General features: G+C 30.1%; 5 protein-coding genes and 1 pseudogene across 5 annotated transcripts; 4 read left to right on the forward strand and 2 right to left on the reverse strand.

Moving 5' to 3' along the window:
• The first annotated feature begins 6171 nt into the window (after positions 1–6171).
• LOC136082732 (zinc finger MYM-type protein 1-like) lies at positions 6172–8152 on the forward strand. The gene is made up of 3 exons (XM_065802155.1): positions 6172–7356; positions 7460–7618; positions 7712–8152. The coding sequence occupies exons 1-3, from the start codon at positions 6172–6174 to the stop codon at positions 8150–8152; spliced, it is 1785 nt and encodes a 594-aa protein (XP_065658227.1).
• A 5674-nt stretch (positions 8153–13826) lies between these two features.
• On the reverse strand, positions 13827–15474 carry LOC136082733 (uncharacterized; annotated as a pseudogene).
• Positions 15475–21425: 5951 nt separating this feature from the next.
• LOC136082734 (uncharacterized) lies at positions 21426–22262 on the reverse strand. The gene is made up of 2 exons (XM_065802156.1): positions 22217–22262; positions 21426–22084 (listed from the first exon to the last, which is right to left on the reverse strand). Exons 1-2 carry the CDS (start codon positions 22260–22262, stop codon positions 21426–21428), a joined length of 705 nt encoding a protein of 234 aa, XP_065658228.1.
• A 14365-nt stretch (positions 22263–36627) lies between these two features.
• On the forward strand, positions 36628–36993 carry LOC136082735 (uncharacterized). The gene has a single exon (XM_065802157.1). It carries the CDS (start codon positions 36628–36630, stop codon positions 36991–36993), a length of 366 nt encoding a protein of 121 aa, XP_065658229.1.
• Positions 36994–38610: 1617 nt separating this feature from the next.
• On the forward strand, positions 38611–39672 carry LOC136082736 (uncharacterized). Its single transcript, XM_065802158.1, has one exon. The coding sequence runs from the start codon at positions 38611–38613 to the stop codon at positions 39670–39672; it is 1062 nt and encodes a 353-aa protein (XP_065658230.1).
• A 2624-nt stretch (positions 39673–42296) lies between these two features.
• LOC136082737 (zinc finger MYM-type protein 1-like) lies at positions 42297–44710 on the forward strand. The gene is made up of 3 exons (XM_065802159.1): positions 42297–42398; positions 42505–42785; positions 42907–44710. Exons 1-3 carry the CDS (start codon positions 42297–42299, stop codon positions 44708–44710), a joined length of 2187 nt encoding a protein of 728 aa, XP_065658231.1.
• Positions 44711–72089: the final 27379 nt, after the last annotated feature.

A 72089-nucleotide genomic window follows, 5' to 3' on the forward strand; every position in this document is an offset into this window, starting at 1 on the left:
TAACTAAGTTACACAAAGCCACAGCCTTGTTAAACTCATCATCAGCTGAGTATACGCATCGATATCTAACTTGTATATCGGCCACTTTTGTGTGGCATTTACGGTAAATGATGAGCTGTTGTAACTACGATGACTGAAAATTGTCCAGTAGTTGTTTAAATTTATTAACTGATGTTGCCTTGATGACATTATCTGGCAAAGTAATCCAATGACTACACTGTTGTTAAAAAACTTATTATTGACTTCGCAGTTCCTGTTATGAATAATACTTTGCTTATAATTAGCATTATAACGTGTATCATATTATACATTTATATTATATATTATAATAATTATCTGATTTTTTTTTATTTCGTTGTTATTATTGTTATAATTGTATACTTAATATTATTATTACTATTATTGTTGTTATTATTATTGCTTTTATTGTTATTTATTTATTTATTTGAATTTTCATGTTACATTTTTTTATACAATTTTCTCATATCCAAAAATATTGTTGGCTTAGCATAGCAAACAAATAGTCATTAAGACTAATTCAAAGTAGCGTCCGTTATTGACCAATATTTTTGCGAACCGAGCTATCCAGCCACGATTATTACTATCATTGTTGTCAATATTGTAAATATGATTTAGAGAAAACAAACATTGTTTTTTTTTTTTTTTTTGCATGTAAATATACATTCTGTAAAATATTAACAATGCATACCGACAGCAGGGACAAGAAGAAGGTATACTAAGGTCTAATTACCAAACCTCTAGATAAGTTTCGTAGATATAAAAAAATATATATTAAATTTTGTTCACTATATAAACTAAAATAAATTAAAAAGTCAATAACATAGAGTTTAGTATGTGAGGTTAAAATAAATATTGAAATATTTTTCATATATGATTGAAAAACCATAAATTTATTTATTAGAGAAAATTTTAAACAACAAAAAACTCAAAAAATCCAGAAAAAACGAAAACAAAAAAAAGCAATTAAAAAAACGAAAAAAAAAAAAATTAAAAAACTTAAGACAAATATTTTAAGAAAAAACTTAAGACAAATATTTTAAGAAATAACTTAAGACAAATATTTTAAGAAAAAACTTAAGACAAATATTTTAAGAAAAAACTTAAGACAAATATTTTAAGAAAAAACTTAAGACAAATATTTTAAGAAAAAACTTAAGACAAATATTTTAAGGAAAAACTTGAGACAAATATTTTAAGAAAAAACATAAGACAAATATTTTAAGAAAAAAAAAGTAACAATGAACTTAAACCTTTCTTTATAAAGCAGAAATTTTTCATTTATAATTCAATAATCATAAGCTCATTTCACACGAACTTTTGGTTTTGTATTATTTACTAGTAATCTCTCTCTTTTAATTTTGCTTTAATTTCTTTTCTCGTTGGTAAAGTTTTAAATTCATTTACACATAATTTATTTCATACCTTCGGTCCTCTAATAGAGATTGAAAACTCAGTTGCCGAAAAGTAACTATTGGGCTGTATATAGGTGTTATTTCAATATCGAATTAAGTATTTGTTCTAATTTATTTGCAATAACGGATTAAAAATTTTAGAAATATGATTTTTATTAGTTTTGAACGTAAAAATTTAAAGATGATAAATATTTATTTGGTCAATTTTTAGTATATTTAACTTAAAAAATAAAAAAAGTGAGTACAACGGTTAACATTAGGTTGTTCCATTACCGAAAATTTTTGGAATTATCACGCTAACTTTTATATTGTAGTTTAGACTAAGAAAAATATAATATGTACTGTACCAAATATTTTTTAAAAATATAAAATTTTAAGGTTCCCCCTCTTAGAAAAAATTAAAAAAAATTTTTTTACCGTATTTTTTGAGTATTTTTGCCTAATATTTTAACAAATATATTCGGTAACTACATTAACTTTTCACACAGTACTATTTACTATCTTAACTATATTGAATAAAAAGTTTGACTTAGTTAAACTAATTTAAGGGCCCCTCCATATTAAATAGTCAAGTGGTTTTATAATTTGACCACGTCAGTAAAGTAAGTTTACCTGTTGAATGCAAAAAGTGCATTTTAAATTGATTCGTTCTTGTATTAGCGGCTGGGCCAGACAAAAAATAATGATGCTAAAAGTGTATTGTACTCAATATGATGAATGAAACCACCACGTTTTATTCTTTCGGTCAATATTGTTAGATTCAGTTGATAATCTTTCTTTGTATGGCAGGTGTCTAATTTCTGGTATTAACTTAGTCTCACGTTTCTCACATTTTCGAGTATATTAACATCATTTTAAAGTAAGGATTCTATATTTAAGGCCGGCGCGAAGAAGGGGTGTGTGTAGGGTGAGGGGGTGAGGTGACATCCCCTTCGTTCATTTAGTCGGCAAATGTAGACCCCTTAGACAAGTTAGTAGGTAAATTTAGACAATCAGTCGACTAATGTTGACCATTCAGTCGGAAATGTCGACTAGTGAGTCGGTAAATTTAAAAAAACGAGGGCTTTTTATTTTTTTGTTTTTGGTCGCTAAAAGTTGTGATGGTGCCCCCTCCCAGTTGACACTCACTCGCGCCGGCCCTGCCTATACTTGAACATACTTAGAGGTACAGTTGTACGTAAACACAATATAGCTTCTTGAAAAAGTTACAGGTTTTATTAATGGAAAACATTGGAAATAATACCTACCGGTGGGCTTTCGGTGGGTTGCATCGCTCGACCCGGACCAACGCCATAAATTGAAAAGAATGAATCATTTATCCTACTTTTTCACGTAAAGGCTTTTTTATAAAGTGGCATCTCAGTTATTGCACCGAAAATATATTGCCAGTACATCACTAAAAAACAAGACTAAAAAACAAAAGTCAAGGATCCCGCGCAGCATCAACTCCTGCTTCAAATAATGAAAGACCATTGCAAACAATCTTCTTTTCAAGGACGATAAAAAAATTTAATGAATCTGATATTTTTTTTTATACAGTGGTAATTGTATCAAGCTTACAATAACAGAAATTAAATAGCTTAAAACTACTTGGGTATTTAATTCGGGGAACCCTTAAATTAATTTTTTTTAGTTGGATTTTTTATACAATTTAAGTAAGATAGTAAATAATATAGCATGAAAACTTAATGTCGTTATGGAATATATTTGTTAACATATTAAACATGTTTAATAAAGAAAAAGTTGAAAAATATTTTGTTAACAAAAATGCTTAAACAAAACGGTAAAAAAGAATTTTGTCGACTTTTTTTATGTGGGGGGACCCTTAAATTTTTATATTTAAAAAAAATACTTGGTACATATGATTGTTTTCTTAGTCTAAACCTCAATATAAAAGTTGGCAAGGTATTTCTAAAATTTTGCGGGAATGGGATACCCTAGGCTATCATAAGATATAATTTTTACTGCGTGTTTTAAAACTACTTTTAAAAAAAATTTTTACTATGTGTTTTTTTAGCATATTAGAGAATTTTTTTGAATTAATTTCTTTTGGCATTGCACAAAGCAGTTGTATGTCGACCGTAGGTCAATACTTATGCTCATTAGATGATTAAGTTGTAATCATGCACTTGGTTACATAAACATGCACTTGGTTACATAAACATGCACTTGGTTACATAAACATGCACTTGGTTACCTAAACGTGCTCTTGGTTACATAAACCTAAAATTGCTTTAAACATGATTAAAAGTAAAATTAAAAAATAGACATGATTGAAAAAATTAATAAAAAAACTTTGAAAACCTCAAAACGCTGAAAAATTGTAAGCGCTGGAATTAAAAAACTTATGATTTTTGGAATACTGAAATAATCGTTTATCAGGAACTGCTTTTATAAAAAAAATCAGTCGTTGCTAAAAAAAATCAATCGTTTCTAAACAAAATTAAATTTGGCTGTGCCAATCATAATATAACATCAATAACAACCAAATACTGCATACTATGTGGGTACATAATTATGTATGTAATAATTATGTAAATTATTTTTTACATAAAAATGTAAAAAATATATGTAACTAATGTTTAAAAAAACAACCCAAAAACAGTAGTGTAGGTTTTTTTGATGTTTAAGATGTAACGCTTTGTGGTATTGTGTGAACTCCTTTTTAAGTATCTTCATGATTACGTTAAATATATATATATATATATATATATATATATATATATATATATATATATATATATATATATATATATATATATATATATATATATATATATATATATATATATATATATATATATATATATATATATATATATATATATATATAAATAAACAACTCACTATCGCACCTATAGTTGTTTCCTAAAGTTTTGCCAATGCAAAGTCGACATTTTTTGCTGTTTCCGGGATGACTGACTCGTTAATTTTCCTTGCTTTTATTTAATTATTACTTATTAGTTAACCTTAGTTTAGAAACTTTATGAAACAAAACCTATGAAATCTAACCAGCAGGAACTTTAACTTTATATTTAATGAAAAAGTTATTTTTTTTCAATTTTTTGGTTTTAGTAAAATAATGACAGAAATTTTACGAATAATCCAAAAAAGTACATATCTAAGCTCCAACTCAAACACCTTTCAAGTATCTTAGATTAACATGTTTGTTTATGTTAGATAATTTGTATAGCAAAGGTTGCTAAGGGACAATTTTCTTTGATTATTTTGAAATAATTTGCTGTAATTTAAACTAATTTGTTGGTAATACACATTTTTAGTCTGATGGCTAATAAAGAATAATTAAAGAATAATTTTAGTATGATGGAACACTGCCAAAATCTTGTTTTTTGCTTCGTGTTTATAGAAAACGTTTACTTTATTTTATGTGGTTGAGTATTATTTAAGAGCTTTGGCTTTTATTTATTGAATCATAGTTAAATAATGGCCAAAAAAAAAAAAAATATACAAAAAAAGTAAAAGATGTTTTTATGGTAACCAGCATGCAATTTCATCTTTAGATAAAAACAATACACATTCAACAAAAGATTCAACTTCAGCATCAACAACTAACAATCACTTATATTCTGTTAGTAACCATAACGTTATAATTGAACTAGACATTCTTAATTTAATTAGCATGTCAATAAATGCTGTTTCTGCTAAAAACATTGTTAAACAAAAATGGGATTGGCCAATTAGCCTTATATCAGTTGTAGTATTTGTAGCTGGTTTTATGAAACATTCACTTCTAGTATAAGTAAATCTCCAGAAAAAACTGGTCAGAAAGCTTTTGATGTTAATATAAGATCTATAATTGCAATTCGTGAAATAGGAAATGGTCATGAAAGTGCTTAAAACTTTTCTATGATAATGAACTTGGTCGAGCCAGTTGGAATTACAATAGTAGTCTTACAATTATATAAATGATCGACTTCGAACGACTTATATATATACATATGTATATTATGTATATATATACATATGTTTGTATATACAAATATATGTTCTTATATATATATAAATATACATATATATATATATATATATATATATATATATATATATATATATATATATATATATATATATATATATATATATATATATATGTATATATGTATATATATCTATTAGACGAAAGTATTTAAAAAAATAAAAATAAAACGCACGTATCCATCTGGTGCATCAAAGTTAAAAATCAGTAAAGTAAAAAAAGCGGCTCTACAAAAAGGAAGGCAAACATTATTTGATGTTGGAATTACAACTACTCCTAAAACATCAGATGCCCTTTACACTAGCTCAACGATGCAAAAATATGACGGTAGTATCCAATCTTCTGTTTCTGGTAATAGTGCTGGCAGTATAGAGAAATTAGCCACTTTTGAAGAATGTCAAATTAGTGGTAGTGATAATACTTCTACAAGGACCACTAGCAGTGATGGACCAGCATTGTTGCAGCCATTTGACATTGGTGAATTTGAAACAGAAAATTTCTCCCCTTCTCAGCTGGAAAAGTTTGTCATGGCTGGTCACATTCCTTTCCCACTGGATATGCCAAAAGATAATGAAAATCACATAATTCCAATGTCAGTTTTGAAAAGCAGAATGCCGAATGGGGAATCCTTCTCGCGGGATTGGCTTGTATTTAGCCCAGCAAAGACAGCATTGTTTTGTTTTCCATGCCAATTATTTTTACCTAGAAATTAACTTCCACACATCAACTTCATCCCTTGCAATGATTGGAGGATTGGGATATGAAAAGAAGTGGAAGAATCTCATCAGTCGAATTCCTGAACATGAGCATTCGAAAATCCATAAACAATGCTACATTCAGTGTTGTGAATTGGAAGCTCGAATGAAAACTGATCAGTCAATTGAACATTTAATGAATCGCCAAATTCTCAATGAAGCTGACACCTGGAGAAAAATCTTGGAACGAATCTTGGATGTGATTCTGTTTCTTGGTGAACGTGGATTGGCTATTCGTGGAAAATCTGACCTAATTGGAGATTCTCATAATGGAAATTTCTTAGGATTGCTGGAACTGATTTCGCATTATGACCCAATTCTTAAGGAACATGTGATAAAAGTTAAACAATCACAGGACAAGGGTCAACGTCTTCAGGCGCATTACTTGTCAAATCGTTCTCAAAATGAATTCATTGGCCTTTGTGCAGCTGAGGTTCGCAGGCAAATTATAGAAGAGTGCAAGTCTGCAAAGTATTTTTCAATTATGGTTGATGCCACTCCTGATGTGAGCCATACTGAACAAAGTTCGTTTGTCATTCGATATGTACACGAAAAAGAACCTGGAAAATTTTTAATTGAAGAGCGGTTTTTGATCTTTGCAGATTGTGCCAAGAAGACTGGATCTGATATTGCGGAATTAATTCTGGAAACTTTGGAAACATTAAAAATTTGTTTTGAAGACTGCCGTGGCCAAGGCTATGACAATGGAGTCAACATTTCAGGAAAATATAAGGGTGTTCAAGCAATCCTACAAAAGAAGAACCCATTGTCTGTATTCTCACCCTGTGGTTGTCATTCATTGAATTTGTGTGGACAGAATGCTGCCTCAAGCTGTACAGATGCTGAGACTTTCTTTGGAACTGTTAAAACCGTATATACGATCTTTTCTGCTAGTCCGCAACGCTGGGAAATATTGCAAAAGAGACTTCACGGTGTGTCTTTGCATGGACAATCAGGAACACGATGGACTGAGAGACTTGACAGCATTCGCCCTTTCTATAATCACTTGAGCCAAATCATTGAATCTTTGAAAGAAGTTAAGAGCTTGAATCTCACGCCTAAAGCAAAAACTGAGATTAGAGGTGCCTTAAAATATATGAGCTCCTTCAAATGTGTTCTCATGTCTGGAATTTGGCTGAAAGTTCTCACATTGATTGACCGCTGCAACCAGGTCATTTAGGCAAGAAAAGCAACTATTGATATTGAGGTGGAAAATATTGAAGCATTGATTACTCAACTCAAATCTGTTCGGGAGGAATGGCCTACAATTTTAGAAGAAGTTAGTTGCAGATGTTGCAAAAATCAGTTCTGAATTTCCAATCCACAGAAAAGTGAAACGCAAAAGTTTTTTTGGGGAGCAAATTAAAGGTGATGAACAAATTACGGAATTAACAGAAGCAGAATCAGGAGAGGAGGCAACATTTCGGAGAACGGTTTTTTATCACATTTTTGATTCTTTAATTGGTGGACTTACTGCACGTTTCACAGCAATTCAAGAAATCCTTTCTATATTCTCTTTTTTGTAGAAGTATCAAAAACTGTCTGAAGCAGAAATCAAGAGTGCTTGCTCACATTTTTCGCAAAAATATTCTTGTGATGTGACCGAAAATGAACTGACTGAAGAATTGCTTCACATAAAACAAATTCATACTGCAAATTTTGGAAAGGAACCTCTTGCCCCATTTGACTTATTAAACAAAATTTCTGAAATGAAGCTTGGAGAACTCTTTAGAAATATAGTAATTGCATTGCGTATTTTTGCTTCAATTCCAGTGACAGTGGCTTCAAGTGAGCGTTTATTCAGTAAATTGAAGCTCATCAAGAATTTTTTGCGCTCAACTATGGGACAAGAACGAACAAGTGACCTCGCCATTTTGAGTATCGAGTGTCTATTAGCAAAAAATATTGATTTCCATGATGTGATTGAAAAGTTTGTTAAACAAAAGACAAGAAAAATAATATTGTAAGAAACAACAGCTGGACTATTTAATTATACTTATATTCCAGTAATATAATAAAAAAATTTAAGCAGGCCTTTTTTTTTTTGGAGTAAAGGGGGTGGGCCCCTAAACTGAAGGATGCTCGGGGCCCCCAAATCCTGTGCACGGCCCTGGTGCAGCTGATGTGGTAGCTCTAAATCCACTTGTTGAGACAAAAGGAGGAAAGAGCCATGTGTGGAAATATTTTGGATTTGCGGCTGATGACAAGGGGAATATTATTGATAATCAAAAACCCATTTGCAAACGATGTCGCCGAAGTTTTCACTCAAAAGGAGGAAACACATCGAACTTAATAAAACACCTCAAAGACCGACACCCGGATCTGATGAAAGAGTTCAAGCAGGTAAGTTTCAAACTAATTTCAGATATAGAGCTTCTGTTATGAATTATATATCATATTTTAATTTGAATGTCTGAACCAGTCGGATAGAAATAAACAGCCAAAAAAAAGTCTTACAGAAAGATTAAAATAACAATAATAAGCTTAAAAATTAAATTTAAAAAATATATACTTTTTTTACGTTTTTTTACAACCTATTGTTAAGACTTTTCTTTTAATAAGTATTTCTTATAAAAAGTAATTGTAAAAACTCGTTTGTAAAAAGTCTTTTCAAAAAAAGATTTTGTAAAAAGTCTCTTGTAAAAAGTAAGTAAAAAGTCGTTTGTAAAAAGTTGTTTTTAAAAAGTCGCTCATAAAAAGTCGTTTGTAAAAAGTTGTTTTTAAAAAGTCGCTCATAAAAAGTCGTTTGTAAAAAGTCGTTTGTAAAAAGTTATTTGTAAAAAGTCTTTTGTAAAAAAGATTTTGACGTCTTTAATAGAATGACTTTACAGAGAAAATAAAATCGGTGACTTCAAAAGCGAAATGTAACTTTTTAAGTGACTTCTAATTAAAACGTTTAAGCATTAAAAGTTTTGAACAACGTTCAATGTTTTGAATAAAGTCGTTGTTGTTAATAAAATTAATATTAAAAATAGTTCTAAACGATTTAAATTAATAAAAAAAAATTATAATTTAGTAAAAGATAATATAAATATATATTTTTGCTGATTCTTTCCTTCTTCAAAAAAAATAAATAAAAAAATTCCAAAAAAATAAAAAATATTTATCGAAGAAAACGTTTTAGCGAATAAAGTTTTATGTATATAGTTTTTTCGATTAAAGTATTAAAGGTTTTTATCGCATTATAAAAATGGAAATAAAATTAGTTATAGAAATAGTTTTAAATTTATTATAAAAAATACATACTTATAAAATAAATAAAACTACATATATTATATTTAATTATTAGGAAAATCCTTCTAATCCTTTACTTTTTTACTTCCATGGTGCTACTAATAGAAATTATGTAATTACCTACCGTGTAAAGGATTAAACAATTTTATACAAAAAGTATTTTTTAACAAAATTTAAAATATTTAATCTTTTTACAAGTACTAATTATTTATTAAAATTGTTTATATAGGCTATTATATAGGCTATTATAAAAGCTGAGGTTTGTTATTTAGAGAAAAACTAATGTTTCATATGTTCAGACTCAGCCCATTTTTGACTTCTATACTTATAAAGTATATTTATTATATTTTCCTTTTACAGCTGCAAGCTGAGGAAGACCATGGAACACCCCCGCAAACTCATAAACAGGTAACAGTTACAGAAGCTTTTCAGTGGCAACAAAAATATGACAAAAACTCACCTGAGGCAAGAAAGCTGAACCTAGCTGTTGCTGAATTCATATGTATTGATAAAGTGCCCATTTATACAGTTCAAAAATGTGGATTCCAACAAATGCTCCATCATTTCAACCCAAAATACCAGCTTCCAAGTCGAAACTTTTTTATGTACACTGAGATTCCCCGCATGTACAATGACACCAGAGACCTCATAATCCAGCATCTCAGAGACAAATCATTTTACAGCTGCACAACAGATCTTTGGACAAATAGAACTGCAGACACTTTCATGTCTTTAACTCTGCAGTACATTACTAAATCATGGGAATTGCAATCCTGGTGTCTTGGCTGTTGTGGTCTCAACACAGACCACACTGCTGAAAGCTTGAAGGAGGCCTTTAAAGAAAAACTTGAAGACTGGAAGTTGGACATTGCAAGAATGTTAGGCATCACAACAGACAATGCCACAAATAACAAAAAAGCCTTTGAGGACTACACCTGGATTCCTTGTTTTGGACACAATCTCCACCTTGCTGTAAATAAGGCATTAGACATAAACAGGGTGTCTGCAGTGCTGTCAAGGCTTCGAAAAACTATTTCTACCTTTACAAGATCCCCAAAACTTTCACGCAAGCTGACCAAGAAACAGAAAGATCTGTCCTCTCCAGACCACAAACTCATTCATGATGAACCCACTCGCTGGAATTCTTCATACGATATGGTGGAACGTTTCTTGGAGCAGCAGCAGGTTGTCTGTACTGTCCTGGCTGAAGACAGGAAAAAATGGCATCTGATGCCAAAAGACTCAGATATTACAGTTTTATGAAACTGTTAAAGCAGTTCTTAAGCCACTCAGTCCCTTTACTGATGCACTTAGCGGGGAAAAACATACCACCCTGTCTTCAGTCTTGCCGTTACTCTGGAAGATATTTGAGTGTCTCAGTCATGAACAAAGTGACTCTGCATTAGCCCAAGAGATGAAGGAAAAGATACACGAGTATCTTTAGCATCGCTATGATGACCTGCAGCTACGGTTTCTTTTGAACACTGCAACCTGCCTTGATCCACGATTTAAGAACAGCTTTGTCTCTCTAAAGGATGATGTGAAGCAAAGTCTCCTGGATGAGGTGAAAAAAATGGGCAATGAAAAAGAAGGAATTGCATCTCGGGTGTCTAGAGGATTGTCAAGTAAAGAAGTCAGGCCATCAAAAAAATCCAAAAATGACCTAAAGTTTCTGCTTTCCACCATACAAGGGGAAAAGAAAGAAAAAGGAGAGCCAGCATCCTCAAGTCATGCACCTCTTTCTGCAAGTGACGAGATAAATGGTGAATTCTTGGTGTACGATCAGATGCCTGAGGTCAGTGCTGAGGATGATCCACTTATCTGGTGGGAAACAAATATGGGTACTCTACCTCAACTATCAGAGTTTGCCAGGAAGTACCTTTGCATTGCTGCATCTAGCTGTTCATCTGAAAGAGTGTTCAGTACTGCAGGGTACATTGTTAGCCCAAGACGCTCAAGACTGAGTCAGGAACATGTTGATATGTTAGTGTTTCTATCTGAAAATCTGGAAATGGCAAAGAAAGTAACTTAAGGAATAACTGTGTAGACCAGATTGATTTGGGTGAAAAATGTTGTTATTTATCTAGTTATTTAATTACTCAAACGTTTACAATCCTTGGCTTGAAATACTTAAATTATGCCGTTGTTGTTTTGTTTTTTTACATGTATAATAATATTTTAATTTACAACTTGTTGTTCAGTTATGGCATATTTTGTTTAATTTATAAAAATGTTAAAGTTTATAAATAAGAGTGATTATTCAGTCATGGCTTATTGTTTTGTAATTTATCTAGTTATTTAATTACTTAAATGTTTACAATCCTTGGCTTGAAATACTTAAATTATGCCATTGTTTTTTTACATTTATAATAATATTTTAGTTTATTACTTGTTGGTCATGGCATATTTTGTTTAATTTATAAAAATTGCGTTTTTTAGGTTTGTAATTTTTCATTTATTATTTGTGGAAAAAGTTGAAACACAATTTTAAACAAGTATGAAGAATGGCGTTGTTTAACTTTATTAATAAAAATAGTGTGTTTTTCAGCTAGCATGTTTTTGTGTTTTGCTTCGATACAAAGAATCGTGAATTTTTATTGGCAAATTTAGTCTAAATTAAACTTTGGTTTGGTACCGAAATTGGTACCGAGAACCGTGGATTTTCACTGGTATCGGTACCGAATATTGTAATTTTGGTACCGTGACAACACTATATACATACATTTAAATATATATATATATATATATATATATATATATATATATATATATATATATATATATATATATATATATATATATATATATATATATATATTAAATATATACATAATATATATTTATACATATGTATATATTTATGAAGAAGTCAATAATGTTATAATAATATTAACGACTAGGAAAAATAATGATATTATATTAAAATTGATAAAAATTTCTCATCATCATACGAATAAAATCGCTATTGAATTAAATCCCTTTTGTACACAAATTAATAAATGTTATCCATATGAGTATATAAAGATCATAATAAATAGAGAAGAGAAAGATAGCAATCCATTTTTTAATTTAATAGTTTAAAAACAGTCTGTTTTCATTTTTGTATTTATGTACAATGTCATCAATGTTGTATTTTGTAGACAAATAAATTAAACCATTTGGAGAAAGTTTAATATGGAAAACATTATAGTCAACCAGCTCTTCAAAAGGAATAATATAAGTTATTAATGACTCGATTTCTAAACAATATGATTGAAACTTCTTTTCAAAAAGTATGGTATGGTATGGAATCACCTTAAAGTACACATAATCAGATATTAAATTTATAACTTTAGTTTGTCCAAATTTTGGAACAGGAGGGTCACCAACAGCTGATACAGCAATAATGCCTTTAGTAACATATTTTGTTCCATATAAAACTATCCAACTGACTTTGTAAGCATATTTTATTTCAAAACCAGGTAACAAACTATAAGCATCCATCTCACTGCATAAGGTTCTTATATAATCATCGTTCAAGCTTGATAAAACTCCACATTTTTTATCAGAGGTAAAAAATGGATGGGAATTCTTTTCTGCAAATGAATAACCAAAATTTAGGCATTCCGAAAACTGACATCGTTTTGCTAATGAAAATGTTAAATTTTTAAAATTTCGTTTCTGAGCTGTTTCTTTAAAATACCGATGCGCTACTTCAAAACTAAAACACGATGCTCTGCTCGATGCGCTGCACGATGCTCTGCTTGATGCGCTGCACGATGCTCTGCTTGATGCGATGCTTCAAAACTAAAACACAATGATCTGACAAGTGGACCTAACAAATTAATTGATTCTGGTAAATGAACTAAGTAAAGTAAAAGGGAAGTATGTTTTGATCAGGAAACAATTCTTTAAATTTATGAAGATGCTCAAAAATCATTTGTTTCAAATTTTCTATTGTGTTCAATGTTATTACTAGAGAGAATACAATATTAACAATCTCTAATAATGTTATTATAAATGAGTAATACTCATCATTGCTATGTACAAATGGTGCTAATAAAAATGGAAATATTTGAAGAAAGAGTTAAGTTTGAGAAGCATTATATTTTAACTCATACTTTTCGTCACCATTGAAAACACACTGCTTTAATGGTGGTGGTTTACTTGAAGTTTCTGTGTAACCATAAGTATGAAATTGAGTAGCAAAGTTCAACTGTGATAGAGTTAAGTTGCCATTTTTGATGAATTTCAACAAAACTAATCTGACTTCGTATTGAATAACACCTTCAAGCATGTGTGCATGATATCCTGCGGTAACTGCTTTGTTACATCAAAACCAGGTAAACTACATAAAGAGCTTCGCTTGTTTTAACCAAATGTTGTTGATAAATCTGATTTTAATGAGCTAGTAACTGCTTAATCTATTTAATTGCATTCATGAGTATAACTTTGGAGTGTTCGTTGAACAAACAGTCTTTCATCAAACAGTACTTGCACGTTTTTATTATTGCAATAACAAGATCTACACTTCTGAAACGGAAAACCAACTCCTTTTTTAAAACCACCCCAAAAATGTTGACCAAGCGTATCAGCGGTACAAACTACAACCTTTCCTCTTAAAATTATTTCTATTTCATCTATTGTTATTTTATAACCATGATAAAGCTTGATAGTATCATTTATAATAGGTTGAAGAATATTTTCAATACCGTATTTACGCACCAACTTTGCATTACATATTGCTAGAAGTCTTAATGCACTAGGTTTAGATCTATACTTTTGACTTATGTTTGCAATGGAATAATAAAACATGTCTACTTTATGATATCCAGGTTTGCTCTTAAGAGGATTACACACCTCAAGTTCATCGTGATAAAAAATTAGCATCAATGCTTCTGGATATTGAAAAAAGTACTCATCATTTTTATATAAAGAGCCATCCGCAAAGTCATAAATCTTGACTACATTGAAATGGCTTCTTTAGGATCATGTTTCTTATTGTGAAATTATTAAGTAATTGTCTGAGACTATCTAGTTAAGGTATATAAATAAAAACTTCACCTTTGTTTACCAATTGAAATGTTTCATTTAATTTTTTTTTCACAACAGTTGTTCCTAAACGTATTTCAACAGAATCAACATAGGTAAAAAAATGTTTTATGCACTTTTCTTGTAATGGTTCTGTGTCAAGTCCTCTAAATAACATCGAACTTTCTAAAAACAATTCTTCCAACACAATCAAATCTGGTCCATAAATGTAAAGGTTGGAAAATATTTTTTCTTTTAGCTGTGCAGCCATGGTAGAAAATAAAAAAGACGTGCTCTCAACGATGGAATCAACAAAAACCTGTGTAAGATTCGAAATAATTAAAAAAATGACTTTAAAAAAAGTACTTGATAGAGTATTATATTTAATTAACTATTATATGAAATATAACTATTTTAATAGTAATTTAAATACTTAATTATAATATTCGTTATAATGACTCAAAAAATGAAAAACATAAAATTTACTTGAGAGAGCTTATTTCTTTTTTTCACTTAAAGTATAAAAGATGCAATAATCTTTTTAAGATCAATCTTGATACGCATAACACACATGCATGTATACACACACACATGCATGTATATATATATATATATATATATATATATATATATATATATATATATATATATATATATATATATATATATATATATATATATATATATATATATATATATATATATATATAGTAAATATACCTGAGCTACTGCTGGCTGTATTAACACATAATTTTCTAGGGTATTGCAACCATCATCCCCATTATGTAAATCTTGGTTGAATGTTTCTTCATTATTTACACCAATATTATTGTTACCGACATTCATTTCAGAAATGCATTATCATTGTCCTTACTCGAATTATAACTACAAAAATTGGCATTTATTAAAGTGTAGTTTCTAATTGTGTAAACATCCTTGTGGTGCCTCGTCACATGCTTGTATAAAGAATTGTAGCGTGTAAAACTACTCCGCATGAATTAACATAACACTTGATGGCAAAGTTGGGATTTCTGCTATGAACCATACTGATGTGACTGAGGAGATTATTTAGTAGTATAGTTTGAAATGAACAAACACTACAGGAAAAAACAGAACTCATTTTTATTTTCATTTTTTTTGTCAACAAAAATTTGATTAGTCCAAGTTTACATACCACTAGGTTAGTAATGTTTATTAATTTATATTTTTCAAGGTTTAATAGAATAATTGTTTCAATGTGTTCAGTGATCTAGCCGTTGTTATTGTTTGCCGTAGTTATTGTATGCCTTTGTTATGTTTTATCAGTTGATTACTGTTTGTAACTGTAACTTTTGGGCGCTTTTGAGCACTGATTTGGATTGTGGTACTTTTACTCTATTGAAAGAAACAAAAGTTTTGGTTAAAATAATTCACAAAATACTTTCTGGTAAAATAAAAATCTTTCCTAAAACGGAATTGGTGTTTTTTCAAACGAATCTACCACAGTTAACACAGAAGTTAAATATGGGCGCCAAAATGAATATTCAAGATTTGTTTCTCCTGATTTCAGAAATCGATAGTAATATAGTTGATACATTTAAGGGTTAGTTGCATAACTTTTAGAGCTCATTTAATTTACAAATATAACATTTATAAACCCAACAATAATATTACTATTGTTGTTAATATTATAATAGTAACAACAATATTATATATGCATGTATATATATATATATATATATATATATATATATATATATATATATATAAACATATATATATATATATATATATATATATATATATATATATATATATATATATATATATATATATATATATATATATATATATAAATTCATTCAATAAACCAAAAATGAAAACAATAATATTTGTTAAAAAATTGATATATTTGTTATTTCTCAGATATAGCAATTATCTGGAAATAATATAACGTAATATAGAAAATAGTATATTAGATATGATAGATATAGCTATATCTCAGATATAGCAAAACAGGTATTATCTGTTAAAATTAACTTCAATAATTTTAGGTTAGCTCTAATGATATCCAAAGCTTCTTATTTGAACCAATTAACTTATTTACAGCTGAGGTATGTATAGTTTTTTCTAAATACTCATTTAAATTGGTAATTTAAAATATGCCCACATCAATTTAAATAATATTGTTTACTTAAAATAAGTCTAATTGTAAATGATTCACTTGGCTAGTTAAACCACAGCCTTCTGAATATAAAATAATTAGTCAAGGTTGTATTTATATATTTATTTTCTGTTTTATTTGTTTATTTTTAGAACAAAAAAAATGAAAAATTAACAAAAAAGGTAAGTTCATTGAACCTAAAATGAAAACAATAATATGTGTTATAAAGTTGATATATTTGTTAATATATAAAATGTATATAAAATTAACTTTAATATCATTTTTGCTAAATGTTAGGTTAGCAATAATGATATCCAAAGCACTTCATCTGAACTCAACAACTTATTTTACTCAGAGGTATATGTATATGTATAATTTTTTAAATAATCATAAAAGTAACTTAAAATAAACACACATCAATTTAAATAATTTTGTTTACTTATAATAAATGACTTTATCGGCTAGTTAAACCACAGCCTTTACAAGTCTAAGATTGTATTTATATATTTATTTTCTGTTGTTGTTGCTTTTAGAACAAAGAAACCATTCACTTAGCTAACTTAGTTAAAGTAGATTTTGAAAGTATCGAAGTTACAGAAGATAAAACTAAAGTAATTATACTTATATTAGAAATTTAAATTTAATCACTGATGTTCTTAATTTATTAAATGATTTTTTTTTTCAGATTATTCATTTAATATTGTGTAAGAACACAATATAAGATTTAGGTTGTGTTCTTACACACATTTAAATTTTATAATATGATATCACTAGGTTAAATCTAGTTTAACATCACAACTAAAAGGACCGATCTACACCATTTATCAGGATCCTGGTCTTATTGCATCGTCAAAAACAAATGATATTTCTAATGAATTGTATCATAGATTGATACGAGGACAGGTAAATTGCATGATGGCCTCAATTAATAGTTATATATCAAGCGCTGAGCTTGAAGAAATGGCTAAATCATTAACATTACAATATCCTTGTATCAAGGATCCAGAAACAGTTCATGTAAGTATATTATAAATGTATATATATATATATATATATATATATATATATATATATATATATATATATATATATATATATATATATATATATATATATATATATATATATATATATATATATATATGTTTATGTTTTTTTATTATATTGTTTTACCTTTTTCATACATATGTTTTTCATTTTAGTGTGAGCACAATCCAGCTAAAACCCTTATAAAAAAGATATGGATGTACACATAGTTCGTTTTGGGCAAGAGGTTCTTTTAATGGATGGATAAAATATTTTAAGTCGAATATCAGTTTCTAACATTAATGAAGGTTTGGTAGCTTTAATATCTTTGCATTATTTGCTTAACTTGGACTATCAAAGATGCTTTCAAATTGCTTTTACAATTCTTCAATGGATTATTTTCAAAGACAGAAAATAAAATCTGTTGATATTTTATCGAATGAGTATCAAGGAGCAGTTAGAATTAAAATGACTTTGAATTGAGTGATATTAATATGAATTTATATGGAATATCTGAAATATATTGTATAATAAATATGTATGGAGCATCTCAAATATATTGTCAACATCTGAATTATATAAACTTTTTGTATGTTTGGTCTTAACATATACACACACACACACACACACACACACACACACACACACACACACACACACACACACACACACACACACACACACACACACATACACACACACACACACACACACACACACACACACATATATATATTAACAAAAAATGTAATATGAAAATTAATAGAAAATAAAATTCAAATCTTGTTTTAAACTATTATCTTTTAACAAGATTCTAAATTCTTGTCTGTATTAATTTCTTAAAACAAGAAAAGAAAAAGCTTAAATTAGAAAGAATAATAAACACACACACACACACATATATATATATATTAACAAAAAATATAATATGAAAATTAATAGAAAATAAAATTCAAATCTTGTTTTAAACTATTACCTTTTAACAAGATTCTAAATTCTTGTCTGTATTAATTTCTTAAAACAAGAAAAGAAAAAGCTTAAATTAGGAAGAATAATTCTTAATTCAAGAAATAAATTGCCTGAGTAATTTCTTGAATTAAAAATTATTCTTGCTATTATAAGTTTTTATATTTCATCTTTTTGTTTTAAGAAATAAATATTCTACACTATGAAAATGAAATTATAGTCTTGTTTTAAGATATTCTTTTCTTGATTTAAGAATTTTTCTTCTTGTATTATGAAGTTTGTATTTCTTGTTTTAAAAAAAAAAATCCTATACCACGGACAAGAAATAATATTCTTGTTTTAAGTTTTTTTTTCTCAATTTAAGATTTACGATTTTGCTGTGTTCAAAATAAATATATTTCAGACGCCATAGAACTGCGATCTCACTTAATATAATTTATCAGAGTAATAGAATAAAATATGAAATTTCTTTTTAATGTGTGTCAGGAAACCTTATTAAATTATCCTTGGTCTTACATGACGCCAAAAACGGTAGTAATTTCACTTCCTATTCATATGAAGGAAAATTGAATGCAACTCCATTAGAGTGAGTTTAAAAAAAACTTTGAAAAATCATCCTTGGTCATACGTGCTTTAACAACATCATCAACAATTGACTATTATATATGAATATGTAAAAACAAGAGATTAAAGGCCATTTTTTAAACAGCGAAATAGTCGCGCGAAGCGAATTTTTTCGTCGGTAGGCATGCGCAGATTGGATATTTCTGGCAATTTTGCTGATTAAGCATTTCGCTGCAGCGAAAAAAAAAAGTCGAAATCATTTCGACTTTTTGCGAAGCGCCAAAAGCGAAAACCAATCAAACTTTAAATATTATAACACCTGATGTCAACATTAAAAAATGCTAAAGCCTGTTATATTTAAATGGCGACTGAAATTAAAACTAGTGTTCTTTTTGATTTTCAAATTCATCAAATAATAAAAAAAGAATTAATTCATTAATAGACTTTTTTGTTTAATTAAGCGGTTTATAGTTATTTTGTTATTAGATTGAGCTAAACTTGTTAACAACACTTTCTTAAAACCGTAGAAAATGAATACTGTGAAATATAAATATATCAAGTTTAATAAACCAGACACTTCCGATCTTCAGTTTTTTGCAAGCATAGCAAATTTAAAAACAATATAAATGTTGGGTTCTTACTTGCAGAGGTATGAAAATATAATGCACTACTAAAACGGTAGAAGTTTATCTAAAGACTTTTTTCACGACGGGATATAAAAACAATAACATTAAAATATCTAGCATGATAACAGGAGTTTCTGTTAGTGACAGTGATAATATATTTATGTTTAGCACTTGGAACTAAATTTTCTTCTCATTGCTTTATGGTATTTTAGTGGTTATTTAATTATGAAATGGATAAAGCTTCTTTTGTTTGAGTTAATGTGGATTATAATTATATATATATATATATATATATATATATATATATATATATATATATATATATATATATATATATATATATATATATATATATATATATATATATATATATATATAAATATAAATGCATGTGAAAGTTAATATTTTTTTGTGGCAATTTGTTGCTGCTCTGTTCCTGAAATATATGTGTGTGTGTGTTTTTAAAATGGCAACTGAAAAAAATACTCATTTGGCGTTCTTATCGATTTGCTTAGAATTCATCCTGAATATTTGCAAACATTTGTAAATTCATCAAATAAGGATGAATTTACCAATTCCGAAAACTTCATTTCACATGCAGGGTTATTTTCGTGTAGAGTTGAACCATCTGTTGCTTCTTGCAGTAAGAGTTTTTCAACAGAAGTGTTCCTATCAGAGGTTAGCGTCTATTTTTTTAACGTCCTTTATATTAAAATTTATATTAAATTTTTATACTAAAAAAATGATACTAATTCAGTTCCATATTTTTAGATTAGAAAGTATCCATGTTTGTGGGATGTATCTCATCTTACTTACAAAGACCGAAATGTAAAAATGAATGCATGGAAAGAAATGTGTGCATGTTTCGAAACAGAAAGTAAACAAAATTATTAATATGTGCTTTTATATAAACATTAGTGCATTATTATATACATAAATGTTTATATTTATTGTTATGTTTCAGTTGATGTTTTGCAAAAAAAATTAAAAAATCTAAAAGATACTTTAAAAAAATGCATCGAAAAACGTAACAAGATGACCAAATCAGGTGCTGGTGCAACAACCTTACCTAAATGCAAATATTACGACGAAATGATGTTTTTAAATGATAAGAACAACAATGTCTCAACTCAAGCAATTTTGAGCTAGAAGAAACTATAACTGAGAGTGATATGGAAAATCAGATAACAAAGAAAAAAATTATCGTTAAAGCGGACAAAAAAATAATGCAAGAAATTTCAAACTTTGATCCTGAGTCGAAAAAAGTTATGAAAATAGTCAATGTGAAGATACTTTGTATTGCCAAAGTTTAGTACCAATATTGAAAACTTTACCGCTTAAAAAAAAAGAAGAGCTAAAATTAAAATATCTTAGTTGTTGTACGAGCTAGAGTTTGATGAGAAATACAAATAAAAATTTATTTTTGTTGTTATTTGTTTTATAAACAAAGTTAAATATTGTTTTCATACTTAAAAGTTTTAGTCCTTTTGAAAAGAGGTATTGTTTATTAATGTGCATTGCCAATTAACAGTCCCATCCGTACTAAAATATTTTTTAAATTTGTTTCTAATTTTTCGAGCATCTTTAGAGTGATTATTACATGCAGAACTTGAAATATCTTGTAATCCTTGCACATCACCAATTTTTCCTCTCCATTCACCAGGTATTAATTCATTTTTTACCATCCTGATCAATATAAGTATTCCGACAGTAATCATAATTAAGACTCTCTTTCCTTTTTGACAATAAAAAATTGTGAAGTGCTGCAACAACTTTTGTTATAAGCACGACTTTTTTTATTGAAGCAATAATAGGTCTCCTGATAATCCGAAATCGAGATGCAGCTATACCAAATGCATTTTCAACTGTTCTCCTGGCACGCAGCAATCTGTAATTAAATATGCGTTGTTTGTACGAAAGATTTGAAGATGGATAAGGCTTCATCATGTGAGGCTTTAAAGCAAATGCATTATCTCCTACAAACACATAAGACAATATTATTTCAGCATCTCTTACTTTACATGCTTGAGGAATGCCAAGCCTACCATTTTCAATAGCATAACTAAGTCGACTATTTGTATATACACTACCATCACTTTGCCTTCCACTATTTCCTATATCTATTAGTGAAAATTGATATTTTGGATTGCACACTGCCAAAAGAACAATACTATGTGTCTTTTTGTAGTTATAAAACGATGATCCAGAACACGCAGGAGCTTGTATAACTACATGTTTTCCATCAATAGCACCTAAGCAATGGGGAAAGTTCCATTTATTTTCAAATTCAGTGGCTATTTGTTCCCATTCTTTTTCAGAGGATTGTGGGTCTACTTATTTATTTTTAAAAAGTGAAACCCATATGGCTTTACATGTTTCACTTATTAATTTTCAAACTATTTTAGGACTCATGCGGTAGTTGATAGCTATTGTTGTCTGTGCGTCACCGGTTACCAAAAAACGCATTGTAACACAAAATCTTTGTGGAGCAGATATATAATCTCTCATATGTGTAGACTTTTTTTAATTAACGAACACACCCAAGACAATAGCTCTTCCAATTTCGTTGGCGACATGCAAAAATAACGAAAAAACAGTTCGTGGTCAAACAGTTTTAAATCTTTAACAAGAATATTATATTCTCCTTTTTGTTTAAAAAATTAATAAAATGTTGTCTTTTTGGGTGAGGGGGAGAGAAGGATTGTAAACACCTGACACGCCATTTAGTCGCCACCCATTTTTTCTTTTGCTTTCGTAATATAAAATAAACCCTGATAAATAGTGCTAAGTTATAGCACTATAGTATAACAATAGTGTTGTGTATGTTTAAATCCGTTTTTGAGTTAACGGCTGTTTATTGAAAACCGCTTGTTTAAATTATGATAACAATTGTTTTCTAACACCCTACAAACACCCTTTAACACACCTTTAAAAACTAAAAATATTTTATAAATATTTTTGGTTCATATTAGCAATACATTAATGAAAGTTTTGTGCCCAATATCCATTTCAAGTAATTATTGTTCTACCTGCTAAAGTTAATACTTTTAATGATAAAATTTGATAAATACAAGTCCAAATATAATAGAATCCGTAATACGTGAAGCTTTTATATTTTGCATATGTTTTTATGGTCTAATGAAGGTACTCCAGCTTGAAATAATTTCATTTTCCAAAAAAAGTTGAAAATCACTGGTGTCTAATATATATATATATATATATATATATATATATATATATATATATATATATATATATATATATATATATATATATATATATATATATATATATATATATATATATAAATGTAGAAATATTATTCCTAGGCCTCTATACATAAATATTATTGCCAAGCGATAAATTGTTGCACATCCTATTTCTACGGAGAATAAGGTTTTCGACAGTCCTAATCCGATTGACTGGGCAAAGTGTATTTTCTGCCAAAGTACCTCTGCAAACAAGTTCATATGCCCCGCTAATTCTAAGCGTTCGGATTGTTTGACAAGTTACAAATTACTTGCCGAAATTTTACCACAATTTGAGCAGGTTGATTTGCTAACGCCTGGATTTTATATTCAGCGATTAGATGATGGTAGTGGCTTTGAAAGTACTTTGATTGCGAACAAAGCTTAGTGGCATAAACCCTGCAGAATGTTTTACTATTCCAATGAACTCAATAGAACAGCTAAACGTCTTCGTTGCATATCCCTAGCTGCAGAGGGTGAATCTTTATTAAATGAAGCCCAGGCACTTCATTAATTAAAGATTCAAATGTTGAGCACAGTTCATTCAGGCGATCAATGTCAAGTGATATGAGAAAATCAAATTTGGTTTACACACAACCGGTTTGTCTTGTTTGTGATACCAGTGAGTCAAAAGACTCATCGCATAGTGTCTGTACCACGGATCTGGATATTACAGTCCGCCAGTGTTTTATTACCTTGGGTGATTGTACATTATTGACTAAGTTGAGCAACACAGATTTAATTGCTCAAGAGGCTAAGTATCACACTAAGTGTCGCAACGACCTGTACAACAAAAAATGTGCTTTTGATATACGCATGCGTGCTGAAACGCAGCAAGTAGAAGATGAAGTTTACTGTGTACATAGTATTATTTTTGCTTAGTTGATTGCAGATGTTACCCCAGATAGGCTTAAAAATGATCAACCAGCTATACTTATCAGCAGTGGTCATTTACAGGTAGTGGTGCTGTGTGGGAACAAGAACTCAATAAAGAACATTTGTGGCTTGAAACTGTTTGACAGGTTCATGACGCCGATGGATCAAATGACAATTTGCAATCAGTGGAATGGCTTTCATGGTCGGCATACCATGCCAATAACATTATCAATCTAAATATAAATTTATCAATAGTTTCATTGTTGCCACTATTTCAAGATTCTTTCAATAGTGTTGCCATGATCCGACACTCAATGGATGTAATAAAAAATTCTATCCAACATCTTCATTCTGAACAAATCCCTGTAGTTACGTTTGATCAACCCCTGTAAACTATTGCTAAAACTATTCAATTGAACTGGCCTGATTTGTAAGGAGAAGATAAATTTTTAGTTATGATGGGTGGCCTGCACATAGAAATGGCTTGTCTTAAAGCACTTGGTAGCTTATTAAAGGGAAGCGGCTGCGTCGAGGCTGTTACTGCAGCTGGAATTGTAACATCAGGCACCACTGAAGCTCTTTTGTCTGCGTCCCATGTAAAACGTTGTCGGTACGTACATGAAATTTCTGTTTCTGCAAATCATATACAACAGTATCAAGCATACGAGTCCTACTGGAGTTTGTTTGACAATGGCGTTCAACCGTTGCCTTTCACTAGCTGGAGCGTAAAGCAAATGGTTTATCCACAGTTTGCTTATTGGAGTACATTCAAAGAAATCCAGCTTATTTTGTTTACGTTTATTAGGTCGCTGCGTACTTCAGATTTTAATCTATACTTAGATAGCTTAACAAAACTGGTACCATGGTTTTTTTCACTTGATCGTACTCATTATGCTCGATTGTTATCTGTGCACATTCCAGACGTAGTTTGTCTCTTGCAGAATAGTCTGCCAATTTTAGCTGTATTTAACGCGGGATTTTTACAGTTAAAACAACTGTACAAAAATTTTCACCAATGGGTATTGATCAAAGCCATGAACAATGCAACGCTGCAGTTAAAGGTGATGGTGGTGCTATTGGTTTAACACAAGACGAACACGCATTACGTTGTTGGATGATTGCAGGACCGAAAGCATCTAGACTTGTTGAAGAATTTCAACATGAAATACGTGAGGCCAATGCAGAATATAGACACCATGATCAGCAAGAAAATGTTCAGACAGCTTTCAAACATGATGTAAATGCCCTAGTTGATACCCTAGTTGATATGGGCAACCCAATTCAAGTTGACACTGAAGATATTGTTGTATTACATAGCAGGCGTGTTGTGAGCTGTACTGCAACCGGTATTATATCAATTCGTGATGTAGGCCAATCTCAGTAAAAAAATTTGTTCAAGATCGCTTTGTTAATAGAACTGCTAGTGCGTATGCACCGCCAGAACGCAACAACTTGTACCCATTTACAACTCGGCAATCAGCACTCGTGTCTAATTTTAACAAACACTTGAAATACATTGGCTGCCAAACTAGAGACGGCAGTTTAGAAACATTTTTTGAGCATGAAAATCAGTCATATTCCCCTTCAATCTCTGAGTTTGGCACTCTGCGATTTGGAGCCAAGTCTGATTTGGTTCCATGCTTAAAATAATCACCCAAATCATTGACATTGATCTTTCCACGCTTTCAATTGATATAATGGCTCCTGATGAAGCTGTTATTGTTCAGTTATTGAAGCCTGGAAAGGCTAAGACGTTTGCATCTTATGCATCAGACGTATTCCTTCCTTATCTCTGTTTACAAATTGTTACAACACAACGGCTAGATCTTGTCTGGGACACTTATAAAGTTTAAAATCCGCTACACGCGCAACGCGAGGAATTGGAGCTAGAGTACGTGTTAAACCTAAAGTACCTGTCCCACATAAATTTCAGGAATTCCTAAAAGATGATCACAACAAAAAAAAGTTTTTTCAATTTTTATCTGAAAAAGCAGTTTCAATTCAATTACCCGAGTCAAAAGTTATAAAAGCCATCGCCGGGCAACATGTTCTGTCTTCAAGCTCTTGTACCTTTGATAATCTTGAACCATGTTCTCATGAAGAGGCTGATACTCGCCTCATTTTACATGTATATCATGCAGCAAAGGCTGGTTACAAGAATATTGCAATACGCACAGTAGTTCTTAATTAGTGTTCTCATCATAGCAATATCCGTTTGGCAGAAAATTTTATGCAATCAGCTGTGGATTGCATATGGGACTGTAAAGCATTCCTGTTACATTGCAGTACATAAAATAACAAACAGTCTTGGACCACTAAAATTGAAAGCTTTACCGGCTTTCCATGCTTTTAATGGTAGCGATACAACCTCAGCTTTTTGTGGCAAAGTTAAAAAAATAGCATGGTCTACTTTCAATGATTTAACTGATGCATTTTTGGCACTTTCTGCAGCTCATGATCCAATGAAGGATGAAACTTTGTTGTTACTTGAAAGATTTGTCATTTTATTGTTTGATCAAACTGCTGAGCAAAATAGTGTAAATTCTGCAAGGCAGTATTTCTTTACTCAAACGAACTGGCAGATTGGCAACATTCCACACACGCGTGACTCACTAAGGCAGCATGTGAAGCGTGCAGCGTATCATGCGTATATTTGGAGTCAAGCATTGATAGTATGGCTAACTTTACATAACCCAAGAGAATGGGGTCGGAAGCTAGAAGAAAGTGATTGGCATCCAATATGAATGACGCTTCCTGAAGCTGATAAATGCTGTACAAAGTTAATTCAGTGCGGATGTAAGACAGGTTGTACAAACCGCCGCTGTAAATGCGTTCGTAACAGCTTAAAATGCACTTCTCTTTGCAGTTGTCAAGGAGAGTGTACCAGAGATTGAAATGTAACAATGTATAATTAATGTGCTTATTAAAAGTTGTTTTGGTTTCTTAGCTGCTTTAAACTTTTTATTGAGTAACAAGTTTTTTAGAAATATTTAATAAAAAAAATTAAAAATGTTTTTTTAAAAAAAAACCGGGGGAAGGGGGTATTTCTTGAGCAAGAGAGCCGTGCCCAGGCCCCTTTCCCCCTCATTTGCGTATATGCATTCAATGTAAACTTCTAATGATCTACTATCCCTTAAATTTTGGCCCAGATTAGTTAAACGGAATAAAATTTAATAAGGTTTTATAAATCCAAGATGGCGGTAACTGCCATCATGGATTCAAGACAGTTCTGGTCACGCTATGCTTTGCCACCATACTTAAAATGATCAGCATAATTTGCTGAGTTGTTGCTGAAAATTTCATGCTTTTATCCATATGTGCACAATTTTAATCATTTTCAATGCTAATCTGATGCACTATTTATAAATTAAATTTAACTAGATTTTTAGGTGAAATAGTTAATGATTGTTAATGAGCTCTTATGCTATGTCTTCAACAAAGTTGATACTTCTTTACTGACGAAGAAATTGAAATAGCACTTTCAACCCTTTTGTCAATAGATCCTGTTAAAAAGATAACTGAATCCAAGCGTTTGTCGAAACATAAAGGTCCCGATAAAAAATTAAAAGATGTCCAAGATATCTGTAGACTGATGCTTGACATAACTTCTCCTAACTATGCTTCCGATATAAAATGTCCTGAATTCCATGCAAAAGATTTGTCACGTCTTCCCTTTGTGGATACTGATTACATGGATGTCACTACTATATCACAGCAGATACACCGCATGCAGGCTGACATTCTTAATCTTTGTGCCACCGGTAATCCAACAAAAGTAAATAGCAACTTAAATTCCACAAGTTCTCACTCTGTTGAATGTGGTTGCTTGCTTCATATTTGACTGAGCTAGTTAATAATATGACTATTGAGCTTAAATCTTTTTCGAATTAATCCATGGAGTCGATCAGTTAAAGGTTACATAATTTATTCACTGATCTTGAGAAACCTTTTAAATCCATTAACATAAAATACAAACAGACCCAATTTCCTATTTATGACGAGCAGACCCAACTTCCTGTCAATGACTGGCCATTCCTTCCAACTGCTAATGTAAAATCAACCATCCTTGATCCCTACCCTCAAACTTAAGTTAATTCTTTATCTAATTCAACTAACAAAATTGAGCTATATTCTGATGCGCACGTATTTGTTGATCATGCTAATAACTGTGGTAACGATTTTCATTTATCTGGTCATTCTTTATCTTATGAGACCTCTCAACCAGTATTGGACCCTGTTGATTTCCAAACTGCTACTCATCTAAAAAAAAGCGAAAGCAAAAAGTGTATATTGGTTCTGGAAAAATTCTAAACATTTTATGTATGTTAAAACCACTTTCTTCGTATGATTGCTCTAAAACTACTTCTATATTTGTCTCTCGTTTATCCCCAACTACCTCTACTGAAGAATTAGCTGAATTTATCAACAACATTTGAAACTAAAGTCACTTGCATAAAAATTATCACAAGTAAATATCACTCTTCCATTAAAGTACGTCTGTGCTGGAGATGCTGTCAGGCTCTACAACTGTAGCAAATGGCCAGAAAATGCGCTTGTACGTCGTTTCTTTGATAATAGCAGTAAGGATTTGTAGTTTTAATTGTTGTGATGTGCAAAGTTCTACACACGAATTATTACTCTTGTCTGCAACATTTGATATCATCTGTCTCCAAGAGATTCGGTTACTCAATACTAAACTTAGTTTCTTGAACAACATTGTACCTGGTATTTTAGGCTTTGGAGTGTCTCTAACTGATTCTTCAGCAGGTTTAATTCGTGGCAGACCGTTTGGTGGTATTGCTATCCTTTGTCGTGATTCTTTCTTCAGCAGAACTCGAGTTGTTACTACTGATAGTTCATGGTCTGTTGCTATCAAACTTGTAAATAACTTCTCTGATAAGTTCACAATTACCAATGTTTACATGCCTTGTGATTCATATGAGAATGTTGATAAGTATCTGGAATGCCTTGGTAGTCTTTCAGCTCTTATTTCAGATTTTGAATGTCAAATTTGTTATTACTGGTAACTTTATTTGTGATCCAAGATTTCGGTCTCCATGTAGTAGTCTCTTAGTTGATTTTTGTATAGATAAACATATTGTTACAGCTGATATCTGTCTTCCACATGATTCCTTTACCTTTGTTAGTGAAGCACAGGGTACCTCTTCTTGGATTGATCACTGCCTTGTCTCTCAAAGTTCTCTATGCAATGTTAATAACTTCGAAATAATTCAGTCAACTAGTTTATCTGATCATTTACTTTAAGCGTTTGATATCTCGTTTAAAATTAATATATATCTTCTCCTATACTGCTCATCGTACTTCGACAAGATCTCCTAAAATAAATTTTAATGCTTTGTCGACCATTATGATAATGGAGTATACCTCCACTGTGTCTAACTTAGTGTTTTAAATTAACGGGGGTCAGTTTGAAGTAATTAACTGTAATAATGTATATTGTAACTAGGGTTTCTGTCAGCTGTTTAACAGTAACAGTAAAACAGCTGTTTTTTCGCCAAAAACTAAGAACAGCAAACAGCTGTTTTTTTGTAACTGTTTTTTACTGTTTTTTTTTTAAATTTTGATATGTTACCGCGATTACATTTTACTTTTCTAAAGTTAAAGTGATTTGAAAAAAAAAATTTCCATACAAGTAACTACTTTTTTAAAAAAAAATCGCGGGGCTTTTCCCTTCGCTTTGAAGAAAGTGATTTTGTCACAATTTAAGTTAAAATAATAACTTATTATAACAAATCATTATTTAACAAAAAGTAAGCTATATTACGAATTAAGTTTAAATATCTTGCACTATTTAATACTTATTTAGATTTCAGCTATGTCTTCTGTTTGGGATTTTGCAATTAAACGCAAGAATGCAAAAACAAAAGATCTCGAAGGTCAATGCAAACGTTGCAACAAAGTTATTAAGTGTTCTGGTAATTCAACGACCACAATAAAGAGGCACTTGATTTCACATGGTATTACGTTTGATAAACCACCTGATACAGCTGAATCCAGTCAACAAGCTGTAACTGAAAAGAGAACAATGATGATCCCTGATATTTTTTCTAAAAAAATGACACTTAAGGAGATAGTAAGTGACTTGGCCACTGACAATATTTCAATACATGCCATCACAAACAGCAAATATATCCGTTTATCCATATCACGAAACGATTTTAAGTTGCCAAGAAACGAGAGCGACATCATGAAATTAATTCACGATGATTATGATGATAAGAAACAAAAAATGATCGGCAATATCAAAGAATTGCTGCAGAAGAATGCAAAGTTTAGCTTCTCGGTTGACGAGTGGACAAGCATACGAGGACGGCGATACTGCGGAGTGAATCTTTACAATAATGTTAATAAGCTGACTTTTAAGACAGGACTTGTTCGCATATTAGGCTCATGCTCAGCTATAAATATGATAGAAATTATGAAAAAGCATTTTTTAAGTTTTGGTTTATCAATGAAAACCGATATTGTTGCTGCTACTTTGGATGGTGCCTCTGTAAACAAAAAATTTATTCGTCATGCTGAGATAGAGGGGCAATTTTGTCTAAATCACGGAATTCATCTTGCCGTTTGCGATACACTCTATAAGAAAAATAATCTAGTCGATGATTTGGAATACATTGATAGCGATGATGTATCAGAAACAGATGAATTTGACAAGAATGGTGACCTTCAATTCCTCGAGGAAAATTTTTATGATGTCGAAACTGATTACAAGGACCTTCTTAAGAAATCACGAGAACTTGTTAAATTTATAAAAAAATCATCTGTCAAAAACCATGCGTTTCAAATTCACGTCAAAAATGAGTTAGGACATGAGAAAGAACTTTATCTCGACGTCAAAACTAGATGGAACTCAATTCCAACAATGCTTGAGTCACTTATACAAACAGAAAATTCTATTCGAGCAACATTATTTGACTTTAACTTACTTCATCTAATCGATTCCTTGGATTTTGGTGCGCTTAAAAATTTGCTCAGAGCTTTAGATGCTGTAAAACTTGCAGTGGAGAATTTAAGTCGAGAAGACGCAACATTAGAGACTGCTGATACAATCATCAAATTTATGTTAAAAAAGCTTTCAATGATGAACAACGAAATAAGTAAAACATTGTACGAGAACTTAAAACGCCGAATTGATGAGCGCTGGACAAGCGATATAATGAATTTCTTGCGAAGCTTGAACGATCCTTCCACGACACCGTCAAAAAACACTTTGATTTTTGCTGGAAAACTTGCATCTAGCCTCTTTGGAATCAATAACGAGGAAAATGATGATGAAATGACAGTCACAGAGTCTAACGATACCGAGCAAGAAAGTTTATCGCTTCAAGATGAACTTAACATGCTTCTTCAAAAAGAAAAGTCATCAAAAATATTGGGGCAAGATAAATTCAAATGGTTAAAAAGTGAATTTGTCCTTTTCAAAAATACAGGCAAACGAACAGAGCATCTACAAATGCTTTACAATGCATTACTTTCAAATAAACCAACATCGACTGACGTTTAGCGTGTTTTTTCAGTATGCGCAAATTACTGTACAAAAATTCGATCACAATTATCGGACAAATCACTAAATGCACTTGTGTTCCTTAAATATTTTTATAACAAATCATGTAAGAAAAGTCATACAATATAGTATTTAAATAAAAAGTACATAAATTTACTATTTTCTTTGTATTTCTTAAAAAAACAGTAAAACAGCTGTTAACAGCTGTTTTTTGAAAAATTAGGAACAGCAAACAGCTGTTTTTTGAAAACAATGTTTTTCAGAAACCCTAATTGTAACTCACACAAATATGTTAAGCAGATTAACCACCTGTACAATATTCTTAATGAACGTCTTACTCAATCTTCATCTCAGTTAATTATTCTAAATCAAGTTTAAATAGAAAACAACCTATGACAGGTTGGACAGATAATGTAAAAGATGCTCATAAGGCTGCTAAAGATGCGTTCTGGTTATGGCGTAGCTTTAATAAATCAAAATTTGGCCCAATCTTCAATCTTTTTAAAAATTCAAGAGCCTTATGTAAATATGCCATTCCTTTGTGTAAAAAAAGAGAAGATACTATAAAAGCAGAAAAGCTGGCGAACAGTTTAGCAAATAAGAATTATACCAGTTTCTGGTCTATCGTGACTTCTATTTGCAGCAATAAATGTAGTCTTCCACCTTCTATTGACTCTGCCTCAGGTCCTGATAATGTGTGCCACATGTGGTATAATAACTATCCACCCTGTTCAACTCAGTCAAGCCAACATGCAATATACATGACAACTTTATAGTTAAACACTGTAATCTTCTTAAAGATGATGCCTATCTTGTCACTCCTGATGAAGTCCAATCTATCATAAATCGTATGTCCTGTGGAAAAGCAGCTGACCATTTTAGACTTCAGTTGGAGCATTATCTCTATGCTAGCCCAAATTACTTTAATATTTTGTCTTTATGTTTTTCCTCCATGCTTTGCCATGGATCATGCCTATTGGTGCTTCACACTCTGTTTTTTTTTATTTTATTTCTCCTGTGGTTAAAGATAAGAATGGTGACATCTCCGATTCTGCAAATTATCGTCCAATTGTTTTGGTGACAATTTTCTCCAAAATTTTGGAACATATTTTTGTCTCACGCATTAATGAAAGTTTCACTGGGACTCCAAACCATGTAGGATTTAAGAAAAACCATAGCACTTTTATGCCAGCTCTTATTTTAAAAGATATTTTAAATTTTTACCTATCACATGGCTCAAATATGCATGTGGCATTTATTGACATTAGTAAAGCCTTTGATAGAGTTCGCTTTGATACAGTATTTACGAAACTAATCTAAAATTATCTCTGGTGTAACTTTACGCTTACTTATTGTCTGGTATGTTGGTCAAACAGCTCAGATGCTTTGGGGTAGAATATTATCCAAAAAATTTAATATCAGTAATGGAGTGCGACAAGGAGAAGTAATGTCTCCTCTTCTATTTAATATATATATATATTAACGATCTTAGTGTTTTACTCAATAAAACTACTGTAGGCTGTTGGTCTCCAAATCTTACTTGATTTATGCTCCAGTTATACTGTGAAACATGATATAGTTTATAACAGTATTAAGTCTCAAATAATGCTTTTTGAAATTAATAAACCCCTTATAAAGAGCCCTAGTTTCACATTATCTGGCATGGTTCTCACATACACTTGTCATTATAAATATCTGGGTCACTTGATCTCAAACAATATGCAGGATAACAAAGATATTTTAAAACACGTGCGCTCTATCTATGCTAAAGCTAACCTCATCCATAGAAAGTTCAGCTCTACACAAATACAAACAAAGGTCATGTTATTTAATACTTTTTGCAGCCCAATCTATGGATGTCAGCTGTGGTATTTTTGGAGAAAAGACTCATTCCATCGCCTATGTGTTGCATATAATAATGCACTTCGCTTGATATTAAACAAGCCATTATGGAACAGTGCAAGTGAACTATTTGTAAAACACGGTGCCCATTCACCTAATGTTGTTATTCGCAAGCAACAATACTCTCCACTGTTACTGCTACAGAATAGTGAGAGCCTCGTCATAAAAGCTTTTGTTAACTCAGACAGGTTCTTGCAGTCTCCACTGATGTTTAAATGGAGGGCTGAGTTTTACTTATAACACTTTAATTTCTTATCTTTATCTTATTTATTTATTTTTTTCTTGGGTTTAGTTTATATTCAAGTGCGTTAGTCTTTGTTTTATTCTAATCCACTTTATTTTACCCATTGTATATTTATTATATTGGGCCTAGAGTCTGTCAATAAATTTTGATTGATTGATAGTCAGAATAATTAAAGTGATTTCTAAGTGCTGAGTGATTACATATCTTATATAATCCTTATAAGATAAGTTTCACATTATTTAAACGCTCCAAAAAAGGTATTTATCAACAAATTAGCAAAAATCTTTTTAATAAATTATCTTTAACGCCATTTCTTTTTCTCGAAGGTAAGTTGCGGTGTAGCAGCCTAAATTGACTCCCCGTAAATAATTACTCCCGGAGTATTTATTTCCTAGTAAAAAAGTACTCTCCTCAGTCATTTTAGGCTAATAAATAACTACTCCCAACCAATATAATTATTCCTATAATTCTTTAGGACGTATTTCGACATTTTCTAATGATAATCGATTTACTTTTTTATAATTTTGTTCATAGTTCACTGGACATTAAAAATCTAGCACAAATACACTTATAACTGTTTTTATTATGTACTTATTAAATAATTGTATTAAATTGAATTACGGGTAACAATTTAAATTTTATCAATCAAAATAATTTCATTATAGCAAATAATAAACAATTATAGGACATCAATATATTATACTTTTGTAATACAAAAAATGGCTCGACATGTTGATTTTATGGCAATAGAGAAGTATGTTAAAGAAAGAATTTATCCTCAGGAAATTCAGGCCGATAAAGGTAAAAAATTTAACTTCCGAAAAGCTTGCAAGAATTACAGTATTTTACATGACAGCTGAAGTACCATGGTAAAAAGTTAGTAATAGCTTGCAAAGAACGACAGCAAAAGATAATAACTGACATTCATTCTAGTCTTAGTGGTGCTTTTAAAGCAAAAGCAATGGTCTCACATCGTGGAATGGACACAACGTATCATAAAATATCTAACAGGTTCTACTGGCACAATATAAAATTTGATGTTGAAGATTTCATTTGAAAATGTAAGCAATATCAAAAACATAGTAAATTAAACGAAGTTTCAACAGAGCGTTACTCCATACCAGTTAAAAGTAAAGTTATGGAACAAATTTGTAATGATATCTGCAACTTGCTAGCAATTAATGGTTTTAAACTTTTAGTTGTCTGTATTGAGTATTTTACAAAATGGTCAGAATCAATGCCTCTCAAAGATAAAACTGCTGATTCAATTGCACCCTTCTTATATGAAGTAATCTGTCGACATGGGTGCATTAAAATTGAAATTAATGATCAAGGAAGAGAGTTAGTGAATGAAGTTAGTAAAAAGCTACATTCAATGACAGAAATTGAACAAAGGGTAACTTCTGCTTATCATCCTCAATCTAATGGGCTATGTGAACGTCAAAATAGAGCTATAAAAGAATCATTTGTTAAAGTTCTTGATGAAACAGCTGCTGGTGGCCATATATTTTTAAAGGAATATTATTTGCACATCATGTTAGTAAACACACTTCAGCACAATATTCACCATTTTTTCTATTTATACAACCGAGAACCAACTTTATCTGAAGATATTAAATATGGATTAATTGATATTATAGAACATGATTTGGAACCTTTTAATAGAGAATCTTTGGATGCAGTTCTTACTTCTTCTGTTTCTTTAAGAGAAGAAGTTTACAAAAGTGCATACAAGAATATTGAAACTGCTCAAAATAAAGAACGCAAAGATTGCAATAAACGTCATCAAGTAACATATTTGATTGGAATCGGTCATATAGCGCTTTTAAAAAATCTTTATAAAACTTTAAAGGATTTTTAGGAAATATTTTAATTAAAATATTTTATTTTAAAAAGGGTTCAAAAATGTAAATATTATGCGGCAATTAAATGTTTTACAGTTATAGATAAAGTAAAACCATTTTTGTTTGTATTAAATAACGAAACTTTAACGATTTCTAATTTAAATCAAAAATCGTAAACAGCATTACGCGTTAACACTGCCTTAAATTCAGTTAATTTGAAAAAAATATTAGAGGAGTATTTATTTCCTAGAGCAGTATATACTTCCTAGGAAACCGTATATTTAAGTATACTTTAGTATAGCCTCTAATTTACAGAGTGCCATAGTTCTTTTTAACAAGAAGTTATTCACGTACATAATTTCAGGTTAGAGATTTTAATATATTTGTATTTGTTTTACTGGAACTAAAGTGCTTTCACAAAATATTCTCTATAATTTAGGTTAAGGATGCTGTTAAAATAGATAAATATATTTGTTAAAGATAGGTACTTCTGAAAACTAGTTACCCATATTGTATATTTTTAAGGTATAAAAAACTTTTCTTATGTATTGAATTTTTTAAAGTTCATATTTTTTAGTGTTACGTTTTTATAGTATATGAAAGAGACACTAAACAATATGAACTTAAGAAAATTCAATACATAAGATTTATATTTTATAGCAGTAAATATATAGAACATAATTTACTAACAAGTCAAGTTTTATTTACAATTTTATTTAGAAACTATATTGAATTTGCGATTGACGTGTATTTATTTGTTTTGTAATATATATATATATATATATAAATATATATATGTATATATATATATATATATATATATATATATATATATACATATATATACATATATATACATACAGTGGCGACAACATAAATAGCACACTATGACCATGTTAGACTTACTTTTTCATGACCAGTTAGTTTTACTTTTTGATGCCAACTTTTTTGTATTTATAGCAATTGCTGTTATTTTTTATAGCATCAACAGTGTTCACCTTTTGGAACGGAAATACTCATTTGACATTTATAGCTGTCAAAATTGTTTGTTTTGAGCATTTAAGCGGTCGTGTTTACCTTTTGACGGTCATTTTAAATAGCACACATTTACTTATTATTTAAAAACCGCTAAATTCTTTTATTATATCAAAAAATAATCATTCTATTCAGTATTTAAAGAATATTCTTGTAATTCATTTGACAAAAACAAAAAATTCATTATCTATCAACTATGGGACGAGGTAAACATGGAACAGATGTCTTTCGAGGACAATTACAGGCATTTCGAGATCTAGGATTGAACAATTCTGAAATAGCTCGAAGATTGGGTTGTTCTCGTAAGAAAGTTATCAATGCTATTAATTTATTTAACGATATTGGTTCATTAAGCAACAAAAAACGCAAGTCTCGCGAACAAAAGGCAACCCCCAGAGAAGACGCAGCGATTGCCCGTATTGCTGAGCTGAACCCTTTTGTTGGCGCACCAAAAATTGCTCAAAATTTAAAACTTAATCTGTCTGTCAGCACTGTTAAAAGTCGCTTACGCGAAAATAAGCAATTTGGAAGGGTTGCCCGAAAAAAACCATTGGTGTCATAACGTAATCTCGTCAGCCGTTTGAAGTTTGCAAAACAGCACGTACACAAAGATTAAAGTTTTTGTCAAAATGTGCTTTGGACTGACGAGTCTAAGTTTTTTCGCTTTGGATCCGACGGAAAACAATATGTTCGTCGTCCCCAAAACCAAGAACTCAGCCCTCGCTATACTCTTAAGACCTTAAAACATGGTGGTGGCAATGTGATAGTTTGGGGCAGTTTTTTTATGGTGTGGGCCCGTTGCATAGAATTCAAGGGACAATTGATCAACACATGTACAAAGAAATGCTTGAAAACGTCATGTTGCCATATGCCGAGGAAAATCTCCCTTTGGTTTGGAAATTCCAACAAGACAATGACCCTAAGCACACCGCCAAAAGTGTTAAAATGTGGTTTAACGCCTAAAAGATTAATGTATTGGAGTGGCCCGCACAGTCACCAGACCTAAATCCGATAGAAAATTTGTGGGAGGAAGTTGACAGAAACATAAATCGGTCAACTGCAACAAATTTAGACCGACTTTGGATCGAAATAAAGGCTGCTTGGGACGCCATTACGCCTGAACGATGCCAAAAATTGATTTCGTCAATGGGCTGCCGTTGTCAAGCAGTTATTGACTCAAAAGGATACCCCACTAAATATTAATTTACCTCTAATAAAGTTTTCTCAACTATTTATACAAAGAACCTCCATGATTTTGGTAGCAAAAGGACGAAATAATAGTTTTGTACAGGGTGTGCTATTTAAATTGCCCCCTTATTCTGTACTTCTAAATCATTTATACGATTGTACTTTTTTTTTAACGAAGTTACTTTCTTTTCTTACTCAGTAATGTTATCTTCTAAAAGTGATATTTTATTTGGCTGAAAAAGTTTAGATCTCAAAAATTCAGATCTCTGAATTTTTGGAAAATGATTTTAGCGGATGCACCTAATTTTCCATGCATTTCAGCGGATGCACCTGATTTTCCATAAGTGACGGACGGGCCGAAGAAAAAAAACCATTGGGTTCTTAAAAAGATAAGGCGAAAAAAGCTCGACTTTCAAACCACACAATAGGCAATAATTGCCAATGCACATTTTTGCATTGCTTCGAAAAAACAAATCTAGAAGACAGAGCAGCTCTTAATAAAGCATTCAATGCATACTCTTCAAATAACGAACAAGACTCTTTCCTATCTTTTTACGACAAAGTAAGGGTTGAAGAGAACTTGATACTGAACATAAGTTGCACATTCTAATACCTTGTGCAATACCGTCTGCTGTGTCATTGCTAACTTTCTAACTCGACTTCATCTAACTTTCTCTCTAATAACCTATAAATATATATATATATATATATATATATATATATATATATAATATATATATATATATATATATATATATATATATACATATATATATATATAAATATATATATATATATATATATATATATATATATATATATATATATATATATATATATATATATATATATATATATATATATATATATACAAGGTGTTCGGGATAAATTTGACATATTTATAATTGATTATATTTTTTTGTAGATTAGAGGTATTATTACATACTAAAGGTCATTTAAAAGTTTGAACCCTTCTTCATTCATATACAAGATGTCAGAAAGGATGGATGACTGGAACCCACCTGAATCATGGAAGAGAATAACTTGCATCATGATGATTCGTGCCGGCCATCAAAATAAGGACATTATGACTGCTGCCCAATGCTCCCTGAACACAGTAAAAACAATCAGGTATGAACTAGAGACTTGCAATGGTGACTACGAGGATGTAGTAAGAAGAAAGATCCATAGCAGACGATCTGATTGCGTTCGTACAGCAGAATTCCTCGCAAGTCTGCAGGAACAGGTGTTGAAGAACCCTGGCATAGGAATTCGGGCTTTGTCACGTGAAATGAATGTTGCATCCTCTACTATGAAGCTTGCACTCAATGAAGACCTTCGCTACTACTCATACAAGCGCCAAAAAGGTCAGCTACTCACAGAAAAGGCCCGTGAAAAACGTTTGATAAACGCGAAGAAACTTCTAAACAAAGTGAAACATCCTGTTGAACCACAAACAATCTGGTTTTTTACCGATGAGAAAAACTTTTGTCAGGATCAAAAACACAACACGCAGAATAACAGCTGGCTTGCATGCAGTACAAAGGACATTCCTTGTGTAAAGCAGACTAAATTTCCCCAAACTGTGATGGTTTTCGGATGTGTATCCTCTGAAGGCGATGTGATGGCTCCGCATTTTTTCCAAGAGGGCCTCAGGTTGACTTCAGATGGCTACGTGGAGTTGCTGAACACTGTAGTCAAGCACTGGATAACAAGGGTAGCCAATTGTAGTCCGTATGTATGGCAGCAGGATTCAGCCCCTTGCCATACCTCTGTGAAAAGTCGAAAATGGTTGTCTGAAAATTTCTACGACTTCACCAGTCCAAATGTTTGGCCTCCAAACTCCCCAGACCTTAACCGCATGGATTTTTTTGTATGGGGCGCAGTCGAAAAAGACACCAATCGCACTTCCAGTAATACAAAAGCCCAGTTAGTGGATAAAATTAAAACAGTTTTTGAGGCCCTTCCCAGGGAGACTGTAGCATTAGCTTGTTCGAAATTCCGAAGCAGGACTGAAGCAGTGATCGATGCTAATGGTGGTTATTTTGAGTGAATTTTATTCATAGTATTGTAATTTACTATGCCTGTAATTTTTTTGTCATCTTATTAAATTTATTAGATACAAAGAAGATTTTCCTTTTTCTTTCGAAACTGTCAAATTTATCCCGATCACCCTGAATATATATATATATATATATATATATATATATATATATATATATATATATATATATATATATATATATTTATAAAATATAGTTTATATATATATATATATAAAATAATAAAAAACACTTATCTAACTTTTATCTTCGACTTGAAGTTTCACCATTGCTGGATCATCAGGAAGAGCTGGATCATCAAGGACTCTTCCTGATGATCCAGCAATGGTGAAACTTCAAGTCGAAGATAAAAGTTAGATAAGTGTTTTTTACTAATTTATTATTGCTCTGTTCTTTAAGAACATTGAGCACTCTATTTGTAAAATACACTAACATAATTTACATATATATATATATATATATATATATATATATATATATATATATATATATATATATATATATATATATATATATATATATATATTTATAAAATATAGTATATATATATATATATATACATATATATATATATATATATATATATATGATATATATATATATATATATATATATATATATATATATATATATATATATATATTAGGATATATATACATATATATATATATATATATATATATATATATATATATATATATATTAGTATATATATATATATATATATATATATATATATATATATATATATATATATATATACAGTGGCGGCACAACGGAAGGACAAATACAGCAGAAATTAAATCACTGCAACTTTTGTCCAAATAATTACTAGATGAAAGCGTCATAGCTACATTTATTGATCTCTGTAGTGTTGACACGTCAATATCTTTGCACTTCCTGTTTACCTTAGCAACAAGCACATGTTTTTTTAGATAGATTAATGAAACACATTGGAAAGTTGTTTATCATATTTTAAGCATAGGAAACAAGACAGTAGAGGTAAGTGATATGCCTTCATTGTGATAATAATGTCATCATTATTAATTGGTAAAAAATGTGTGTTCATTGTATTACCAATCACATATTGAGTCAGTATATACCATTTAAGGTCATCTAAAGCCCGATATGGTTACTGAGAACCAGCAGTTAAGTGTAACTATTGAGTTTTAAGGTATTCTCCACCAAGTTTTTTTACTTTAGCTAATTTTTTGTTTTTTATTAGCATCTGCTTCCATTTTGACAGCTTCACTATCAGTATTAATATTATTTTGTCTGTTTTAGTTTAATTTAATGATCTAATATCAGTATTTTTTGTTGTAGAAAAAATGGTAAAATATCGTCGCTTGTCCCAGGAAGAGCACCTCCGTGCTGTTTTCATGGCAGAAAATGGTGAAAATTATAGTAAAACTGCAACAATTCTTGGTTCTACTGCAAGCGGCATCAGGAAAATTGTTAAGAAATATCAGAATTCAGGTTCTACAGCAGACAAGTCACGTTCCGGAAGGCCAAAGAAGACGACGGCTCATACCGATAAGGTGCTGATCCGCATGTCACTTCAGGATCGTCGCCTGACTGCACCACAACTAAACCGGAGACTGTCGGAGAAACATGGAGTTAATTTGGCCTCCAGAACTGTGCGGAAAAGACTATAAAATGCCGGATTAAGAGGATGTGTGGCAACAAAGAAACCTTTGCTCTCTGTGAAGCATGGCGGTGGTAGCGTTATGATTTGGGGCTGCATGTCTGGACACGGGGTAGGGCAGTTGTATCGGTGCATTGGGTTCATAAACCAAGGCCAATATATTGGGGTGCTTCAGGACTCAATGTTACCATCTGCTGATACTCTGTTTAGACAAGGAAATTGATTTATCTTCCAGCATGACAATGCACCATGTCATAAAGCAAAGAAGGTAACCAATTTCCTTCGTCAAAATGAAGTGGACGTGCTCGACTGGCCTGCTCAGAGTCCAGACATGAATCCCTTCGAGAACTTATGGAGTGTCATGTCTAAGAGCATTGAGGGAAAGAAACCATCCAATTTGGATGACCTGTGGGTTACAAGGCGCGTGGATCAAAATCGATGAAAAAAAAAATTTGGTATGGTATCCACAATACCAAATTTTTTGGTATCCGATGTTATACCAAATTATGGTATTCGATGAAAAAAAAAATTTGGTATGGTATCCACCAGCTTTAAAAACACACCTCCAGTGCCGTCTTAACGCATAGGCTAGGTAGGCTGCAGCCTAGGGCCCCCGATTTTTAGGGACCCCCAAAATGTGTCTGGATTTTTTTTCAAATTTATATAAATAAAAAATTATATTTCTAAATTTTCTGAAGAAATCATAGTTTGGGGGCCCCTCGGGAATAATTTTTTTCTTGATAAAATTTTTTAAAATTATTTTTAGAAAAGTATCAGTTTTTCAGTTTGGGGGCCCCCTAGGGAATTTTTTTTTTCTTGATAAGCAAAAATACATGCATGCGTCCGAAAATAAACATAAATTTTCCGATAAGAAGTGTTAAATACAAGCACTTAAAATATCCCATTAGATTGAATTTGAAATTGCTGTGATCAACTTAAAACATCTGTTTTGAAAAAAAGTCATTTAACATGTCTAATCGGACTTATCAAAGTGGTGCTGCAATAAGGAAAAAAGCCGCTAAAGCAAAAGAAGACATTTCAAAATATCTTCCTTTGACATCATTTCTTTTGGTACAAAAGTCAAAGCCTGTTGTGTCTGAAAAATTTCGTAAGCATTGATAGTGCTTTGTTGCCAAATGAAACTCTAGAAATTCAACAGGAACTGGAACCAGAATAGGAGCCAGAACCAGAGCAGGAGCCAGAACCAGAGCAAGAGTCAGAACCAGCACAGGTGCCAGAACCAGTACAGGAGCCAGAACCAGCACAGGAGCCAGAATCAAATCAAATTAAAACTTATCCAAACGCAACAACAAAAACTACTCAAGAAACTGACCCAGCATTGTGGCATCAGTTATCCCAAGAAGCTCAATCATTTTGGATTTCTAATGGCCCGTCCATGTGCCAGAACAATGATGGGAGCTTCAAAAATTCGGAAAGGTTGAGTTGCGGACAAAAAAGGTACTTATCAAAATCTTGCTTTAGACGTGAACTACACAATGGCGAATTTGTCAATCGTGAATGGCTATTATACTCACCTTCAACAGGTTGTTTTTTGCTTTGCTTGTACCTTATTCTCCAGCAAACACTCTAATTTTTCCACAACTGGATTTGATGACTGGAAAAATGCCTTAAAATGTATATCTGGACACGAGAATGGTTCTGAACATCACAAAAATATGCTTACTTACTCCAGTCGGCAGAGAGAAAGCGGCCCGCTTGACTCTGTATTATTAAAACAGTTACATAACGAACAATTGTACTGGCAAAATGTGCTGAAAAGAATTGTTGCAGTTGTAAAGTTCTTGTCATCAAGAGGATTGCCATTTCGTGGAAACAATGAAACCATTGGTTCAGAGCAAAATGGTAATTATTTAGGAACTCTTGAGTTACTTAGCCAGTTTGACCCATTCCTACATGAACACATGAAAAAACATGGAAATTCTGGAAAAGGTAATACTTCATACCTCTCCGCCAATATCTGTGAGGAGTTTATATGCCTAATGGGAAATAAAGTTTTGAGCGAAATAATTTCTGAATTAAAAAAAGCAAAATACTACTCAATCAGCGTTGACTCAACTCCAGACTTGTCACATGTAGATCAATTAACTTTTACAGTTCGATATGTTAAAGACTTGGCACCAGTTGAGCGTTTTTTGCAATTTGTTCCCATTCACGGGCATGGAGCTGAACATTTAGAAACAGTGGTTTTGAATTTTTTACAAGAAAATGAAATTTCAATATCTGACTGTCGTGGGCAGTCATACGATAATGCATCAAATATGGCAGGACAGTACTCAGGCCTACAAAAGAGGATTAAAGACAAAAGTGAATCAGCATTGTTTATTCCTTGTGCTGGACATTCTTTAAATCTGGTTGGCAACAAGGCAGCTGGATGTTGTTTAGAAGCAATTATTTTTTTTGACTTTGTTCAATGCCTCTACAACTTTTTTTCTGCATCAACTCATCGTTGGCAAGTGCTTTTGTCTTTTGTTGGCAAAGGCAAAAAAATTGTCAAACAGCTTTCTGGAACTCGATGGTCAGCACGTGCAGATGCTGTGACTTGTCTGCATGACAGTTATGATGAGAATAAAAAAGCACTTGAATTTTTGATCAAGGACATAAGTCAGTCAAAAGAAACTCAAAATGATGCTCAAAATCTCATCACGAAAATAAACACTTTTGAGATTGTTTTTCTGACAATTTTCTGGAATGATATTCTTTGCCATTTTAATGAAACATCGAAGATTTTACAGAAAGAAAATTTAAACCTGGATGTTGCAGTTCGGATTCTAAAGTCATTGTTGCAATTCATTAAAGATTTGAGGAGTCAATTTGAGAATTACCAGGAAAAAGCCAAAATCTTGCTTCCAAACACTGACTACAGAGATTCTTCAAAAAGAACAAAAAAAAGAAGCCGACGTATGGCCTTCTTTGATGGTGAGGCTGAAGAATTGGAATTTCAGGGAAGTTATAAATTCAAAATTGAAACATACCTTCCTGTTATTGATTCACTAACATCAAATTTAGAAAAAAGAACATCAGCATATGAGAAGATCAATGACAATTTCGGATTTCTAGTAAACATTCAAACAATTGCCAATGTTGAACTAAAAGACCATTGTTCAAACCTAGCACAAATTTATAAGAAGGACATAAATGAAAATGAACTTTTTTTTGAGTGCCAGCAATTTAAATATTACATTTCAAAAGATAAACATTCATTTACAGAATTTTACTCAACATTAAAAAGAGACCACTTGGAATCAACTTTTCCAAATATTGAAATTTCCCTTAGAATTTTTCTGTCAATGATGGTCTCAAATTGCACTGGCGAGCGATCATTTTCAAAACTAAAACTTATAAAAAATACTTATAAAAAATGAACTCCGCTCAACCATGCTGCAAGAAAGATTGAACTGTTTGTCGTTAATGTCAATTGAATCAGATGTTCTTTTAACCATTGATTTTGATGATATTATTAAAGAATTTTCAAGAAAAAAATCACGTAAACGTCACATGTAAATTTTATCATTGCTTTAATAAATGTTTCCTATTTTAGTATTTGATTTAATTTTTTTACTAAGGAAAAAGGGGGCCCCCAAATTAAGTCTAGCCTAGGGCCCCCGATGGCCTTAAGACGGCCCTGCACACCTCATACGGCCTTGCCGTATGAGGTGTGTTTTTAAAGCTCGTGGATACCATACCAAATGTTAATAAAACAATGTTCATTTTACATATGTGTTCACTCTGTATGTAGTGTTCAATAATTTAGATAAGAAAACATACATCTCTTAAAATCTCTTTCGTTAGAACCTCTTAAATGTAAAAAATGCTAGATTCTGTCGGATTTGTCCCTACTTTGTGCCGCCACTGTATATATATAAAATATATATATATGAGTATATTAAAATAATTTAAATGAAAAAATACAACTTTATAATCAAACTTAAAGTTGCATGCCATTCAGCAATCATCAGCCATATTATTCCAACTTAAAATAAAAACTGCTATTTTACGTCTGATGATGGCCTCAACAATTTAGACCAAAATATCTATAAAAACTGGTTCGAAATATCACAAAAATGAAAAATTAGTTAGTCCAATACTGTTTTTGATGTTTTATTACTTATTATCAATTTACGTTTAATAAAATTGCGCTTAAAAACCGTTAAAAAGATATAAGTTTAGCGTTGCAACGACATCTGACGTCAAGTGTACGTGATCTGATATTTGCTCATCGCCGGAATCAAAGTGAGATTGTAAAATTTTTTTCCTATTCCAGCAAGCAGAAACTAATTCACTTTTTTTTGTTAAGTAGTAATCGAATATCAAAAGTCATATTAAAATTTTTTTCATCAATGCAAAGGTTACACTTTTTTTTAGATGGGTTATAAAATTGGCATCTTTTAATAACGCTCCACTTCATTATGTTAGTATGTTACTTGCGTCTTTATTTTTCCTTGTAAAGTTCTATATCATTCCTATACCTGGTTGCATTCAATGATTTAAGGTGGATTGCAAATCTGAGCTCAGAAATCCTTCAAGGTTATGGAAGGAGCTCTGCAAGGTGGCTTTTGCTGCCATCTTTGCTGCAAAAAGTCTCAGATAAAGATATTTGGTCAGAGATCCAATCAGGTGAAACAGCGGCTTAGTGGAACTTTGAAAAGTTTCACTAAGCCGATTATATATATATATATATATATATATATATATATATATATATATATATATATATATATATAATCTAATATATATAATCATACATATATATATATATAATTATATATATACATATATATGATTATATACAGTTGCGGACAAAACTACGTTAACGATTGCAGATAGTTTTTTGAAACAAAAGTTTCAACACCTTAAAAAAAGTTTTTTCTCTAATACTATATATGATTGGATAGAGCGTTTTTTGCTCTATAAGATTGTGTAAAGTGTATTCTTTAATAATACGTATAAAATCATACATGTATAAACGTTAAAATAATTTCGAAAATTTTGAGCGACAAAACCACGTGAACGATTTATAAAAGCGTCATTTTTGATGCAAATTATATTATATTCACATCGAAATCAGTGCTTTTAAAAATCGTTTATGTGGTTTTGGTATTCTAAGAACTTACAATCATTTAAATTTCTCAAGATTATTCTGTTTAACATCAAAAAATTAAACTATAATGGTTCGTCAAACTGATTCAAAAATTGAAAGCTTGGTTTTGCGTTTGCGCAAAGAAGAAAAATGGTCCATTGGGCAAATTGCAGCTCATGTGAAGATGTTAAAAGGTGGAATACATAAAATTATACACCGAGAAAAGAGCAAAAAGATCGTTAAGAAAGGTGGTCGTCCACGTATTACGGATAGGCGGTAATATTCCTTTAATTTTATTTTTTTTAATATTTAATCTTAATAATATTAATGTTAATGTTAATTTTAATGTTTAACATTTTATTTTTTAGTACTGATCGAAAAATTGTGCGAAAATCTCTTGAGAATTCACATTTGACAGCCCCTGAAATTCGTCTGCAAACAGGCATGGAAAACGTAAGCACACGAACGATTCAAAGGCGTTTAAACGAAGGAGGTCTTTATGGGCGCAGACCTGCAAAGAAACCATTCCTTAAGCCCAGGCACGTCAAAGATCGCCTACAGTTTGCTAAAGATCACTTAAACTGGACGGTTGAAAATTGGAAAACAGTTTTGTGGTCGGATGAAAGTAAATTTAACATGGTTTGCAGCGACGGTCGAGGTTATGTTAGGCGTCCAGTAGGTAAAAGATTTGCAAAAGAGTATACAATAGGAACTGTAAAACTTGGGGGTGGCAATATGATGGTTTGGGGGTGTTTCTCCTGGGCTGGAATTGGTCCGTTGTACCGTGTAAACAGTATAATGGACCAACTACAGTACCGGGAAATATTATCTAATCAAATGTTGCCACACGCTTTAGAAAAAATGCCTCACAATTGGGTTTATCAACATGATAATGACCCTAAACATACAGCTTTGACTGTAAAAAATTGGCTCATAAATAATAGCATAACGGTTTTGAAGTGGCCTGCCCAATCTCCCGACTTAAATCCAATCGAAAATTTATGGATTGAAGTTGAGCGACGCTTGGGAGGTCGCAAATTTCAAAAACCGGATGAACTTTTTCGAGCCGTACAGTATGAATGGGAGGCATTACCAAAACAGTTACTAAAAACTCTTGTAGAATCTATGCCAAGACGGTGCAAGGCCGTTATCGATTCTAAAGGCTATGCAACTAAATATTAATTTTTTTTTTTTCAGAATCTATTATTTGTTGATGTTAGTAAAATTATTCTTTTACGTTTGTATAATCGTTCACGTGGTTTTGTCGCGCAAAATATTTGATGCTTTTTGAACATTTAGATATGTTTAATTTTAAACAAATTATTAGAGAATACACTTTACACAGTCTTATAGAGCAAAAAACGCTCTATCCAACCATATATAGTATTAAACTATAAACTTATTTTAAGACATTGAAAATTTCAGTTTTGTCCGCAGCTGTATATTGATTTCCAGTTAATAAATATAGTTTATGTTTCCCTGTATTTAATGTAAATAATTTCTTTTAGACTAATCCGATGACATGATTGTTCATTATAGACTTGAATACAATTAAAAAATTGTTATGCTTTTTTAATTTGTAAACAAATGTGTGAATAAAAATGATTCGGTGAAAAGAAGAGCAGTACGAGTCCAATATTTTCATTTCGAAATAAGCAATCTTAAAGTTTTAAGATAATCACTGTTCAAGATTACTTTATGGCAAAAAAGAATAAAAGAAAGCTGGACTAGTACTGTAGTACATAAAGAGATCAACAAAAGTTAATTGAAATAATGAAAAAAAGTGCAAATAGCAAAAAAATGGACTAGAACTGTTTTCCTTTTTACCAGTTCAAGTATATTTTATATAACAAAGATATTAGGCCGTTTTTTCGAAACCGCAATCCGTTATAGTTAGTATTTTATCTATGAGAACGAAATTCTATACCAGTACCTAACATTTAAACTTTAAGTTACGCAAGTAATTAAACATCAAATTTTAGAGATTTCAATATCAAATTTTAGTATCAAATATTTTTTAGTATCAAATTTTACAGATTTACTTTTACTTAAAAATTCAAATGTAAGACTTTAAATTTTTTAAAAAAATTCGTTTTTATTTAAAATAAATAGAATATATTTTTTGGGGTATATCCTTATAAAGAATATAGTAATTACTATATTATTTCTTTAAAACTGTTAAAAAAGTTAAAACTGTTTAAAAGTACACCGCAAAACCCAAGATTCTAGGTTAAGAATTTTTGTTCTTATTTTAAGAACTTGATTCTTGTTTTAAGAACTTGATTCTTGTCTTAAGAACCTGATTCTTATTTTAAGAACTTGATTTTTATTTTGAGAACTTGATTCTTATTATAAGAACTTCATTCTTATTTAAGAATATTTCAATAAAAAACATTCCTAATTTTATAATATCATAATAGTATTAAAAAATTAGGAATAATAATAATAGGGCCGGGGCGATGAGGGTGGAGGGGGGGCGGGAGGAGAGTAGTTGTGGCAAATTCTAAAAATGAGGACCTTATTTATTAATTTTTTTTTTCAGTCGGCAAAAGCTGTTATGGCACCCCCCCACGTGACACCTACTCGCGCCCAATACATATATATATCAAAGACCCTATCTTTTAACAGGCATTCCTTAAAAAAATTATTAAATTTTGAATGGGACCCCTAAATTCAAAGAAAATAAAGCCACTAAATTTCCCCTCCTGTTGCCCCTCCTCAACTATCTGATAGACTCTGCGTTCATGATTTTATGAAATCAAATAGTCTAATTCATTTGATCGCCTTTAAAATTAAAATACCAACCAGAAGGAGTCATATACTACAAGAATTCTATAGAATTCGCATTTAATAAGTGCGATTTTTGTATCTGCGAGTCCGCAAAAATCTAATCTAGTATAAATGTGAATGTTGTGTAAGGGAAAAGTAGTTGCAAAATAATATGTATTAAGTAAGCAAAATAATATGTATTAAGTGCAAGCATAAGTGCAAACATGCATAACTACCATTTGGTTTAAGAGTTGTAAAGCTGTGCACTTTTCTTTATAATAGATGAATAGAACAAAAATGGATATACTGTTTAGCAAAGAATTTTTGTAGGCCAGTGCCGTGGCTAATGGGTTGTCCCCCCCTCAACTTATTAGGGCCCAAAAATCTCAAAAAATCATTATTTAGGCACGCTCGATTACGAGCGTTATGGTGCGCATATGCCAGAAATTTTTAGAATTTTCTGAGATTTTAAAATGGCTGCGGTTCTTAGCTTCATAATCTTTTTTTATATGGCAACTGTTTTTTTACTTTATTTTTATAAAAATTTATGTTGCAACTATATTATTGATCTAACTCAATAAACGTCTTTTTTTGTTAGTAAATAAATAAAATTAAGGCTATAAGAGAGTGAGCAATCCAAAATGTGGACTGTACATATTTTTTTAATTTAATAACATGGCATGTTATACAAAAGCATGTTTTACATAAGCATGTTACATACTTATTTAAAACATCTACACTTCTGGTTAATATATTGCTTTTGGAGGTTGTTGTTGTAATATTGGGTAATTTTTTTATTTTTTTGAAATAAATTTTGAGAATTTCTGACTGCACAAATTAAAAGTTGTTTTTTCATTATTATTATTATTTTCTTAGTGCATGATTTACTGTAAAAAATAAAATAAAAACATTTTATTAAAAAAAATAAAAATAAAAACATTTATATTATTAAAAACATTTAGAATGTTTTAAAAACATTCTGGTCAATATATTTTACGTTTTTGCGGATTTTTTAAAAAACGATTAATATGTAATTAAATTAATTATTTTTACTTTCTGACAACGTGACAAATGTTGGACGAAAGTCAAAAGAAAATGAAAGTGACGTATTTGTTGGTATAAGAATCACTTTTTTCCTTCCGTACTCCCAAATGCAACAATCTCTCTCTCTCTCTCTTTATATATATATATATATATATATATATATATATATATATATATATATATATATATATATATATATATATATATATATATATATATACACATTTAAACAACTTTAAAATGTATTCAACAAAATAGAGTGCTCAATGTTCTTAAAAGAACATAGCAATTTTCAATTAGTAAAAAATCACTTAACAAAAATTTTTTCATTTAACACTGTGTTTTATCAATAAAGACTCATCGGAAAAGATTTTGAGCCTTTGTTGATGAAACACAGTTTCATCAATAAACAAATGAAAAAAAACTTTTGTTAAGTGATATTCTACTAATATATATATATATATATATATATATATATATATATATATATATATATATATATATATATATATATATATATATATATATATATATCAGCCCTCAAAATTAGGGTCGGCATTCGGCAATGTCGACCTTACTGCTAAACTAAAAATGTCTGAGATCGACAAAAAATTGCTGACCTCGTTTCTGTTTTATGGTAGGACCTTTGTATCAATTTTTTCTTGCCGACCTCATTTTTCCTAATTCCGAGGGTTGATTTATCTATAATAGCAAAACTATGTAAGCATTTGCTAACTTTTTTCGTTTATCTAAATTGATATAGCTTTTTTACAAGAAACAAAGAATAATGAATGAAAAGATTGCTGCCCCATTCAAAATCCTCAGTCGATGTAGCAGCACTCCACTGCTAGTTAGGCTATTTGTCAGTCGATGTATGTACTGAAGCCCCCAGCAGCAGGCTATTTGAGTATGATGTCACACTGCTCACCTAAATTAGCATGTGTATATACAGTGACTCACAAAAGTGTTAAGTTTTTTAAACTATTTTAATAAAATTAGAAAATATTTGCAAATATTAATCATTAGAAAACAAATAATAAATCAGTTTAAAGATAATTTCAAGCTCTACAATTATAACAAAGACCAACAATACATTAAAATTCAAAAGGAAATAATTTAGTTTCAAATTTTATTAAAAACTTAACACTTATGCGGCTGACAATGAATAGCTTTAAAAACATATGATGCCTTATGTTTCTTATGTCATTTTGTTTAAATATATCAATTAATGTTATAAAATATGCGATATTATGAATTTTTATGAATTTATATTATACTTTAGTCTTTATTCGTAGGTATGTTTTATGTTTAACTTTTAATTTTAGATATGACCAAATTAACAAAAACCCAAAGACGAGATTTGATAGAAGATGTTAAAAATAGTTTATCTTTATCGACTCTTGCGAAAAAATATTGTATCAGTCGAGTTAGAGTGCTACAAATCAAAAAAGAGGAAAATTTAAACATGAAAAGCACTCTAAATAGTCGGCGGCGGTGTTTGACAAATAGGGACGAAAGGATGATAATGCGTGATATAATCACCGATAAGGCTACAACAGCAGTGGACATATTGAAAATACATCCAGAGATAGCTGTGTGTTCTGAGACGATTAGGCGAGCCTTGCGGAGGCAAGGCTTAACATCAGCATTAAAAGTGAAAAAGCCATCGTTATCTCAGAGGCATAAAAAAAATCGATTAGACTTCGCCAATCAGCATATTGACTGGACTATCAGTGATTGGCGACAAGTAGTATTCTCCGACGAGTCAAAGATTAATAGACATTGGTCCGATGGCAAGCAGTGGTGCTGGAAAAGAAATAAAAGAAGTTTGGATGATAATAGTGTTAGTGGAACTGTTAAGTTTGGTGGAGGGTCCATTATGATTTGTGGGTGTATCACCGCTGAGGGCCCAGGAAAAATTGAAGGCAATATGGATGCAGAACTATACTGTAACATTTTGGATGATGAGCTTCGTCAATCTTGTGCATATTATGATATTGATATTTCACGGATCGTATTCCAGCATGACAACGATCCAAAGCATACGTCCAAGAAAGTGAAGACATGGCTTATGGAAAATCAAATAAATGTTTTGCCATGGCCGGCACAATCACCGGATCTGAATCCGATCGAGAATATATGGGCATTATTAAAAAGAAGGCTTAATAAATATAAAGAACAGCCATCTGGAATGCTGGCCCTTTGGAATCGTGTTTCCGATGAATGGAATAGAATTTCAAAGGAGGAATGCCTTGCTGTGATAGATTCGATGCCTAAAAGGGTTCTGGAAGTCAAAAAAGCCAGAGGAGGATACACGAAATATTGACTGTATATTTGTTCATTGTCAGCCACATAAGTGTTAAGTTTTTAATAAAATTTGAAACTAAATTATTTCCTTTTGAATTTAAATGTATTGTTGGTCTTCTTTGTGATAATTGTAGAGCTTGAAATTATCTTTAAACTGATATATTATTTGTTTTCTTATGATTAATATTTGCAAATATTTTCTAATTTTATTAAAATAGTTTAAAAAACTTAACACTTTTGTGAGTCACTGTATATAGTAATATATATATATATATATATATATATATATATATATATATATATATATATATATATATATATATATATATATATATATGCATATATATATATATGTATATATATATGCATATATATATATATATAAATATATATATATATATATATATATATATATATATATATATATATATATATATATATATATATATACATATATATAGTAATATATATCAAAGTAAGGGTTTCTAACATTTTAAGATATGAAAAGATGTTAATGCAAAATTTTAGGAAGCCTTATATTGAACATAGATTTGAGTTTGTTAAATTTATTTTCAGATAAAATAAATCCTCATCATAACAGACAATGGAGAAGAGGCAACCGTTATGCGTGGCAAAATGATTATTTTCCGAAGTTTTTCATTTTCTGACGCCTTGATTGAACTTATTGGAATACACTATGTAATGGACATGGATTTGGACACTCATGTCATGACGCCATACACAATTTACATTATGTTTTACACTTACATTATATTCTATTTAAAGATAAAGGCTCAAGAGAAACTTGTTTGAGTCAGATGAGTAGCCTATGGGAAGAGTATTGCCACCACAAGCATTAACAATAACTGGACATTGCAAAGAACAACAAGTTTTATTCAACGATGTGAGTTGTTTAAATTTGTAAACACGTTTTGAATATTCTTTTTTTATACCATCCTAATTTCAAAATGTTTCATTGTTTTTTTAGAAAAAATACTCTTGTAATATTGATTTACAGTTCATTGAAAAAATTATTGAAACAAGAAAATAGAATCTTATTTTAAGCGAAAATGTGCTTCAAATAAGAAAAAAGTTCTTATTAATAAAAATAAATCTTAAAACAAGAAAAAAAAAATCTTTATTTGAGCTAAAATATTCTTGAAATAAGAACAAAATTCTTATTTTAAGAATATAAATAACTGAAACAAGAAAAAAAATTCTTATTCTGAGCAGAAATGTTCTTGAAACAAGAAAAAAAATCTTGTTTTAAGAATAAAAATTCTTGAAACAAGAAAATATTTTAACGTGGCGGAAGTCTTTTGTTTCTTGTTTTAAGACTTTTTTTGTTTAAAACAAGATTCGTGGATTTTGATGTGTAATCAAAAAATGATAAATACGAAAGCAAACTTGACGTATAAAAAAGTTTTGTGCCACAAAGTGAAGTCACTGCACAAATTTTTTTTGGCCTAACTTTTACATTAGCGTTTTATAGTCTATGGTTTAAATGGTCTAAGATCGTAGTTCTGCTACTTGTATAGCGTCAAGTACATTTTTATTTAAATAATTATTTAATTAAAATGTACTTGACGCTATACAAATTAAAATATTTTTACTATATTATTGTTTTTTCTATAAATAATAAGCAATATTAAAAATAAAATTTAAAATATATAACGCTATACGGGGAGGTCTTAAACTCCTAAATACGACACTGATAATTGCATACTAAACCACTGAGCTATTATTAATATGCTTTAAGGTTAAAAAAGCAAAAGATAACAAATAATAGGTATAGAAATGGAATATAAAAATATAAAAATGGTAAGTTTGGTAAAAATCCGTATTTTAAAGTATTGTGAAGCTAGGATATATTTATAATGAAAAAGTAAAAAGGTCCGTGTGTAATAGACTTACAAATATCAGCTAGTAATAGCAATAATATGTTAGTAATTTAGAAAATGTACTATCGCAAACAATTGCGCCTTGCGAATATGTAAGTAGCATATAATTATTAATTGGAACAATGAAGCTTTGTCCAGTTCGTTATCAACTTCCTCGTTTACCACCACTAATGAATGCAGCATTAGATGCAAAAAATGGCTGTTTTCTGCAGTATCAAAGTAACAGTTGTAGAAACCACCTTTTGCAATGATTATATGATGGTATAAGTAAATACAACATGTAGTCATCATATTATAATTTTAACTATTTAACATCTATGTGAATAAGTAATCCTCATTTGATTATAGGTATCCCACGAGTACGTAATACTTTGATGTAGTTGCTGCCATTTGCAGCAAATACCCTTACCTAAACAACTTCCCATCAATAAGTAGTTCTCTCTATCGGATAGGTATTTGTGTAAGTTATTACAGACAGATATGTATACTTTATATTTTATATATTTTATTTTTTAACAATTTCAATAGTTTTCTTTTTTTATCTTTATATTCTTCTATATATTGACAGCCAACGCTAATTGAAAATCTAATGAATAAGTTTAAGAAAGAGCGAGCCCCTTTAGCTTATTTAGATATTGTTGCTGAGCACAAAAAAAAACTTTATCAACAAGGTAGAAGGCCCGAAAGAAAAGATCATGCAGATGACCAATTATGTGCTAAAAAAGATAGAGATTTGTCAATAATGTTATCTTTTAAATATTTTATAAATGCTGCTTTTACATGCAACTAACTTGATATAACCAATAATAAATAAACCTAGTGTATCAGTATTTATTACCAAAATATATTTTAATAGTTAAAAGCTAAATACACTGCCTGTTGGTGAAGTTGAAACAACTGTTGCCGCACATCGCCGTGACATGAAAACAGTGTACAGTTAAAAGTATAAAAGTGTATAATTATATTTAAAATATAAGGCAATTTTTAAACCTTTTAAATCAAATTTGCATATTTATTTTTTTATTAAGATGATTATGTAATCGCAATATTTGCTGAAAATGATGACAATTTGAAGAAAGGTTTTTATAAAAGAGAGACAATGAACGGTTCGATGAAGAAATATAATGGGTATAAATATATTTATATATAAGGTTCTTCCAAAAAACCCTTTCAAACGTTTCTTTGAGGAACTTCTATGGGTGCTCCACCAGCGTCAACGCGAAGAACCCTTAAAGGTTCTTTGAAAAACTATTCGACTAAAGAGTGCAAATGATCATCTATTTATTAATGAAAATAATGATAGATTTGAATTTCATACTAATGATGTTATTCATCACATGTTTTGTTATAGTTAAAACTGCATTGTCAGTATCACATTCCTTTAACAACAGTTCAGTATATCGCACAAGGAATTTTTAATTTCAATACAATAAATCAACATCAAACTGAATATATATTAATGAAGGAGTTGTAAAATAGTATCCTTTAAAATGAAAAACATGTTATGCAGCAAGTGAGAAATAGAGATGCTCTGGCAATCGGGTTATCAAAAGAAAAAGGTTTGTTAAGATCACCTTTAATCAGAAAAGATATCTTAAAAAAAAATTTGGATTTTCAAAAACTTAAAAAATAAATTTTCAACAAAGTTTTGTAAGCGATCGATTGTCACATCTGTTAGACGGCCTCTACCAACAAGGCCTTTTCCTATTTTCTTTGAAGTTCGCAGTCGCGTTCCAACTACTTATTGATAATGACCAATACATTCTAGCTTATCAATTTCAGTATCAGAGTATGTATTTTTCAATATTCCAATTATCAGATATTCAATATTCCAATTATCAGAGTATATATATTCCAATTTTCAATATCAGAGTATGTATTTTTAACACTCATGTAACTTTTACTATCTCCATCACCTAAATATTGAACATATCGTAAATTGCGATTGTCAATAGAACGTTGAAAGACACATTTAGCTCACACTGTCTCCATACCCGTTGCAGAACCATGGTAATTATACTTGCAAACATGAGAATTTTTCCATTGTGCATAGCAGTTGGATCAGATTTTGGAGGCTTTGAGTTAAATTACAAACTTTACGGTATCTGGACATGACTTTAACATCTGAAACTTTGCCACTTACAGTAGAGATAGCAGTAATAACTCCGTTCAGCAACGAATATCCTCGTTTTTGCAATGATCCATCACAAGATACACAACTATTGGTTAATATCAAAGCTGAATTTTTCAATTTAACAGCAGCATTTATAATTGTTTTTTCGGCTACGTCTTAAAGAGCTTTTGAAATTACATTTATCAGTTTTTCAAAATTATTTTTATTCATTAGCTTCGGTAAATTCATAATGGTACAAAACTTTTTATGCCTGCATATCAATGACCCAATAATCGCATACAATAAATTATTAGTTTGTTGATATCAAATCCTTTTTTATTATAGTGAGAGTTTGAGGTGTAGAAATTTTGAAAATAGTTGCAACCTCTTTTCAGACACTTAAGATATAGTAAGGAAGATAAACCACGTCGTTGAGTAAATCTTTCACTTAGTGAGAGTGTGGAACAACCACACTCTGGACACAGAACAGAACTTAAAACAGACACTAAAACAGCAACGCTTATGATACGATAACCAGATATGGCAGATTTTAATTTATTGTCCGCAAATTGAAAGTTAACTTTCAGAGACACTATTAGTATTCAGAGAGTTGTGAACATTTCCCATAAATCTTTTTCTTTTATTAGGAGTTTGTGTACATCTCTTCAATCGAGAAACTTTTCCCATTTATAATAAAACTAACATTATAAAATCTCAAGAGAAATGTACCAAAATGTTAGTAAATTCTAGAAAAACGCATCAAGAAGTGGTTCAAGCTAATGCATTTCAAGTGTAACACAATTTTGGTTGATAAAAATATTTAAAACTAGAAAAAATTACTAAAAATTTTAAAGGGGGATAGCCTCTTAAATGAAGTTCTTTAAAAAATATAGCTACTTTATATATTAAACTTTTTTTCTTACTTTTGAAAATTGAATCTTTTTGCTTATATATATATGTGTGTGTGTGTGTGTGTGTGTGTGTGTGTGTGTGTGTGTGTGTGTGTGTGTGTGTGTGTGTGTGTGTGAATATATGTGTGTAAATAGAATCAAAATTGAGAATGATAACTTAATTCAAAATGTTGTTTCAATTTTTATGCTTAAAATATTTTTACTTACAAATTGTACTAAAGTCTTACAAACCTTATGACATAAACAATTTTTTTAATGTTTTATAACTTTTGCGTATTTTTCTTATGACAGTATTTACTGTAACCTTTATCGTAAACGAAATAAATGATAAAAGACAAGCACACACACATATTTATGTACACTCAAACATAAACTTAACAGCATGATTTATTTACTTTTCATCGTTTTCAGAAAGTATAGATAACCCTTTAAGAGAAAAAATAACTTGTCTTTCCAACAATGAAAATCCTGAAGCTAATAAAACTGTGAATGATTTGTTACTTTTGGGGCTTGAGACTGATGCGATTTAAAATATCTTAAAGAAGTTCTAACTACATTTATGCCTCCGTTTTAGTCTGCGTGTCGAACTGTTCCTGTTTCGGATCTATTATCTCCTTCTTTACTGATTTTGACCGTTAATAATATGTTATGCAGAACCTTTGATCACAACTCAAAAATCAAAAACTTAGAACCATCTTTATCAGGATCTTCGAATTAGGCACAAACATATTGTTAAATGGGACAACTTTCCACCTTAACTTTTAAGTGACATCAACAGTAATCGAAAGCCCTCCGAATTACATATATGAAAAATGTGACACATTAATAAGTGATGCTTTGGGCTATGATCAAAAGCCTAATCGAAATTGTTTACGGGATATAGCTTAAAAAAAAAGTTGCAAAGTTTGCTATTCTTTTTATGCTATATTAAAAATATTTTAAAAAATATAGCATTTTTAGGCAGATTTTTGTTAAATTGAAATAAAGTTTATACACAGTTAATAATATTCAAATATAATATAAAGTTTGCACAAGTTACAGGTTTTTAAAGCTCTTGAAAACTATAGCATTTTCTGATATGATATGAACTTCCATGTTATAAATATCCAGATGCATTTATGGACAAAATAAACGGCAAAGTAACCAGTAGTGGAGTTAAAACGTTAATGATAGAAAGATAATCAAGAAAAGAAAATTCTAATCGGAAAGTTCCCTTGTTATCAAGAGAATCTAAGAAAATGAAACTAAATATACATAATATACTAATTGTACTCAAATTTTTCCAGTGAACCTGTGGACTTACTAAAAGTCAAAATAAAAATTTTTAAATTCAACACAACTTAAAATTTAATTTATTTATAAATTTAACTATTTATTTCTAATTCAAATATTTTAGGAACAGCCACAGCAATTGTTCAGAAAATAACCTTAGCCAAAAAAGACATTGATAAGCTCATGGCGGACACTTTCTTTGCAATGCCATACAATAAATGATTAATTCCATTTCATAAAGTTTTGCTCCAAAGATTATTTTTAACGCAGTTGAAATATCTTATGGATTATATTTCAAATCTGATGAGTTTTTTATTTAAGGACAAGTTAACAAATGCAATCAAATCGATCAAACTTAAATTTCTTATACTTTGGATCCACGAGTAAAAAAAACGCAGCAAAGAAAGTTTTACTTTGGAGGCATTCAGCAAGCACTTTGTTGGGCATGGCTACCTTTACTTATAGCTTATTTAAGAGATACAGTTGAACATATAACTTTATCAGTAAATGTACGTTTCCAAAAGAAAAAAGTTTGTTTACAATGAATAAGAAATTTGAACACCTAATCTTTATCAGATTTTAGCCGCAATACCAGAAATGGAAGGTCGTTGCCTTAATTCTCATCCAACAATTTTTGTATAAGATAATTTTTACTAAAATCATTACAATAATTAAATAATCTATGATAACGAAAAAAAAAATCGCGCAAAAACCATTTAAAATGTCACCCGCATAAATGTAAACATGTTGTGAAGGATGTAAGAAATTTCATGAAAAGACGAAAATTGTGCATATGAAAATTAAAACAAAGTGAGTTATGAATGTAAGATAATATAAAATAAAAATTCCTTGATAATAGTAATAAAATGAAAATCAGCAGATAAATAATATATTAACAAATATTGTAATAAGACTAACCAAATACTAAAATAAAACCAGACAAATACACTTTAAAAATGTTCTTCAACATCTCTAAAGAATGATGTTCTACATTATCACCCAAAACCTTACTCTCACTTAATCTACTTTTTATTTATTGAAGAGTGCGTTGTAAGTGTTAACTGCAACAAATATAAAGAAGAAAGAAAAAAAGAGGGAATTTTACCGATAGTTACAACATTTGGAAAAGTTGGAAAACTTATCAATAAAATAATAAAAAAGCACTGAAATATTGTTGAACAGGATACTGATCTTAAAAATATATGGCCAACTCCACCTATTACGGGTGACAAAAACATTAGATCGATCAAGAAATTTGTGGTATCACCACTACATCGCCCTACAACACCACTATAGGAACATCATTTAACTGACAAATATTAAAGCCTATATCTTTGCAAAGTAACCAGCGCTCGAAATAGCGGCCGATCAACAATCAATGATCGGCTACTTTTAGAAAAATTGTAATTCAGAAAGTTAAAAATATTAAATTAACATCAAAATTATATTAAAATGAGTTATATTTTAAATTTAATTCATTTTAATTTAATAACAAACACCTTATTTAAATTCTAAATAAATAATTAAAAAAAAAAAGGCAAGTTATAATTTAATTCTAAATTAAATAAAAACGGCAAAACAAACGTTTTATTTAATTTCTAAATAAAATAATTAAAATAAAAACGGTAAAAACAAAACTTTATATTTTATTTTAAACGAACATCTTTAAATAAAACAATTTGTTAACAATTTGTTAGTTACACTTCGCTTTAATTTCAAAAAAACGTCTTCCCAACTACATAATTTTACTAAAATGTTTCCTTCGTTTTAATGCTTTTATTTTGATATTATTTGTTCTCAGGAAAACTTGATAAATGAAAAAAAACTTTACAACCCCATAGACAAAAAAATCTTCAATAATGATGGTTGAACAATTTTTACTACATATACAGTAAATACATAATAAAACTAAGAAAAAAATAAATCAATTTAAAAAAATTTGGGTTGCCAATTTTGTGGCAAAAAAATTCCGAAATGTTAGAGATGACACAGCATAATTTTGCATATAACTAGCTTGATGTTAAAGGGTTACAAGGAACCTCAAAAACTTCACAACTAACTTATTTATTAAGCCTGCTCTACCCCTTTTTTACTAAATTCTTCAAAAATTAGATAAAATGTCTCGACTAAGTTTGTTGTTGATACATTTGATGAAAAAAAAAATTTGGCAAATGTTTTTTTAAAATTCTGAAAAAAAAGCTGTGTCAGCAAAAATCATTAAAAGAGAATCAAATTTAGGACAAGACATTTATGACAAATTGTTCAAAATATTAAAAAATAGGAAAGTGCCACTTCAAAAAATATCTTTTGTTGTCACAGATGGCGCTCCTGCTATGATTTGAAGAATTTGAGGAGTTGTTACTTTGCTGAGAAATAGTGGTGAGTTTCCTAACAAATTTATGTCATATCACTGTGTGATACACCAGGAAGCACAGTGCGCTAAAGTTGCGACAATTGATGATGTAATGACAGCTGTAGTAAAAACAATCAATCATATACGTTCCAATGCACTCAAACGGCGTCAATTTCGTGCGCTAATGGAGCAAAATGAAGATGAACATGGTGATCTTCTTCATTCAGAGGTATATAGACAAAAAATAAATAATTTACCATTACAATCAAAAATAAACGTTTGTCTATTTTTTGCAGGTTAGGTGGCTATCAAGAGGATATATTCTTAACAGATTTTGGGAGTGTTTGGCAAGTGTACTGCCAATGGTAACTCAAAAATTTTCATGGTAACTCAAAAATTTTCATTCATTACAATGTCTATTGAAGAGTTTAAGTGTAAACTGGCTTTCCTTTGCGACATCACAGCACAATTCAATGTTCTGAATAAGAGATTACAAGGCCGCCGTGTGCTGGTTTGTGATTTGATCAACCACATCACTGTGATGAAGACAAAATTTAATTTGTACAAAACTCAATTTGCATTTGGTAGTTGTACTCATTTTCCTACTTTAAATGAATGTCAACCATCAAGGGAAATGCTATCGTCATTTTCATTAATAGTGACTGCTCTTTATGATCAATTTGAAAACAGATTTAATGAATTTGAAGACTTAAAAAAGCATATGGTTTTTTTGTGTTATCCATTTGACTTTGATATGAATGATATTAGTATTCTAAAGGACTTTGAAGAAGCTGATATTTTAAAAGCAGAGGATGAACTAATTAACTTTCAATTTGACGACGAGTTGAGGAGAAAGACACCAAAAAAAGATGAAGATGGCACTTTTGGTAAAAAATTTAATTATTTTCTGGCATGCTGTCATGAAGAAAAGTTTTCCAGTTCTTAAAAACATGCAAATAGACTTATCTGTATGTATGGCACTAGTTACCAATGCGAATTGGTATAATAATTGTAAAATAAAAATAATTATGACAATCTGACACTCATTTGAATGACCTTGTGCTAGCTGCAACAACAAAATACTCACTAAATTTTTAATTGTGTTTTATGTGTTTTTTTTCTTCAGTATGTATTTTGTATTAATACAATTATTAGTTCTATAATCTAATTCTATACTATTTTCTGTTATATAGGTAATAAAACCTATTTTATATATAATTTATTTATTGCTGTGGGCCGCAACTAAAACAAGAATTTTGCAAAAGGGCGCCTTTGGAAATATGGTGACGACCACTGCTATATACAGTCATAAATGAATTATTTTTATAATCGTTATAATTTTAATCAATGTTTTATTAAAAATTTTATTAACAGTATTTAGTACAGCGGTGAATCCAGAACGTTGTCTAAAAGGTAAGGGTAATCCAAAACAACTACAAATCCAACTTAAAAAAAAATGTCAGGTAATGAGCTTTATAAGTACATATATGTATTATTTGTATATACATGTAAATAAAAATATAAGTAAGAAAATGAAAACTTTTGTATGCATATTTCGTATATATTATTTTTTATTAGGATGTTACTTAATATAGTGTTAATGTTCCAAAATTGTGCTATAACATTTATAACATTTAAAATTTGGTTCCATACATTTTTAAAATTTGGTTTTAAACATTTTCAACATTTGTTCACTTAATATCTTTTTTTAAGATAGTTTCTAATAATTATGTATCTTTGTAAAATTAGTGATTGCAGTTAGTAATGCACTATTTATTATTTAATTAAGCTATCTTATAATAAAATTTTATCGTTTATGTTTGTATAAATAACGAATGTAAATAAATAATAGCCAACAAAAGTTTTAGTTTTATTATTTATAATTAATTGCATATACACTTTATGACAAATCTATAACAATTTTTATAACAAATTAAACTTATTTTTGAATATCTAGAACCAATAATACTAATATATACGGTATGTTGAAGGTTGGTCAAACCCAACACTAACTACTAAATTTAAATGAAGATAAAAAAAGATAGTTTAAATGCTGATCTTTTGTGTCCGAAAACTGATGCTGTTGTACTTCTAGTTAAATATATATTTATTTATAAAATAAACTAATGTTATTGCCTAATTTACAGTATAAAAAATACTTTGTATTTTTAGTATAAATACTTAATAGTTAACCTGTATTTACTATATGTATATATTTATGTATATATATATATATATATATAAAAACACTCAACTAATTTTTGATTTCTTCAACACTGTGTTTCCCCATCAGTAGGTTTATCAGGAAGAATGTCTAAACATAAAAAAGTTTTCAAATTAAAGAAAAATTATTTCACAGGAAGTTGGTAACTGTTATAACTTCCTGTGAAATAATTTTCCTATAAGCTGAAAACTTTTTTATGTATAGACATTCTTCCTGACGAACCTACTGATGGTGAAACACAGTGTCGAAGAAATCAAAAATTAGATGAGTATTTTTACTAATTAATTGTTGCTCTGTTCTCTTAGAACATTGAGCACTCTGTTTATAAAATACACTAAGATAATATATATATATATATATATATATATATATATATATATATATATATATATATATATATATATATATATATATATATATATATATATATATATATATATATATATATATGTAAATTATGTTAGTGCGTTTTACAAATAAAGTGCTTAATGTTCTTAAAGAACAGAGTACTAGTAAATTAGTAAAATTCCAAATTTCTCATTCCAAAGAAATTTATTTAATAATCACTTTCTGTAACTTCCCTTTAACAAAAAAATATAGTAATTAAAAACTTTTTTGTAATAATTTATAACATCCTGTAAAATATTTTTTCTATAAATTGAATTTTTTTTTTGAGATTTAGTAACTCTTCCTGATGATCCAGCAATGGTGAAACTTAAAGTTGCAGAAAAAAGTTAGATAAGTGTTTTTTAAAATTAGTAATACTAGTTAATGTAATCATGGAACAGCCATGAAGAGCAAATGAACAAATAAATTTAAATAAAAAATTGTGTTTAATATAGAATAAGCGTAAACATTTTGATGACAATAATGAAGATGTTGACGAAGTCTAGTTTTTTCACCAACATAAATTGAAAATCATTATTAAAGTCAAAAAGAACCTTTAGAGAATAAATAATACAATTAATGTAACATTAATGTAATTGAGGTAGTTGCAGGAGTTGTTAGCTTTAGACAAAAATTTGCGCGTCATTTTTATCACCAGGTAAATGTCTGACGTTAATTTTTTACATGTACACATTTTTTGTATGTATTTTAAAACTTAAAGCCACATTAGTATTATGATTTAGCAGAACAGTTTAGCTCTCTTTTTTATTTTAATTTAAATGCTAAGTTATTATGTTTTTAGCTGATGTTCAATGTAATTATAAAGATGCAGCAGAAAACAAAGTTAGAAATGCAATGCAGAAATGTTTAAAGTATGCTCCGTACAGACCGGTAGTAAATTTTAAAATGTCCGAACTTAATCTAAGTTTAAGAAATAGATAAATAAATCAAAATTTAGTTATTTATAGTTTGTCAAAGATTTCAAAATACGTTTTCACAAAATATAAACAGATTTAAGGAGGATTAAAAAAGATTTAAAATTTTTAAAGAAAAAGTTCGTTCAAAACCATCTAGCAGCAATGTCCAAACAACTTAATGAGACTATTGTTCGTAAAAAAATAACAATTCATTAACTGCGTGTGAAGTTAAATAAAAATAGTTTTAACTTGAAGTTAAAGCAACTTCAAAATAATAATCTTATATTAAAAACAACTAGGGTCAGACCAGAACCAGCTATATTCTCTAATAGCAATACTACAAAAGCAACTTGTTGACAAAAATGCAGAGATTCAAGTCCTGCAGAATGATATGTCGATATTAAAGGAGATATTGGAATTTATACAACAAATAAAATAAAACTCAAGATATTCCAAAATTTACTCATCAAGTATTAAGACGCTAATATATGATGTGCTTAGGTCATAAGCACATTCTACGGTGTGCCACTGCTGCTGAGAACACATAGGGTATCGTTTAGGGTACCACTTGGAGAACACATAGGGTATCGTTTCAGTGATATTCCACACTGCCCGACTGAATGCGCAAACTAGGTGCTATTTATAGGATATATATATAGGATGCGCAAACTAGGTGCTATTTTAGACATACAGACTGTTAAAGTAGCATTGCAAACTAAAGATCTTACTCTGGGTTTTCATACCACAACTTAAAAGGCTGCTCATGTAAAGGAAGAACAATTCACAACTTAGATAATATGCATGGTTGTGGCAATAGACCAACTTGCTGGAGGTACAGCTAATGATTATCAGAGTCACATAACACAGTTAATAGATTATCTTGCAGTTATAAAGTAACTCTACTTGCAAAAATACACAACAGTACGAAGTACTATTATCAGCAGTGTGTAACATCATGAGCGACAGAGTTGCCATAAACCATGCGACTGTAACAATGTTAAACAATTTGTGGTAGAAATCGCCAAATGAACTCAACTATCATCTTTACATATAAAACACAATGACCAATGCTTGAAAGTATTGGAAACCACACAAGGGAAACATTTTGACAAAGACTGTTGTCATTAACATTTTTGTTTAACTTAAACTCCGTTACAAGGATGGTAAAGATTTATATATATATATATATATAAATATATATATATATATATATATATATATATATATATATATATATATATATATATATATATAATGTATTCTACAAAATAGTGCTCAATGTTCTTAAAAGAACAGAGCAATTACAAATTAGTAGAAAATCACTCAAAAATTTTTCTTATCTACTAATTTATAAATATATGTACATATGTATATATATATATATATATATATATATATATATATATATATATATATATATATATATATATATATATATAAATATATATTTCCAAAGTTTCTCTTCAGCACCAAATGAGTAAATATTCTAATAAATAACACAATGAATAAACAAATGAATCATGTAAAAATGACAATTTCAATCTTGTTTCTTTTAACATTGTCGGTTCTTTTATCTTTTTAAAACATCTGTGACATTATTTTATTGCATTTTTATTGTATTTCTTATTATAAGGTCTCTATTATTCAACTTAATTTTACTAATTTGATTTAATCATTTTATTATATTTAAACTGAAGATGGCTATGATATAGTCGAAACGTGCATTTATTAAATAAATGATTTTAACAAAAATTGAAAAAATTGTCTTATTTAATGGAATATATATATATATATATATATATATATATATATATATATATATATATATATATATATATATATATATATATATATATATATATATATATATATACACACACACACACATATATACATATATTTATAAATTAGTAGATGAGAAAAAATTTTAAGTGATTTTCTACTAATTTATAATTAAATTAAAAAAAGGACACCGGTGTATATATCATTTTTTAATGAAAACCAAATGATTGTGAGGACGAAGATGCTGTTGAGTATGATATGAATAACAAATGAAGAATTGCTGCGATGCTACATGTTTCTTCAACAAGCGGGCCTTCGAAACGCGACGGTGCATAAATTGTGTTGAAGTTGGTCATTTCTATTTTCAAGAAAGCAAATATTCCAATAATAACAGAAAAGGCCTGTAAAAAAAATCATTGCACTGTCTGAAAAGAATTCAAAAATTCATAAAGTTCCGCTAAATCGTCGTTCATCATTGTCAACACTTGCCCAGCTTGAACAAATGTCTGAAGAACTCAGTTTGACATTTCCACTGAGGGTAAAAGATGCTAAAAAAAGCATGAAAAGTTTATAGAATCCATGAAGACAGACCGCGCAACATTTTATGGCTCCCATGACAAGAAATTGGTATTACAGTTATAGCGCAAAAAGACACGACTGCAAAAGTAAGAAGAAAGGAGACAGAGGCAGAAGAAGCAGCTACTGCTATCTGTACAATAGAGTTCACTAGCAACAGCAGCGAGAAAGTAGTGATGAAAGTAAATGTGATATCGATAGTGCTTTCAGATTTCTGAAAAGAAACAGGTTAAAACGTACCATCTAACCACTCGCACTGGAATACCTTAAAGCATTCTCAAATCTCCAGTAATTGTGACTTACACAACAAGAATGAGAATTTCTCCTGCACAATAGTCTGAGGCCATTATTGAAGAATAAGGAAGTAATGCTGGCAAACTTGCCACAAAATATGCCATAGCAGACAGGTTCCGGTTTAACCTAAACTGGATTATTCAATGCATATATATAGTTACTCTTATATTATAATATAATTTGGTTATATTAATTATCGCTTTTAATCAATGCTTAACTTAACGCTGCTCCTGCTGCTGATGTTACTCATTTGTGGGCGTTTATACGGTGTTTTATAAACAAGATTAAGCATGCTTGACCTTTCAATATTTTTCATATTTTTGACCAAGCGATAATATATTAGTTAATTAATAAAATCTGGTAATATGTGCTTAATCAGTATTAAGATCGCAAACTTTGCTGCATCAACTTTATTAGTAATAAGATCGATAACTTTTTAATTTGATGATTTCTATATTAAAGGATAAACCTTATATTTTTAAATGAGTACAGTAACTTATTTAATTCATGCATTTTAATAATAACACAATTTATGTCCTTTGTCAATTGTATTTGAAATATAATAATCTGTAATTTTTATTTTTGAAAAATAGAAATCGATGCTTTTTTCAAAGGTCAAAATTTCAAACTCTTGATAAAGTTAGTGTTAATCTCCAAAATCCTTGCATCTCAAACGGTCAACTCTATGTTGCATGTTAAAAAAAAAAAACATTTAATACCTTACTTTACAGAAATTAAAGAAAATCCGTTTACTTTTATAATAGAAAAAACCAGGTTGTTTGAACGTTTTTTTAAAAGTTGTTAAATATTTATTAGGAGGTATGCCATTAAACAAATAAGGTTGTATTTTATAAATGCTTCTTATTTAAATATGTTTTTAAATTTGTATATTTAGTTACAATTATGTGTTATTTATTGGGTGTTTATATGTGTTAAGGTTATATGGGTTTATATTTTATAAGTTCAATTCCCACCACGTCCCTGGTAGTACTGCGCTAAACTTGTTTCTCCGCGCAGCAGCCTTGTTCATCAAGGTTCGTGTTTCGGAGTTATAGAGTTGAGAGAGGGTTATAACCACAAGTAGCCTCCTCACCTGTAGTGGCCTTTATGGCCGGGGGGGGGGGGGGTTAAGAATTACAAAAAAAAAAAAAAAAAAAAAAAAAAAGTGCGTAAATATCATTTATATATAATATGTTTCTATGTTAATGATGTCTTATAATGTTATATGTTAATAGTTTCTAGGTGGTTATTATATTGTTTGGATGGTTTCATATTATTGTGACTTGGCTTAGTTTACAGCAAGAATGTTAACCTTGCTAGCCAAGTGATGTACTTTACTATAATGTGACTTGGCTTTGTTGAGAGCAAGAATACTGTCCGTTTTGAAAAAAACACATTATTAAATCTGTTTGTACTGTCACGATGTATTGTTATCATGAAACACATAATTAAATCAGTTTGTAGTTACGTAATTATAATATGCGTCATAAAAATATTCTTGAAAGAATGTGTTTCAAAGAAATGTTAAAACGATATATAGTTTTGTAATATCTATAATTATTTAAATATTCAAAATTTAGTGAAAAAAAATGCTTCATTAACTATTAATATACTGTTGCTTTTAAAGCAAAATTTTGTTGAAAAGATATTTACTTTGCTCCTTTGTTTTAACAATTAGCATTTTGTTAATTAAAAAAAATTAGTTTAAAAGATATAGACTGTTCATTTTATAAAACAATATATGCTTTTGATGATAAATAAGTTTTGTTAAAAAACCGATTTCCTATTTAATAATAGCACCTCCCTATTTAAAAACTCAAGAGTTTGTTTCCTTTAGTAAATATATTTAACTAAATTTTTTTTTATAAAGGTAAGTATATAAAGTTAAAGGTAAGTATATTAACACATTTTAAGCAGGTATTCTAATTACTTTTTAGACTGCTACTGATATCCAATTCGTTGATAAATCGCAAATCGTGCAACAATTTTAAAAACAAATATCATAGAAAATTTATTTTATAGCTTTAAAAAGTAAACTACCTCTTACTAAAATATATTGAAGTAAGGAATAAGTATAGAAAAGGTCGGTGGAAAAGATTTACCAAGACCCGTGTTTTACGGGTTGTGACAACTAGTAACTGTTAATACTGTAATAATAATTTTATCATTATATAAGGATTCCATCTGGAAAACGTACCAACGTAATTCAAGTCCGTAATTTAAAAAAACGAATAAAACTAAGCTACTGATAGTTGTCCATTAACAGAAATTATTCATATTTTTTTATCTATTTATAGGAAAAAAAACAACTTTGAAGTGGTCTTATATTTAAAGTGATAGATTTCAATGTGCAGACTGAAAATTAACTCAATAAAATTGTTTTTGTTAGTATTTTTATACGGTACAAGAATAAAATAAATTTTCTTTGAGGGTTTTATAAGTTGCTAAAGTGCTCAAAACTACTGAACTTTTTTAATGTTGTGTTTGATGTGAGATGAACTCTGTGAGATGAGTTGAGTAACTGTCTATTTGCTTAATTAAAGGAGTTTTTCCGTTAATTTAAACGGAAAAAATGAAATGCGGAAACCGTAAATTTTACAAAAAAATTTATTTTTACGAACTTTTCTATAGAATTTTACGGAAAAAAGAAACCATGGAAACCGGTAACTTACGTTAAATCTAAGGCGAATTTCTTTAAAGTACATGCAAAAGCAAAACGCAAAGGGAACCAATTTTACAATACTATTGACGAAGTAGCAGCTAACAACAACTAACTCAAAGGTTTGTATTTTTTTTTCATGTTTATATAGAAATAGTTTCTTATCATCGAATAAGTCAAAAATAGCTTGTTGTTAAGCTTGTAAAAATTATACTATATTGTTTTAATAACTTTTTTTGTGTATGTAATTAGGGTTAAGCTTTTACCATTATTCTACCATTTTACCGATTTTTTTTTTTTTACCAATTTACCGGTAAATTTTGATAGGTAAAAGGTAAAAATTAAGAAAAAAGCGTTTCAGGCTTTTTCTGCCATTTTAATTAAATACTCATATCAAAACAAACAAACTTTGAACTTTTTAATTAATTTTTCCATTACAAATGGCGTTCACGGGATCTACAACAGGAATGCGGTACCATCTTGGTCAAAAATATGGGATAAAAAAGCCCTAGGACAAGAAAGAAACAAGATAACCTGCGGCCAAAACAGCCCCCAAAATCTCAACATTTTTTCAGAGGGAGTCAATTGGTGAAGTTCCTTCAAAACTGGCAGCCTTGGACGGATTTAGTTTTAATGCTTTAACCAAAAGCACATTCATTCGGTCGGCAATGACAGAAAAAGGCTACGATTTCCCAAAACACCACAAACAAGCCATTCAGCTGGTGAAATACTGTTCTGCCAGTGTTAAAGCTGAGTTGAAAAATCAACTATCCAGAATGATGAAAAAATGTTTTTTCATCTGGATGAATACACATCTCTGAAAAACCAAAGATTTCTAAATATCAACATTCACCAACAGAACAAACACTGGAACCTTGGACTTGCACGTGTTTTCGGATCTTTCCAGAAAAAGCAGCAGAAATTGTCTCAGAGAGAGTAGAAGAATTTGGACTAACCTTGGCTGATTGCAATATTTGTTCTGTCACTGACAGGGCTTCAATGATGGTCAAGTTTGGAAAATTTTTTCCTACAGAACATCAAACTTGCTACACTCACGGGGTTTATCCGGCCGTTCAGGAAGTTTTTTACGAAAAAAATGAGAGCAACAATTTGGACGAGGAAAAAGTGGAGAGCGACAATGGCGAGGAGGAAGATTCAGATTCGGACAACGAAGAAAATTACAGATTCATTGATGACGAAATCAATGAAAGCATTTCTCTACCAAAATTCAAAGTTCATTTCCAGTCTGTCATCATCAAAGTTCGGAATATTGTCAAGTTGTTCAGCAAAAGTCACAAAAGATGTGCTCCAAGAAGAAGTTAAAAAACATCACGGCCGAGAAGTTGCTGTCATTATGGACTGTCGAACAAGATGGAACAACCTCTTGGCAGTGATTCAACAGTTTCTAAAAAATAATGAATAAATTAAATTGCAGACATTTCTCAAAGTCTCATTTGCACAGAGCAAGAGCTGGACATCTTGACCGATATTGTTGTCGCCCTTGAACCAGTCAAATTGGCAGCTGAAGCTCTTTGCAGGAAAAATGCCACTCTGTTGACAGCAGAGGGAATCTTCAAGATTCTGATCAATAAATTGAATCAGAAACTTGACACTTTGTGCTTCCATAAAGCCCATTTTTTGTTGAAAAATAAATCCTAAAAATTGCAGTTTTTGTGTTTTATTCATAGCTATGTCTAAATTATGTTAAGGAGTCAAAAAAGCGTGTTATTTCGTAAATATTTCTATTTTTTCAAATTTACCATTTTTTTTACCATATATCGGTAAATTCCTTTATTTTTACCAAATTACCGGTAAATTTAAAACCCTGTAAAGGCTCAACCCTATATGTTATGATAATGTATGTGATTAGCAACATTTTTACAGATACTAAGAAAAGTGCACTCTGTTACTACTTCTGTTTATGTTAACAGTACCTATGCAAAATCGGCAACATTCCACAGCTGCTGAAGTTTGCAAGCGACTTGTCCAGCTTTATCTGAAGCAATACCTACGTTAATCTTATCATATTAAAAGTTTTTAACTGAGGTCTTTATTTAATATTTTATGTTAAATTTATAAAATGCGTAAACTATATATTTATATCAACAATTTTTAGTATGGAACTTCTTAGTATTTTTTTTTAGCATGTTTCTTT

Source organism: Hydra vulgaris, chromosome 07 (genome assembly GCF_038396675.1).
Source record: "Hydra vulgaris chromosome 07, alternate assembly HydraT2T_AEP".
NCBI classification, from domain to species: domain Eukaryota; kingdom Metazoa; phylum Cnidaria; class Hydrozoa; order Anthoathecata; family Hydridae; genus Hydra; species Hydra vulgaris.

Bases quoted from the DNA above. Each gene is read 5' to 3' on its own strand.
- LOC136082732 (XM_065802155.1), top strand. From the start codon at position 6,172: ATGATTGGAGGATTGGGATATGAAAAGAAGTGGAAGAATCTCATCAGT. The intron at 7,357-7,459 runs GTCATTTAGGCA...CTACAATTTTAG, and splicing joins TGATTGACCGCTGCAACCAG to AAGAAGTTAGTTGCAGATGT. The intron at 7,619-7,711 runs GTTTTTTATCAC...TCTTTTTTGTAG, and splicing joins AGGCAACATTTCGGAGAACG to AAGTATCAAAAACTGTCTGA.
- LOC136082736 (XM_065802158.1), top strand. From the start codon at position 38,611: ATGTCAGAAAGGATGGATGACTGGAACCCACCTGAATCATGGAAGAGA.
- LOC136082735 (XM_065802157.1), top strand. From the start codon at position 36,628: ATGGGACGAGGTAAACATGGAACAGATGTCTTTCGAGGACAATTACAG.
- LOC136082734 (XM_065802156.1), bottom strand. From the start codon at position 22,262: ATGAGAGATTATATATCTGCTCCACAAAGATTTTGTGTTACAATGC. The intron at 22,085-22,216 runs GTTTTTTGGTAA...ATAAATAAGTAG, and splicing joins AAGATTTTGTGTTACAATGC to ACCCACAATCCTCTGAAAAA.
- LOC136082737 (XM_065802159.1), top strand. From the start codon at position 42,297: ATGTCTAATCGGACTTATCAAAGTGGTGCTGCAATAAGGAAAAAAGCC. The intron at 42,399-42,504 runs GTACAAAAGTCA...GAACCAGAATAG, and splicing joins CTTTGACATCATTTCTTTTG to GAGCCAGAACCAGAGCAGGA. The intron at 42,786-42,906 runs GTACTTATCAAA...CTTATTCTCCAG, and splicing joins TTGAGTTGCGGACAAAAAAG to CAAACACTCTAATTTTTCCA.